Raw genomic sequence first — 71,191 nt, 5'->3', positions numbered from 1 at the left:
CATGCGACTCAGCTCTGGTCAATGAGATGTAAGAAGTCTGCCAAGATTTTCTGAGGTTGCTGACTAAAAAAAGAACACTGTGGAGAAATGCCCTCTTTGCCATCTTTCCTGCTCTGTGTGAAGACGTGAGACCTGGAGCATCAGCAGCCACCTTGTGACCTAGAAGACAACTTAAGGCCAACACGCCAACGCTAAAGATGGCAGAGTCGACCGAAAGAACACGTGTTGCTCTCACACAGCCATCATGAGATTGCTGAGCCAAAGCTGGAACTGCCCTCTCCAGATTCTTTATTGGTGAAATAATTAAACGTTTCTATGACTTAAGCCATTGTGAGTAAGGTTTCCTGCACTTGCAGCCGAAAGCAGCCTAGATGGTACAACAGTCAGCAAGTCCCTCTCCAGTCACCCTGGCCAGGCTTGAGGTGCCCTTACCCAGCAGCCAGACCTCACACACATACCTTTCTTGAGTATCCCAGGCACCTGCCCATCCCCACCTGGAAAAGAAACTCCAGCCTGCTTTGCCTGTAGAGGGTGGGATAACCACTAACCAACCTAGGGTCCATGAACTCCAACTCATTCTGTCCCCTCTGTTCATGTCAGCTGTCTCTTCGCAAGCCACAACCTCTCCGGGCCTCTGTTTCCTTGTCTGTAAAATAAGGGTGATTTTTTAAATTGCCTTATTTGCTCATAGCATATCAGAATGGAAACTAGATGAGAGAGGACAAGCAAAGACATTTTGTGTATTTTAAAGTGCTCATTATTACTAAAATCATCTCTGGATGGGGGGCACGTAGAAAAAATATATAAATTGTTGTGGGTCTGTATACTTCAACAGAATGAATTGTTTGATAGGTATGATTCAAAAAACGATATAAAAATCATTTAATACATATGTATGCAGTGTATATACATATATATGCGTCTATATATTCATTGTTATCAAAATCATTCTTGTGATGATAAAAGGTTTTGGAACAGGCAGGTCTAGATCAGACTTCTGCCTCTGCCACTTAGTAGCTGTGTGACTTTAGGTGAGTCACTTACCCTCTCTGAGCCCTGTTTCAGCTTGAAAATGGAGAGTTAGTTGCTCAGTCATGTCCAGCTCTTTGCAACCCCATGGACTGTCCTGCCTATGGGATTCTCCAGGCAAGAATACTGGAGTGGATTGCCATTTCCTTCTCCGGGGGATCTTCCCAACCCAGGGACTGAACCCAGGTCCATACCCAAGAGAATAATATCTAACTCACAGGGCTTGAAAAAGATTAAATAAGATAGTGTGTGTGTTCCTGGCCCCAAATGGGTGTGCAATAAATGTCAGTTCCCCTTCTCAGGGGACCCCTGCGGTTTGGCCATGGAGTGGCTTCCCTCCACCATTCACAGAGAGTCCAGGTTCTTGTTCCAAGTCTAGTCAGTGACCACTTCCGTCAGAAGCACTGCGGTCCTTCCAACAAGCCCCTGGACTGGCACCTACACAGCCAAGGTCTGGGGAGCCTTCTGCTAACAAGCGTAGCCCTGTCCCCGACTCAGCCCCGTCCCCAAGCTCTGCGGTTTAGACAAACTTAGTGCTCTGAGGGCCAGGTGCCCGGCCCAGGTTCCTGGATCCTCGCCACACACCCCGAGAGGAGGGAGACAGTCAAGATCTCTCTCGTTCCACGAGGCCATCTGATGGAGGAGTGGACAGAGTGTGTTGGCCTAGATCAGTCCCTCCAAACTGGTAAACTCCCCCTCCCCTCTCCTTGCAGATGAGACTTCAGCGAGCAGGGGGCCTTGAACCTCAAGAGTCCCTGAGCACCCAGCCCTCACTGCCCACGCTGGCATCCTTCGGACCTGGCAGAAGCCTGTACAGGGCACCGCTCCTCCAGGCCCCGAGCCTCCGCGGCTGGGCACAGCAGGAAGGGCTGCAACCTGGGCAGGCTTGCTTTCGTGGCTGCCCCAGGGATGGGCATCTTGGGCCTGCATGCCCAGTGGCCCCCACGAGTCCCAGTGCTTCAGCTGGGCCCCTGGGGCTTCCTGAGTGGCACCCCTCCCTCCTCACTCTCTAGCCTCCCCCTCCTCCCCACACCAGTCCTCTTTCCTGCCTCCTGGCCTTGCTCTTGCAATCCCTGAGCCCAGCTGACGGGGATTCCAATCTGCCTATCCAATCCCCAACTGTGTTCAAGGCCTGACTCATTCCTTCCCTGCTCCAAGGCGCATTCCTGGACACCCTATCTGATGGCCTGTAGTACCGACTATCCCTCCCACAAGCTGAAACCTGTGGCATGTTCTAGAGTGTACATTTGCTCAACTGGTTCAATATGTTGTGTGGGCTCAGTTGCGTCCAACTCTCTGCGACCTCATGAAGTGTAGCCCGCCGGGCTCCTCTGTTCATGGCATTCTCCAGGCAAGAAGACTGGAGTCGGATGCCATTTCATCCTCCAAGATATCTTCCTGAACCAGAGATCAAGCTTGAGTCTCCTGCACTGGAGGCAGATTCTTTACCACCACACCACCTAGGAAGCCTCTGATTCTATACGGCTTCCCTGGTAGCTCAGCTGGTAAAGAATCCCCTGCAGTGCAGGAGACCTGGGTTCGATCCCTGGGTTGGGATGATCCCCTGGAGAAGGGAAAGGCTACCCACTCCAGTATTCTGGCCTGGAGAATTCCATGCACTGTATAGTCCGTGGGGTCGCAAAGAGTCAGACACGACCGAGCGACTTCCCCTTTGCACTTTTTTGGGCTTCCCAGGTGGCTCAGATGGTAAAATGTCTGCAATTTGGGAGACCCAAGTTCGATCCCTAGGTTGGGGTGATCCCCTGGAGAAGGAAATGGCAACCCACTCCAGTACTCTTGCCTGGAAAATTCCATGGACAGAGGAGCCTGGTGGGCTACAGTCCATGAGGTCGCAAAGAGTCGGACATGACTGAGGGACTTCACTTTCTTTTCACTGGGCACTTTCTCTGTACAAAGCAGCAAGACAGATATAGTGAAAGATGACAGGCCCCTAACCCCCAGTGAGAGGATGGAACACTGCCTAGGACTTTGGCTCACGGCACCTCCCCAGCAGCTGTGAGAGCCATCCTCCTTTCCTCATCTACCCTGCAGCCTGGCCTTTTAGAGCCCTGGCAGCAGCCCAAGGACCACCCATTCTACAGATGGGGAAACTGAGGCTCAGAAACTAAGCAGCTAGCTATGAACACGCCACTAGTAAGTGCCCGACCCTGGATCTACAGCCAGTATGTGTGGCCCCAGAACCCACAGGAGTTCCCTCTACGTCAAGTAGCTCTTATATTAGGTGTCAACAACAACATGTTAATTGCCCCATTCATGCTGGGGTTTTTTTTTTGGGGGGGGGGGGTGGCGGGAAGGGCATGCATGGCAAGCTCCAATACTTTGGCCACCTGCTGTAAAGAGCTGACTCATTAGAAAAGACCCTGATGCTGGGAAAAATCGAGGGCAAAAGGAGAAGAGGGCAGCAGAGGATGAGATGGTTAGATAGAGTCACCAACTCAATGGACACGAACCTGAGCAAACTCCAGGAGATGGAGAGGGACAGGGAAGCCTGGTGTGCTGCAACATGGGGTCGCAAAGAGTCGGACACAACTTAGGGACTGAACTACAACATGGCAAGTGGGATCTTAACTTCCTGACCAGGGATGGAACCCACAACCCCCGCACTAGCAGCCTGGAGCCATCTTAACACCTGGACCCCCAGGGAAGTCTGGTGCTACATCTTTCTTCCCCAGTGTTTTTCTACTTTTTCCTGGGGTCTCCTCAGTCCTCGCCCTGCGTGCTGCACACACCTTTGGTAGCTGTACCTTTTCAGTTAGCTTCCTTCTCTCTAAAGATCGCCGTCTATGACGTCTTTCTTCTTCCATAAGCGGCGAGTTCGTTTCCGATTCCATAGCGCCACCTTGCGGTCATGGAGAAAACAGCGCGTTTTTTATCAAGTGGGCAAAGGGAGGACGCCTCGCCGCCCTTAGTTCAGTTCAGTTCAGTCGCTCAGGCTCAGCCATGTCCGACTCTTTGCGACCCCATGGACGGCAGCACGCTAGGCCTCCCTGCCCATCACCAACTCCCGGAGTTCACCCAAACCCATGTCCACTGAGTCGGTGATGCCATCCAACCATCTCATCCTCTGTCATCCCCTTCTCTTCCTGCCTTCAATCTTTCCCAGCATCAGGGTCTTTTCCAAGGAGCCAGTTCTTCGCATCAGGTGGCCAAAGTAATGGAGTTTCAGCTTCAGCATCAGTCCTTCCAATGAATATTCAGGACTGATTTCCTTCAGGATGGACTGGTTGGATCTCCTTGCAGTCCAAGGGACTCTCAAGAGTCTTCTCCAACACCACAGTTCAAAAGCATCTGTTCTTTGGCGCCCAGCTTCTCTTGGTCGGGAGATATTCTATCTGGCACACAGTGTTTCCAGCACAGCCTGATCCACCTCCCGAGGAGCTCACGCTTGCGCTGCCTCCATTACAGCCACCCTGCCCGCAGGAAACAGACCCGGCAGGCTTCCCCTCCTCACCAGGTGGTTTCCTGAGAGTTTGACGGCCGCTGAGCACACTTAAGTACGAACCAGAGGACTCCTGGCCCTTCGGTGGAGTCCAGTGCTCTGTCAGGGCCCAGGCGGGGAAAGGGCCACCCCAGCAGAGGCACCGGAGGCAGCTCTAAAGTGACCAGTGGAGAGCTTATGCCTAGGTCTGCCCCAGAGCCCCAGGGATGTCTTTCTGCTCACTCAGGAAGAAACGTGTGAAGAACAGTCCTCATTCTTATGACCTCATTTTCAGTGATAAATGCAAATATAACATTGACGGACTGGATGACCTTTCTTCTTTTTACCTAAACAGTCACATGTTACAAAATTGCACCAAAAATCTGGAAGTATGTGAAATGTTAATGGGGGTTATCTGTGAGTGGTGGGATTTTTAATATACTTTTCTATATATTCCAACATTTTCACAATTATCCTGAAGTACCTTTATCACGAATAGAAGGGGGAGAGGGCAACATGGAAGATGTTTATTTATGGAGTTGTGGTATAGGAATGTGCCTTGAACTGGAAGCCCAAAGCCCAGGTCCTCCACTCACAGGCTGGGTGTCCTTGGACAAGCCACCTCCTTAACCCCCATGTCTCCCCCATAAACTAGAAATAATTTATCTACCTACCTTACTGTGTTAGTCTGAGGGCTGAAGGAGATCATGCATGTGGAAATTCTGGCATGAAGTGAGCCTTAATGAGTGCTCTTTGAGTGAATAGTGTTATATATAGTTAGTATCGAGCAGTTCAGCGCAAGTGACAGAAACCCACCTCAATCCAGTTTAAGAAAAGCAAGAAGACAGAATCTGTTAAGTCACAAAATTGAGAAGAAGAGGGTTTCAGGCACAGCTGTATCTGGTTGCTGAACAAGTGTCTTTAGAGAGCTGCTTTCTCCCTCTCTCTCAATTCTTTCCCTTGTACTGGCTCAAATCTCAGACAGGCTCTCCCTGGAAGTGGCAAGACGCCCTCAGCTGGCTTCAGCCCACATCTCATCATCCCAGGCCTTGGGCCCTTAGCAGAGAGAGTGTTTCTATCCCCTGGGATTTCTGACCGAAGTTCCTCGGCCCCCATCCGAACACCAAGGCAAGAGTCTGACTGTCAGGCCTGGGAAGTCATAAGAACTCCTCCTGGAAAGGCAGTCAGCGGCGCCCCACCCAAACCATGTGCTCACCCAGGGAAACTTTGGGTACAGTTACTACAGAAAGAAATGGCAGACTTCCCCAGTACATGCCTGCATCAATAACACAGCACAAAGGCTGTCGCGAACATAGGGTCCCACCTCTCTTAAGAGAGAGATTCTGATAATTAGCTTCGACACTTACGCCAAGAGCTACCTTGGAGTGAAGGAGCCTGGGCTGGGGCCCAGAAGGCATGCTCTCTCCTTCCGGCCTGGCCCACGTGACCTGGAGTAACCTGGCTGGGCCTCAGGCTCTCCACCTGTCCGGGCGGGGTGCTGGGCTAGGACCCACACTCACATGCCTCCAGACTCAGGCGGGTAGCAAATGAGTGAAAGGCCGGCTCTGGGGCCACTTGCGAGCGCACATCCTTTAGAAGGCTAGGGTCCTTTAGAAGGCCAGGCCTCGTTGTGTTGTGAGGGGGGCCCCGTGGGCCCGGGTTGTCTGGCTTTTCAAGGTTTTCTGTGAAATCTCCTGACTTGGCAATGTTGGAAACTGACTTAATCGAGGTGATGGCCGCACACCTCTGGAACTATGCCCATGACTGAGAGAGCCACGAAGCTGTATGCTCCAGGGGGTGAATTGGATGGAATGTGGTTTCCATCTCAAGACAGCTGTTGTAAATGAATTTAAAAGCTTTCTAAAATTAGTGACAGAAGCCTTTAAAAGAATGAACCCCCATATCTACTGCAGCATGGAGGAACCTCAAAATCATTATGCAAAATGAGAGCAGCCAGTCACAAAAGGTCATCTATCATACGATTCCTTTTATATGAAATACCCAGAATAGGCAAAGAGCATTGATTGTTGCAAACTATTATATACAGACTAGATAAATAACAAGGTCCTACTTTGTAGCACAGGAAACTATATTCAATATCCTGTGATAAACCATGATGGAAAAAATATGAAAAAGAATATATCTAATATAAATGCATTTATATACATATATATCTGAATCTCTTTGCTGTGCAGCAGAAACTAACTTGACATTATGAATTAACTATACTTCAATTTTTAAAAAAGCCTGATGCTAGTAGTGGCCAGGAGGAGAGGGAAGTCGGGAGGGATGAGTTTCCTTCTGGAACAATCAGACTGTTTTGGAATCCGATTGTGGTAAGAATTGTACAATATGGTGACCACACTAATTGCCACTGAATTGTACACGTTAAAATGGTTAATTTTATGTAACAAGAATCTTACCTCAATTTTTGTGTAAGTTTTAAAACAAGTAAAGCACACCCATGGACTGGACTGCACCCAGTAGCTGCCAGCTTTTAGTCTCACTAAGGTCCCTTCTAACCCTCAGATCCCATATTTCCAGGGACAAAAAATGTCAACTCCTGTCAGAGGAGCAGCGGCAGGCTCACCGCAGTTTACGGCCAAGAGGAAAGAGGCATTCTGTCTCCTCGAAGCAGAACCTCCCCACGATAATTTGAGGCCAGAAAATAAAAGTCTGCTGGAACTGGAACCAGGCCAAGGTTTTCGGTTTTTTTCTAACTGCCCTTTGCCACAATGAAGGGCAACGAATTGCATCTGGGTGACAGCAAATGGACCCTGTTGACACGGCCCAACTTTAATTTTTGTGAAGTTAATAATTAGGCTGTCATCCCTCCGCTCCAGAGCAATTAGTGGCCTGCAGAGAGAATGAATGGGCCCTATTATCAAGGGGAATTATAAATAGAAGGAGGCGCGGGGCAGCTCTGCACAGCGTCACCCCTGCCCTCTCGCACGCACCAGAGTCCCCACCAGCCCGACTGCGATCACTTGCCTCCAGCTGACAGCTTGAATCCCAGCTGCCATCCGAAAGGGCTCTAAATTCTGCCTGTCATCCGGGCCTGACTTTTTATGCTGTCCAGAGCAGGGCCGGCAGCCCCGCTGAGCCGCACGAGAGCCTGCGTGAGATAAAGGCCTTTGTTTCGGTGGCCTCCTGACTCCGGGGTCTGGAGGTGTCTGGCGCTGAGCAGAAGGGGCCGGGCTCAGCCTGACAGGCCGCGGTGTTGGGGACACTGAGCGACAGCCTGCTTGGTGATCCCCCAGGTCAGCTCGGGTTCCCAGCAGGAGCGACGGCCCCCCAAGTCCCAGCCAGGGAGGGAGGCAGCTCGGGTTCACATTGGGACCCTTCCTCTGCTTGTCTTGCTTTGTCCAGCATCTCGGGGAAGTTCCGAACCCTCTTTGCAAACTCTTACATGAGATCAGATCGAGAAGGGGTTTGATAGTTCAAGAAGGTAAAGCATTTGCCCCTGTGAACTGCAGTTACCAAACGATGCAAATTACAATAATGATTAAATTACATGTTTCAATACACTACGTGCTTTTTGTTGTTGTTCATTTACTTGGCTGCACTGGGCCTTAGTTGTGGCGTGTGGGATCTAGTTCCCCGACCAGGGATTGAACGTGGGCCCCTGCATTAGGAGCAAGGAGTCTTAGCCACAAGGTCACCAGGGAAGTCCCCAGGACCTTTTTATATAAAGGTCCCCAGGCCCTTTCTCACTTAAGCTCCCCCAGACAGCCCTATGAGATAGGTGCTGTCATTATTCCCATTTCACAGGTTCAGAAATTTAGGCAGCAAACAGTTTTGATAACTTGTCCAAGTCTCATTGCCACTCTGGCTCAAGTCCATGCTCTTAACTATTATCTCCATGGCTTATGCTTGAGTCAAGGAGTGATGCAGACCGGGGTGGGAGACAGGCCAGGGCAGTGGGTCCTGAGCTGCCCTGGAAACACCACACCCAGACTAACGGAGGAAGCAGCCGCTGACGGGGTGCCTCAAGGGGACCAAGATGCTGATTTTTTTTTTTCCAAGAGAAGCTGGAAGTCTAAATTTAACATGCAATTTGATTTTCAAACATTGGCAACTAATTCAAAGCTTTTAAAAACATTGCAGAAACAAGGCAGCTCTTTGAGGCGCCACTTGGCAATTCTGATGCGAAGTGATGCTCCTGACTCTGGCCCCACCTCTGGCCTCACTGGGATTCAGTTTCAGTTAAGTGCAGCCTCTTGACTCTGCCAGGCATCTTTCCACCAAGAGAAAGTGAGAGATATATAGAGAGAGAGGTGACAATCCACCATCCAAGGCTGGGCTCTACCAATAGCTGTGTGACTTTGGACAAGTCACTTGCCCACTCTGGACCCTAATTTTCTCACTTGTTGACTCAGGTGATAGTTCCTGTCGCAGGGTTACTGGGGGGTCTGGATGAAAAGAACGCAAGGACCAAGCCTACAGATAGACTGTAAGTCACCTCCCGCGAAGCTCAGTTGGTAAAGAATCTGCCTGCAATGCAGAAGAGCCTGGTTCGATTCCTGAGTTGGGAAGATCCCCTGGAGAAGGAAATGGCAACCCACTCCAGTATTCTTGCCTGGAAAATCCCCAAAACTGTAGCCTGGAGTTGCAAGAGTTGGACGTGACTTAGCAACTAAACCAACACCACCAAGGCACCTCCCAGATGTGGGAGCTTCCTCACCCTGTGGTCCACCAGGATGGATCAAGGGGAAGGACCCCCCAATCCCACGCAGCCCCACGTCCTGCCCACCCACCCACACAGCCTGTGATGTTAGGAGCCCACACACCCCAGTCCTGCCTGACCTTGTCTCCACACCTTCTAGAATGGAGACTGCCTGCCTGCCTGGACCAAGAGAGATTGCAGGCCAGCCTCTCACATGACACAGAATTTCAAAATTAAAATGGTACAGATGAACATGTTTGAAAAGCAGAAATAGAGACATAGGCATAATGAACAAAGGTATGGAGACCAGGGGGGGAACGGGGGATAGGAGGAATTGGGAGGTTGGGACTAACACAGGTACACGATTGACGGTTCTTAGTCACTCAGTCTTGCCCGGCTCTTTGCAGCCCCATAGAATGTAGCCCACCAGGCTCCTCTGTGCATGGGATTTCCCAGGCAAGAATAATGCAGGGGATGGCCATTTCCTTCTTCAGAGGATCTTCCCATCCCAGAGATGGAACCTGCATCTCCTGCATTAGCAGGCAGGCTCCTCCCCACTGAGTCACCAGGGAAACTCATGCACGATTGATACTGTATATAAAACCGAAAACCGGTGAGAACCTGCTGTGCAGCCCAGGGGATTGCACTCAGTGATCTGCGGTGACCTAAACGGGGAGGAAATCCAAAACAGGCTTCCCTGGCGGCTCAGTTGGTAAGGAAGCTGCCTGCAATGCAGGAGACCCCGGTTTGATTCCTGAGTCAGGAAGATCCCCTGGAAAAGGGATCTTGCCTGGAAAATTCCATGAACAGAGGAGCCTGGTGGGCTACAGTCCATGGGGTCACCAAGAGTCAGACGCGACTGAGCATCTCCATGGGGTCACCAAGAGTCAGACGCGACTGAGCGTCTAACAGCTGATTTACTTTGCTGTACAGCAGAAAATAACACAGCACTGTAAAGCAATTACACTTTAATAAAAAAATTTTAATGTAGAAATCACACAACCATCTCTATCTCCATAAATAGTTTGGTGCGTATTTAACTAAGTATTTTTCTACATAAAAGCAGAAACCGTGCCCAGTATGCTTTCTATGAAATGGGAACCAGAGGCGCGTGGCAGCCAGCTTTTTTATTCACTGTCTTGGATATCTTTCTGTGCGTTAGCACATAGACCATATTCTTATGAGTGGTGCCACAGAGTTTCGTTATTTTTTAAAGTGGTCTCCTGTAGGTGGACATTGCTTCCGATTTATTTACGGACACAAGCAGAACCACCATGAGTGTCCCAGAACCTGTAACTTTAGTCACTAGGGGTGGGGGCGACGTTCATGTCTGGCTAATTCTCAGCTGTGGAAATGCTGAGTCGGAATGGCTGGTAGAATTCAAGTCTTTCCATTTTCTTTGACTTATGCAAGTTATCTTAATTTTTTCAATGTATTTGCTAAGGAAAGTGAATAAACCGAAAGTAGACACCAACCATTAAAATCACCCTTGTGACTCACTCAGATATCATTTATCACAGTAGTTTAGGTGTAGCTACTTTAAAGACTGGGACTAAAATTCAGAGCTTGCACTTAGGGTTTACTATTTAAACAGAGGGAAAACCCCTAGGGGTTTTCTTGAGACCCTTGCAATTACTCTGGATGGGGAGGGGTCACTGTGTCCTCCCTGATGGGGAACGAGACTCAGGCCAGCAACATGGGAGAGTGAATGATGGGAAAGAAATTGGTAACTGGAGCTGAACTCCAGGAGAGCGTACGGCCATGGACAGAGGAGACATAAGGGGAAACCAGTGAATCAGGAGGCCTCGCTGGGATCTTGACTCTTGACCTACTACCTGGGTGGTCTTGGGCAAGTCACTTATCCTCTCTGACCCACGGTCTCTTCCTCTGAAATAGGTGTAGTAGTCTGACTTCACAGGCGCATGAAGAATCCAGCTTGATGCGAGGCATGTAAGTGTCCAAACCTCACTGGTTAAATCGGAATCCAGGAAATTCCCTCTGCAATCAATCTAATAAATTCTGTGACTTCATGAGGGATTACTCAGATGGTAAAGAATCCACCTGCAATGCAGGAGACCAGGGTTCCATCCCTCGGTTGGGAAGATCCGCTGGAGAAGAGAATGGCAACCCACTCCAGTATTCTTGCCTGGAGAATTCCATGGACAGAGGAGCCTGGAGAGCTACAGTCCACGGAGTGGCAAAGAGTCGGACAGGACTGAGTGACTAACACGGGCCATTGAGTTAATTTCTTTATCAATTGACTGATGAGGGCAGTAAAAACGGCTGTGACTGATTTTGATCTCAGAATAGGCTGGCTGTTTCGCTGCCCTAGGCTATCTTAACAGATCATCTTAACAAGGCCCACTATTGGTTTTTTTTTTTTGGCAGGTGTACTGGCTAATAGGCTGGAGATGTAAGTAAAGCCATACCACGGCACTTTTGTGAGAGAAAAATATTTTTGCTTGTGAGGTCCCTTCATCCTGAGAAGGAAAGAGAAGTCGCTCAGTCGTGTCCGACTCTTTGCCACCCCATGGACTGTAGCCTACCAGGCTCCTCCTTCCATGGGATTTTCCTTTCCTTTCCTTCTCCAGGGGATCTTCCTGACCCAGAGACTGAACCCGGGTCTCCCATACTGCAGGCAGATGCTTTACCGTCCGAGCCACCAAGCCTGAAACACCCGCTCATCTTCTCTTAAGCAACATGCAGCTTGCAAAGCTGACTAAAGATTTGTCTCTGCAAGACGCCCACACCGCCCGACCCTCATGTTGCACTGCTTCAGCCCACAGGCCTGCAGTTTGGGCACAGCACAAACACGCACCTCACACACACATGTACGCACTGTGCTCTTACAACGTCTGTGCTTGCTAAAACTCTCTGCCCGCTTATGTTCCCACATCAGGTCTTCCCAACTGAAATGTAAGCTTCCAGATTCAGTTCAGTTCAGTTGCTCAGTTGTGTCCGACTCTTCGCGACCCCAGGAATCGCAGCACGCCAGGCCTCCCTGTCCATCACCAACTCCCAGAGTTCACTCAGACTCACGTCCATCAAGTCAGTGATGCCATCCAGCCATCTCATCCTCTGTCGTCCCCTTCTCCTCCTGCCCCAAATCCCTCCCAGCATCAGACTATTTTCCAGCGAGTCAACTCTTCACATCAGGTGGCCAAAATATTGGAGTTTCAGCTTCACATCAGTCATTCCAATGAATACCCAGGACTGATCTCCTTTAGGATGGACTGGTTGCATCTCCTTGCAGTCCAAGAGACTCTCAAGAGTCTTCTCCAACACCACAGTTCAAAAGCATCAATTCTTTGGCACTCAGCTTTCTTCACAGTCCAACTCTCACATCCATACATGACTACTGGAAAAACCAGAGCCTTGACTAGAGGGACCTTTGTTGGCAAAGTAATATTTCTGCTTTTCAATATACTGTCTAGGTTGGTCATAACTTTTCTTCCAAGGAGTAAGCATCTTTTAATTTCATGGCTGCAATCACCATCTGCAGTGATTTTGGAGCCCCCCAAAATAAAGTCTGACACTGTTTCCACTGTTTCCCCATCTATTTCCCATGAAGTGATGGAACCAGATGCCATGATCTTCATTTTCTGAATGTTGAGCTTTAAGCCAACTTTTTCACTCTCCTCTTCCACTTTCATCAAGAGGCTTTTTAGTTCCTCTTCACTTTCTGCCATAAGGGTGGCGTCATCTGCATATCTGAGGTTATTGATATCTCTCCCTTCAATCTTGATTCCCGCTTGTGCTTCTTCCAGCCCAGCGTTTCTCATGATGTACTCTACATAGAAGTTAAATAAGAAGGGTGACAATATACAGCCTTGACGTACTCCTTTTCCTATTTGGAACCAGTCTGTTGTTCTATGTCCAGTTCTGACTATTGCTTCCTGATCTGCATACAGGTTTCTCAAGAGGCAGGTCAGGTGGTCTGATATTCCCATCTCTCTCAGAATTTTCCACAGTTTATTGTGATCCACACAGTCAAAGGCTTTGGCATAGTCAATAAAGCAGAAGTAGATGTTTTTCTGGAACTCTCTTGCTTTTTCGATGATCCAGCGGATGTTGGCAATTTGATCTCTGGTTCCTCTGCCTTTTCTAAAACCAGCTTGCACATCTGGAAGTTCATGGTTCACGTATTGCTGAAGCCTGGCTTGGAGAATTTTGAGCATCACTTTACTACCACGTGAGATGAGTGCAATTGTGCGGTAGTTTGAGCACTCTAGATTAGGTACTTTCTAATTCTTGGATTCACTAAATGTCGTTCACTGAGTATACACCATGCACCAGCTCTCCCACCTACATTATTTCATCTATTCTTCTTCAAAACTCCACTTGATTCAAATGGCATTACGTTCAACTTACAGATGTGGAAACTAAAATTCAGAGAGGAGAAGTAACCCACTCAAGGTCACAAAACTTAGCACTTAAGGTGTACAAGGCGGCACTCAGCAAGTAATTCAGAACAACTGAAGGATGGATGGATGACTGAATGGGTGGTGGGTGCGTGGGTGAGCGGGTGGATGGGTGAACAGACAGGAGACCAGGGCAAGTCCAGGTTTACCTGACTGCAGGGAGCTCTTTCCATCTGAGCATATGGAGCTCCCACCTTTTTGTGCCCAAAGTAGGCATGGTGCAGGCACCTAAGTACTGCCAAACATCCCCCAAACACAGAATAGCAGCCCAGCATAATTTTTCCAACCAGTTTCCATAGCAACAAGGCTGGGTGTTGGATTCAGCCACAGGTCAGGGTGAGCCATTAGGGGAGGACCAAAGATGCTCCTCCCTCCCTCACAACGGGAATGGGCTGATAAGCTGAGGGTGGAGAATTTGGATGGGATTCTTGGGCTTCCCTGGTGGCTCAGATGGTAAAGAATCTGCCTGCAATGCAGGAGGCCCGGGGGTTCGATCCCTGCACCAGGAAGATCCCCTGGAGAAGGGAATGGCAACCCACTGCAGTATTCTTGTCTGGAGAATCCCAGGGACAGAGGAGCCTGGAGGGCTACAGTCCATGGGGTCATAGACTGAGCGACTCACTTTCACGCAGGCTGACACAGGAGGCGCCTCCTCACCAGACCACAAGGGGGCAGCATCTCCCTGCACCCGCCCACCCGGGGGGCGCAGGGCTGGGTGAGGAGGCTGCTGCTGGGTCAGCAAGCTCCACCCCAGTATCCTCACCCGGCCCCTCCCTGTCAGTTCACCCCTGCACAGGCTGTTGGGGCGCCGGGGCCATGGCTGGGAGTGCTGGAGGAAACACTGCAAGGACCAAAACCACCGCCCTTTAGAGGGCAGCTTAAAACAAACTTGGCACATACAGTTCAGCCCTGAGCAGCCCTTATGAAGCCTGTGGCGCCTGCCGGATGAGGGAGAGTCCCCAGTACCCCAGGTGAGAAAAAGCAACAGGCCGAACGTGCGTTCAGGGCAGCCTCGTCTGTGTGAATTGTAAACACGTGTACATCAGTGCGTGTGTTATTCGTGTGATGCGAATGTGTTGTGTGATCTGTGCAAAGGAAAATCTTGAAGAAATTCCACACAGCTGTGTGACTTTGGAAGTAGCTTGCACTTTTTCTTTTCAGCCTGTACATGTTGTTTGAATTACTTTTTTGCCATTGGAACATATTGATGATTTTTTTTTTTAATTAACAGGTTATCTGGAAATTGGGAATCTGTGGAGACTTTTGCTTGTTTGCTTTTTCTTTTTTTACACTTTTTGGTTCTTTAACCTAATCAGGAGGAGGAGAGAAGTTTAGGGCTTGCTGATGGCCCTGCCTTCGTAACCATCCCCCACTCCCCCAAACCACCCCAGCAGGAGGCCCAGTTGGCAGGGCCCAGCTGCAGGGTACCCTCTTTCCAGGGCAGGGCGCAGGTCCAGCCCTGGGGCACTGGGCCCCAGCACCCTGAACTACAGGGAGGCCGGCACCATCTAATTTGTCCGAGGCTGCCTTTGAGGAATCATGACAGTCCACTAGGTTGCTGAGGGCTGGATGCTCGAATCCCACAGGTAAGGCCCCTGGCCCCCTGATGCAGAAGATGAAGCTTTGCAGCAGGGCCTCTGAAGCAGAGCTGAAGGTGAAGAGCAGGGCCCATGGCGTCATGAAAGCAGCAGGCATGGCCTGGGTTGTGTCAATCTAACCTGGGCTCAGGTCAACACTGTTCTAACAGTTTCAACAGCAGATAGGCCAGGTGTAGTAAGATGGGTGGGGCTCCAGAACCCAGTAGACTTGACGTTGAATCTGGCTCCTGCATCTCAAGGCTGGGTGACTTTGGGCAACAGATTTGACCTCTCTGAGCCTCAATTTTCTCATTTGTCAAATAGCAGTTATAACTGCTAAGAGCATTGTTATAACTAAGAGCACTGTTATGAAAGTGAGCATTGATCAGACTCACAGACATAAAGAATAGATTTGTAGTTGCCAAGGAGGAGAGAGCGGGGAAGGGAAGGATTGGAAGCCTGGGCTTAGCAGATAGAAACTAGTATACATGGGATGGATAAACAACAAGGTCCTACTGTACAGCACGGAGAACTACATTCATTATCCTGTGATAAACCATAACGGGAAGGAATATGAGAGAGCATGTATGCGTGCAGGCTCAGTTGTTTCAGTTGCATCCAACGCTTTGTGACTCCATGGACTGTAGCCCGCCAGGCTCCTCTGTCCATCAGATTCTCCAGGCAAGAATACTGGAGTGGGTTACCATTTCCTCCTCCAGGGGATCTTCCTGACCCAGGGATCGAACCTGTCTCTTCTGCAGCGCCTGCACTGACAGATGGATTCTTTACCACTGAACCACCTGGAAAGCCCCAAGAGAATATATATACATGTATATATATATATATATCTGAATCTCTCTGCTGTATAGCAGAAATTATCACAGCATTTTAAATCAACTATACTTCAATAAAATTCAAAAGAAAGAAAAAAGAGGGGGGAGAACTGATATACACAAACCACCTAAGAAGAGACCAGCATATAGAGGGTATTTGATGAATGGTGACCACACTAATCACCATCACTATTACCTTCTTCTCCTTCTCCTTGAAGGAAAATCAACCATCAGGCTGAATGGAATGAAAACTGAATCCAGAGAGTCTCCAGCCTGGTGACTGTGAATCTGGTCCATCTCTGAATCAAACTGGCATCTTCTTATGACTGCTGAGGACGCTGCTCTTCCCTCAGCCCTACATCTGAAACCAAACCCCCAGCCCTGGCCTCTGCCCACCCTCATCCACCCCTATCCAAGGCATAGGCCGGGCTTCCAACCCTGCAGTTCCTGCAAGTTCTCGCTTGAAGGCAATATTGAGCTTCGAATTTCAACCTGTCCAGGCACACTCATCCCCCTCAATTCTCCAGCCTCCAGACCAGTAGAACTAGGCTGCTCATAACACAGAGCAAAAGACACACTGCTTCCTGTCACCTAAATGTAGCACTGGCTGAAAAATGTAAAAGGGTTTCAGCAGATAAGGAGCAAAAATGAGATGAACAGGGGGGACCTATGTATGCCTTTGCAGACTCATCTACATCCATGGATGGAGGAGCCTGAAGGGCTATGGTCCATGGGGTCACAAAGAGTCGGACACGACTGAGCGACTAACACGCTTTCACTTTCTATGAGTGATAAAAAATTGCAAGCAATGTAAATGACTGATAACTAAGCAAATTATAACATGTCCACTTGAATAAAATTCTGCTGATGAAGATAATGCAGCAACTTTGGACAATTCCCTAAGTGAAGAGAAGAATGCAAGTTTTTTGTATATTTTTACTGCAGCCATCTAAAAATTAGATTTGCTTGTAGAAAAAAAAAAACAAGAATAAATGAAAAATTAAACAGCAGAGGCGAGAGGACTGGGGGTTTCAGATCGTCTGCTGTGCAGCCGCGCTGTTTAGTCCTTTTTTTTTAATATTCAGGACTATTTCATGGGTGTTGGCGGAGCTTAATGTAATAGAAAACACACACTGCAATAACACAATCCACACACTTCTGCCCACTGAAGTCACAGATTATCCACAGCACAGACCCATCTGTGCGTTGATACAAATATTCTCTAGAGAGTTGCTGAGACACTGTTCCCCTGGAGACAGGAGACAAGCACCGTTCCAGGATTCATTAAAACACAGTGGAAAATAAGAAGATGTGCGTTTATTAGGTTATCTCTCTTTACTATAGAAAAGCAGGATGTCAAAGTGAGGGAAAGAGAATGGAAAGAGACACTATTCTATAATAATAATCCCGAATTGGGGCAGACCTGGTTTGTCTCAGTAATGACGTGCCATTTATTAAGCATCCCCTTGCATTAGGAGCCAAGCCACGGCACTTCATGTATATTACCCCATGTGATACATACACTCAACCATTTCATGAGATGGTAGAATTTAGTTTCCGCCTTTTATAGTTGAAAAAACGGAGGCTGCTAGAGGTCCTTTGCCCAAAGTTGCGTTGCTTGTTTGTGACTGGGCCAGAATTGAACCCAGGTTGGTCCCCCTTTCTGAAACTTGTGCTTCGCACACAAGGAGTTGGAGCTCCCCAGAGAGGCAGATAGAGGAACCCCAGGGGAGGGGGGCCCCAGCAGGCAGGCCCTGGGCGTGGCTTTGAGCACTAAGCAAGGAGCCGGAAGTATCACCAGACACTTGTCTTCATCCTAAGGCTGGCACGAATAGCATCTTCTGCTGCTGGGCGGGATTAAAGGAAAGCATTTGGGGGGCAGGAGGGCAGGGGCAGCGTCAGAAGACGTTGGCGGGGCCTGGTCTCCACCTTTGCTTGTCTCCTGTTCCAGACCTCTGGATTGCCCGCCTCTTAGCATCAACGGGTGAGAGTCCACAGCCTGCTGGCCCAAAAGCCTGGGCACCGCCCATGCGGGAAATCTCCAGGTTCAAAGAGCTCCATTCGGGGGACTTTCCTGGTTAAGACTTCACCTTCCAAGGCAGGGGGCGGGGGTTCAATCCCTGCTTGGGAAGCTGAGATCCCACACGCCTCACAGCCGAAAAGCCAAAACATAAAGCAGAAGCGATATTGTAACAGATTCAATAAAGACTTTAAAATAATCCACATTTTTTAAAAAAATGAAGTTCTATTCAAACCACATATTCCCAGGACTCAGGTGAGCAGAGCCCATGAAATCAATGTTGACCAACATGCAAATGGGCTAAAAGAGATGATTTTTCATGAGACAGTTTAGGTTGGGTTGGGTTGGGTTGGGTTTAACTAACATCTGTATGTCCAGGGACTCACAAAGGAGGCAGTGTTAGTGTGTCCATTTCACAGATGAGAAACCTGGGACTAGAAAGAACTTTCCAAGGCCCCTTAGCTGGGAAAGTGTGACAGCCTCCAGAGTCAAGCTCACTGTAGCCCCTGCTACAATGTAATGCCTTCTGCCTGCCAGACCGCTTAGGGAGGAAAGAGGACAAAAACTTCACAGCAACTTCCCTGCACCTCAGGCTCTTCATTTGTAAAATGGGCCAATGATACTAACAATACCTACCTCAGAGTGTTGTGAGAATAAGTTCGCAGGTGTAAATCTATACATGTCCTCACTCAGCAGATAGTAGTTGTTAACTAGTATTGAGATTATAGTCAAGACTTGGAAGGAGCAGAGTGGCCTGCTCTGACATCCTTGCAACTGCCAGTTGCTTAAACTGCAAAGACGCCATCCTTGCTCCGTGAGGGGCTTGTTCTTTCAGGAAGACATTCATGATTAGAAATGTCTTCCTAATGTGTTTGGCTAATTCTGGTTCTCATGACATACGTCCGCCCCCGGGTCTATTTCTGCCCTGGAAGAGAGAGAGAATAAAGCCAGTCCCTCCCTCGGCAGTGCTTCCGAGCTGAGGAGGAGCCCCCCGCCCCTGGGGCCCCCCTGGAGCCCTCCCCAGCGTGCCTGCTCCAGGGCCCCCTCCCCACTCAGCATCCTTGTCCCTGGAAGCCCAGAACAGGATATAGGCATCCAGCTGGACCCTGCCCCCTCCCTGACCCTGGGGACTATTCATGCAAAAGTGATCCCCTTCTGCCTTACACTGACAGAATGGAGAAAGAAAAGACACGGGCAGCATAATATGGAACGTGAACAGCACGGTTGTGTCTGGGGCACTTTACGACATGATGAATCTCAGTTCATGACACTTGCCAATTTCTCAGCTTCAGCCCCCAACCCATTCTCGCTGACTGCTACAGCTTCCTGGAGTGCAGCCTTTGTCCTGGTTTCTGTTCTAGGGGCTTTCTGGGCCGCAACCTTCCTTCTCTAGCACACCCGAGCACTGAGAATAAGCCAGGCAAACACATTTCTGTCTATAGGGCCACACGCCATGGGGGCCAGGCCTGCCTGGAGCCCCCTCCACCAGCGTTCATCGCTGGCACCATGTCCCCCCTGCACTCAGAGAAGAACCAGGCTCTGGGCCGACTGCTCACAGAAGCAGAGCTGGCCTTTTAAGTATCTTTATCTCCCAAAGGCTGCAGGGAGCTGGGACCACGCGGGGTGCCGTCTCCACCAGAGGAAGATGTTAATGGGCAGCGGGAAGAACACAACAACACAGGGTTGTTGTCTCATCAGGATTCTTCTGAATGTGTGGAAGTGTCCTGGAAAGTTAAATCCTCATTCCGAGTCTGGGCTAAGAGCTTCTCCCTTGGTGCACTCCTCCCCCGCCCTTCCATCTCAGACTTACCGCTGCACTACAATTGTCTGGTTACTGATCTAGGTCTCTCCTTATCGCATGAGTTCCTTGAGGGTAGGGATGCATGCCCCTTGGCATTTCAATTCCCCAGTGCCCAGAGATAGAAGATGATCCTGGTGTTGGTTGAATGAATTGATATAATGGATGACTAACACTTAACCACCTGATCCACATTCTGTACTTCCTCTTTTATAAATATTCTATTTGGGATTTAAAATTTTGTATCTTTTATTTCAACAGCGCTGGGTCTTCATCGTGGCTTGGAAGCTCTCTAGTTGCCCCGCAGCGTGTGGGATCTTAGTTCCGTGGGATTGAACCCGAATCCCCTACATTGAAAGGCAAATTCTTTACCACTGGGCCACTAGGAAAGTCTCAACATGTTCTGTACTTTTGACGAAGCTACACACCCATGGGCAGACTTCCAGTTTCAAGATGGAAGAAGTAAGATTTTCTTCTTAGAAATCAACCAAAAAAAAAAAAAAAAGAAATCAACCAAGGACCAAAAAAGAAACACATACAAACTCTACCTTCAGTAAACCAGGAAACATCCGTAAGCCTAACTCCTATATTGAGAAGCTCAAGTACATAGAGAAATGTAAATGACCCAGCAGAGAGGAAGCAAGGCAAACTCAGGGATCTAAAGGATGGGCTCGGGGGACCTATACTTTGCTCTACAGAACCCCAAAAGGCTCAGGAACAGGAAGCCTCAAGTTCTCACATCAGATACAGGTTGAACAGGGAATGAAAATAGAAAACTTTTGGAAAAAATTCTCTTTAAAGAGACACAAAGTCCATCAACTGATGACTAGACAAATAGGATGTCCCATATCCATACAATGGAACACTGTCCGGCTTATCAGAAAATGAAGCTCTGATGCACGCTGCAACAGAGAAGAAGCTTGGAAACATTCTGCTAACTGAAAGAAGCCAGACACAACAAGTTACATATTATGTGAGTCTATTTAGATAAAATGCCGAGAATAAGTGACTCCAGAGAAGGCAATGGCACCCTACTCCAGTGCCTGGAAAATCCCATGGACGGAGGAGCCTGGTAGGCTGCAGTCCATGGAGTCGCGAAGAGTCGGACACGACTGAGCGACTTCCCTTTCACTTTTCACTTTCATGCATTGGAGAAGGAAATGGCAACCCACTCCAGTGTTCTTGCCTGGAGAATCCCAGGGACGGGGGAGCCTGGTGGGCTGCCATCTATGGGGTTGCACAGAGTCGGACACGACTGAAGCAACTTAGCAGCAGCAGCAGAGAGACAGAGGGTATATTGTGGTTGCCAGAGGCCGAGGAGGGTGGAGTGGAAAGCGACTCTAATGGGTACAGGGCTTCTCTTCAGGATAATGAAAATACCCTGGAATCAGAGAGTGGTGATGGCTGCACAACCTTGTAAATATACAAGCAACCGAACTGAACACTTTAAAGGGATAAATTTTGTAGCATGTGGATTATATCTCAATTTTGTTAAAAGACACAAAACCTATGATCAGCTTTTTCTGGTTTAAATATGAACTAGGAGACAAGAGTCACCAGAATCTTGAAGAACATCTTGACCATAAAAGACAAAGACAGGAATATATAAAAACACAAAAGAAACTCAGAGCAGAGAGAATGCAGGGCTCCGAAGAAAACTTCAAATACTTGCTCCCACAGTAAAAGAGTTTTAGCCAGAGGGTTTGGATAAAATAAAAGATGGCAAAATAATCCTGTATAGTCAGTCATTTCTAGCCATCCTTTTTTAATAAAAGCCCTTGTGGCCAGAGCCACAAATTATCCACCAGTCTCTTCCCCCTTCTTTCTTTCAGTCACAGAACCCCCACCCGAGTCTGGCTGCCCAGGTAAAGACCGCGTCTCCCGGCCTCTTTTGCAGCCGGGGTGACCGCTGACCCATTGCTTGCAATGACTTGGGAAGATGCGATGTGTGTGACTTTCACATCACTTCCTCAAAAGAAAACTGCCTACACTCCACTCCCTCTCTTCCCGCATCACACAAGCTGATTCATGGTCATGATGACCAACAAGACAGAAGGAATCTGAGTCCCCAGATAATGTAGGTGAGCAGAGCTGTCTCCTTGCCCCACGGTCCTGGGAGGGGGGTCCTACCCGAGCTCCTGGTCTGTCCTATCCAAGTGTTTACTAAACTCCTGGCGCTGGATGTGACGGGGAAACACAGGAGCCAGTTACAGAGGGACTCCCTGCTTCACTGAGTTCTACAGTCAAGCAGCAGTGAAAGTGTGTCCTTAATTAATGTGTGTAATACATACATATTTCAAAACCCAACATATGTAAAAATGTATATTACAAAGGACTTCCTTGATGGTGCAGAGGATAAGAAGCCACCTGCCAAAGCAGGGGACATGGATTCAATCCCCGGCCCAGGAAAATTCCACACGCTATGGAGCGACACAGCCCATGCGCTGCAGCTATGGGGCCCACCCTCCAGAGCCCGCGAGCCGCTGTTTCTGAAGCCAGTGCGCCCAGAGCCCATGCCTGCAACAAGAGAAGCCGCCACAGTGAGAAGCGCATGCGCCCCAGCCAGAGCGGAGCCCCGCTCGCCACAGCTGGAGGAAGCCCGCGCGCAGCAACGGCCAAAAAATCAAAGGTAAGTTTCAAAATCCGGATCATGAGAATTCTCCTTTAAGTTTACCTGGCCAGATACCACCCTACCTGCTCCCGTTACTGGTTTCTTGTGGATTTTTCAATAATTTCTTTGTTGCTGTTCAGTCACTCAGTCAAGTCCGACTCTTTGCGACCACAGGGACTGCAGCTTGCCGGGCTTCCCTGTCCTTCACCAACTCCTGGAGCCTACTCCAACTCCTGTTCATCGCGTCAGTGATGCCATCCAGCCATCTCATCCTCTGTCGTCCTCTTCTCCTCCCGCCTCCCATCTTTCCCAGCATCAGGGGCTTTTCCAATGAGTCTGCACTTCACAACAGGTGGCCAAAGTATTGGAAGTTCGGCTTCAGCATCAGTCCTTCCAATGAAAAGGTTGATTTCCTTTAGGATTAACTGATTGATTTCCTTTAGGTTTGATCTCCTTGCAGTCCAAGAGACTCTCAAGAGTCTTCTCCTACACCACAGTTTAAAAGCATCAAGTTTTTGGCACTCAGCCTGCTTTATGGTCCAATTTTCACATCCATACATGACTACTGGAAAAACCATAGCTTTGACTATACAGACCTTTGCAGGCAAAGTAATGTCTCTGCTTTTTAATTTAATAATTTCTTTATGCAAATATAAATATAGGTCCTTATATTTGCTTCTTATTTACACAAAATAGTTTTCTACATTCTACACCCAACATTTTACCGTGGTACCACTTTTAAGAATCTATTCTTAGAAGATAACTAGAAATGTTGTTGTATGACCGGAGATATTAACTGCAGCATTATTTATAGTTTTTTTTTTAAAGAAAGGAACCCTTAATGCACAAAAAAAAGCAGCTTAGCTACAAAGATTAAATTTACAGAAAGTATTCCATGACATGAGAAAATGCTTATGATTTTATGTCAAGTGGAAGGATAAGATCAGAAATACAATGTGTCTTCAGCTATGTAAAAAACATGTATAGAAAATGAAACAAGGGACTTCCCTGGTGTGGTCCAGTGCTTAAGAATCCACTTTGCAATGCAGAGGACACAAGTTTGAGCCCTGATCAGGGAACTAAGATCCCGCATGCTGCAGCAACTGGGCCCACACGCCACGACTCCTGAGCCCGTGAGCCAAACGAGAGTCCACTTACCACAGCGCGACCGGCAGGCGCGCCACAGCTAAGACCTGGCACAGCAAAGAAATAAATCAATATTTTTTTTAAAAATAAAGAAAATGAAAGGAAAGTGCCACACCTAAATGTCAGCAGTGCTGTTTGTCAGTAGGTGAAATTATTTTTTCTTCTGCTTCTCTGGTTCCCAAAATGATGACAATGAGTTTGTAATTCTTCTATATAATAGGGGAGGGGATGGGACGGGGAGGGGCAGACATAGCCCCTCACCTCCTTCCAGAGGTACCTGCAAGGTGGTTCATGTCAGAGTGACTCTGAGCAGGGAGGGTAGAGTAGGGCTGAATTGCACTTTCCTTTCCTCCGCTTGGAATCCCTTGGCCCCGATGCTGCCTTCTTGTTCACCTTTCTTCCGCTTGCTCCCTGATGATTTCCAGGCCCGTGTAGCTGAGGGGGGAACCCACTGCTGTTCCAGGTTAAGGCAGTGGCATCAGAGGTTGAACCTCCGTAGGAGAGGGTTGGAGCTTTAAGTGTGTCTCTCCTTTCACCCCGAGGACTGAATGTTGCCCAAATAAAATGCTGCCTTGTCTTCTCCTTTGCCACCACCCGCTCAGCACTCTGGCCGGTTCACACCCACCACTAAGCCCCATCCAGACACGTCCCACCCCGTGCCAGCCCAACAGTGGCTCCATAAATCTTCCATATTTTCCCACCTTTCTTTCAGTTAGGCCAGCATGCATAGTATTTCCAACGCATAGCATTACTTGGATTTTTAAAAATTAATAAGCATTGACTTTGGATAAACAACAAAGTCCTATTGTATAGCACAGGGAACTATATTCAATATTCTGTGATAAACCGTAATGGAAAAGAATGTGAAAAAGAATAGATATGTATCTATATTTATGTATAACTGGGTCACTTTGCTATACAGTGGTAATACAACATTTTAATTCACCTATACACCCATACATCAGTAAAAAATAAGTACTGACTTTAGAGTATATTAAGACAAAATACAACAAGGGTCTCAAATCCATGATTTCTTGAACATTATTACTTGGGGTAAGGCTAAATTAAGTTTTAAGGTTAAAAAATGTAGGTCATGTCAATAAAAATATTATTTTAATGAATATATTATTTTACTTAATATGTTTGTTCATCTTTATTTACATATGATTTATCTTACCTGGCTACAAAAAATAGCAAGGTCTAGGAAACTACATTAAGGTGTTAATTTCTTTCAGAGTTTTTATGCACACCTGGGAGGCGTAATTCGTTGTCATCCTTGAAATTCCCACCTTGAAAGGCGGGCCTGGGCAGAGACGCGCAAACGGAGGGGGAACCCCACTGGGGGCGTATGGGAGACCACACTAAACGTACTGTTTCTCAGCGTCTATCCGAGCATCTTCCTGACGGGGGTCTGCAAGCACCCAAGGTGAGAGGCCAAGGCGTGGTGTTGTCCCTTTTCAGCCAGGAGAGGGCGTAAGTCTGCGAGCAACCTGCGGGGGCAGTGGGAGAAGCCCCCTCCTCACGCACCAGGGCGAGGAGCAGATCCCACCTGCTAAATGACAGACTGTGTTTTCAAGTCACTTGCTGAGGTCATCCAGTCCAATCCTAGGGAGACAGAACATACTTTAGAAAAAGCTCTCCATTTCCGAAAAGAAGAGGATTTCCCCCACCTTCTCCAAGGCAGAGGATACCGAGAGAGGGGCGGAAACAAAGATGGACCAAGTTAAATAGAGCAAGGCCTTTTAATTCGCCTGCACTTCAGTTTGGGACTCTCCGGCACTTGGCACTTTTCCGGGCTGCCTGCAATGGGGCCCTTCAGCACTCCTCCCATGCAAGTGTGGGAGGACACATGGGTGGGAGTGGAACGGGGGTGGGGGACAGGCGAGCGGCCTCCTAGACTCGAAGACTTCGGAGGATTAGGACAGTGATGGGTGTCTTCTGCAGGGAACGCGGCCAGCCCCCACCCCCACCTCCCCCAAGCCCGGGGTCCAGCCTTCACCAGCTACCCCAGAGCCCAGCTTCTCGGTGGGTGCGTCTCAGTTCACGACTCTGGACATTTAGGGGGGCTGGCGAGGGCTTGGCAGGGCTGGTCCCCACCAACTGCCACCTTGCTGGGGGAGGGCAGAACAGCAGGTGGGTCCCGCAGGAAGGCACAGTTTGCCTATGTTGGCATCTGGCAGCATCACGCTGCAGCTTCCACGATATAAATACAGGCAGCGAAAATAGCTAATCCCAGATAACAGCAGTGTAATCACCCAGCGCCCGGCCTGGAATCCCAGAGAATTTGGAGGGAGCAGCTGCAGGGGCTGCCCCCTTCACAGCCCACTGCCCCTGGGTGGCCCGGGCTGAGAGTGTAGGCCAGCAGAAGCTGGGGGGCGGGGAGCAACTGGAGGACAGAGGCCTGATGAAAAACACCTCTAATCGCCGCTCTGCCTGGGGAGAGATGGTTTTTCTAGAAGGACCATGAGAATTCTGAGCTTGCAGCAGTGTGAACCTGGTCTCCCAGCATTAGCTGAGACATGTGATGATATACATGGAATCATCTAGGTTTGCTTTTTTTTTAAAATTCTGGGTATTATTATCAGCACTGGTGTCACTATGATCCTCCAATCTGGAAGGTCAGGGCCTCTCCCGTGTCCCTCCCACAGTCCTGAGAGCCAGGGTGGTCGGTCTGTGGCTGGCAACCCCAGGCTCTTGAACTCGGTTCTGACACCCTGGCTGCCTGAGGGTTTACCACTGAGGTTCCGAACCGTGCGGCCACTGCTCCTATGGAGACCACCAACCAACCACCTGGGAGAAGTAGCTGGGCTTGTCCTCAGCCGTTCTGCTCAAACAGCACACTGAATTAGGGCAGGCTGGGATGACGCCAGCGGCTCAGGCCTCCCCTGTCCTGTTTACTGCGCTCCTTGACTCTCTGGTTGGTGGACAAGCCATCCTCAGCCACCAGTCCCGTCTGTCCGCACACTTCTCTGTGCTTCGTTCTGGCTTCCCAGGTTGCTTCTGAAGGGCGCTGGATACCTGTCCCTTCTGAGCGTCGTGAGGTGCTTTCTTGCCCGATGCAGCTGCAGACAGAGCCCGAGACCCTGGAGTCGGCTCGGCCTGGGCCGTTGTGGATGGACAGTGATGGGCGAGGCCACAGAGAGGCTCAAAAGTAGGGTGAGGGCTGGGCCTCAAAGGTACATGTTGGTGAGCACCCAAGCCATTTGATTCCTTATGAAAGTGTCATGGGGCTTCCCTGCTGGGTCAGTCAGTAAGGAGCCTCAGGAGAATGCAGGAGACTGCCTGCAATGCAGGAAATCCAGGTTCGATACCTGGGTCAGGAAGATCCGCTGGAGAAGGAAATGGCAAGCCAGCCCAGTATTCCTGCCTGGGGAATCCCATGGACAGAGGAGCCTGGCAGACTACAGTAAGCATCATTACTACCCTCTGTCTATCCAAAAAGAGGAGAGAGGAACAGTCCAGAGCAAACCAGAAAGAACGGGAAATAGAATCATTTGTCATCTCTGTACAATCCAGGGCTGACAGAGAACCAGACTCCTCCGTCTGACGGGGTTGTGAGAGGCTGTTCTCTGATGCTCTTGATTGGAGAACTCAACTTATTACAAACAATGCTATGTTCATTTGGAGTTTCGTGACCCTTTATCACACAGGCTTTCTTATAGTCACTGCAGAAGGAAGTCACTGTGTTCTTTCCCTGGAATACTATCATAAAGACCAGCCGCAAGTGTCTCGGTGAAGAGCAGACCCCGAGCTGTGCAAGTGTGTGATCCTCCGGCTCAAGATAGCAAGTAGAGTAGACGGAAGGTTTGCCTGCCTCAGAGGCCCCAGGCCCATGTGAGGTGGAGACCTTTGAAAGAAGGGCCTGTGAGGCTGAAAGGCCACCACAGCAAGCTCAGCCACCAAGATCAAATTTGAAGAGTAGTTAATGACATGGGGAAATGTTTACAATTTTATACTAAGTGGGAAAAGTGCATATTATATGATCTCAACTATGTAAAAATACACATGTAAAAAGGTAAAAGAGCCACTCAGCTAAATATGTTCTGTGCTTTTTGTTGGCTTAATCAAATTATAATTTTTTTCTTCTATCACACGAACCCATCATGCTGTGGGTTTCTCCCAGTTTCTTTCCTTTCTAAAGAAAAAGCACTGGGCCTGTCATCTGTGCATTAAAGAAACCCATGATTTCCTGGCTATGATTGCTTTGGTTAAGGCTGAAAAAAAGTTTTTAAGTTAAAAAATAGAGTCAAATTAAAATATTAAACAAAATTAAATTAAAATATTAAAAATAATATTTTGCCTAGTTGTGGCAAACAACTGATGTTTAGGAAACTCTACATAAGGTATTAATTTTTAAAAAGAAAAAAAATTTTAAATATGTACCAATGTCTGACTTGGTGAGAGATAATCCATTTCCACTCCTGAGATTCCTGCTCTCAAAGAGGGACAGACAGAAAAAATGAGAGAGATGGACAGAGCTCCACAATAAGCGTAGAAGGTCAGAGGCCCCTAAACAGGGGGTAACACTCAATTCCCTCTTCAACCGTGGATAAATCCATGAGGCTCCAGCTAGAGTCCCTGCCTGGTCCAGTCAGCCTCAACCTCGGTCCCACATTGCACATCCACTACAGCCCTTGGGAACAGCCCCCGGAAGACTGACATCAAAGATGACCCTTGAGGGACTTCCCTGGTGGCCTAGGGGTTGGGATTCTGGGCTTTCACTGTGGTGGTCCAGGTTTATTCTCTGGTCAAGGAAGATCCCACAAGCTGCGTCATACAGCCAAAACAAGTCGACACTTGAGATCATAACTATAGTGCATCCTAACTATATCTAAATCTCTTGCTCCTCATCAAAAAGGTTTTTCTTTACATACTGAGCAGAAAACAAACCTCCAAATAACAATAGGATAAAGGGAAATGCCATTTGTTGAACACATATGATGCACCAAAAAGCATACTAGAGACAGGTTGCACTTTACTTAATGTCGCCCTCACAACTAAGAGATGGATTTTAGACCGTCTATTTCACAGGAGAAAACTGAGCCTCACAGAGGTTAGAAGACTTGTCCAAGGTCATCCAGATAACAGTGGTCAAGCAAAGACTCAGATCTGTTGAATCTGACACCCAAGCCCAAGGTCTTCGCGACAAACTATACTGCTCCTTGCCTCTGGAAAGACTTACCTATATACAAAAGGCAATGAGGGGGTAAGAGGAGGAAGGGAACATGAGCTGAGGTTGACAAGATTCCAGGTGACTGATAACCTTTCTCCCCAGATATTTCAGCACTGGGAAGACACATGAACTCCGAAAAAGAAAGAGGAGGGAAAGAAGCAAAGGCTCAAAAGGAAAGGCATGGGGCAGCACAGTGCAGTCAGCTTCCCGGCTGCTTTTGCTGGGTGACTGCCTGCTGGCCAGGATGTAAATGTGGGTTTCACTGCACAAGACACCAACAGGCCCAGGTCTTCCGTCTCTGCCAGACGGCAACTCCAGCTGTAATCTAATCACACCCCTCAGAGCCCCAGCCAGCAATCTCTTTCCCTCACCCTGTCACAAATGCCATCACAGTGCATCACAGACTCCCCTCACACGCGCAGCCCGGCGGAACACTGGGACCCATCTAGGCCACACATCCACAGTTGGGCAGGGCCAGCCCTGCTTCTGCACGGCGCACCAAGGCCAAAATAAGAGTGAGACCCAGAGAGGCCCCTGCAGCTGGCAGACCTGGCTGGCTGAGTGAGGTCACGACACAGAGGCTTGCTCTCAGCTGAGGTTCCTTGCTGTTGCACGCTGTGGATCTCCTCATGAAAAGTTACTAGGGATAAAAATGAAAGAAAAAAAAAAATCCACGCATGCTTCCAGAAATACAATTATTTTTTCAAAGGTGTGAAGAAACATTTAGTAAAACGCATCTGATGATCCAGATTTAAGATTTGACTGCTGTAATGAACTGCATATCCCTAACTGATCTGATGCTTGGGAAGTCACAGAAGGGCCTGCCTGCGCAAACTGCGTGGGCACCACCACCCCTGGCTTGGGATCAGCGTGGGCCCATCTTCCAGAAGAGTTCAGAGACCACTGAAAATCTCAGGGTGAAGATCAAGGCAAACTGGACTTCAGCACTTTTCATTTGTATTGGATCCCATGTTTCCATGTAGCTTATCTCATTTGTTCCCTCAGTAATCTGTGAGCCTGCTATTATTATCTTTTTTTTTTTTTTTTTGGCTGCAGCATGCAGCTTTCAGGATCTTAGCTCCTGGACCAGGGACAGAACCTGGGCCCTCAGCAGTAAGGGCACCGAGTCCTAACCACTGGGCTGCCAGGGAATCCCCTTATTGTCTTCTTGTAACTGAAGAGGAAAGGAAAGCCCAGGGCCCCATGGTCCCACAGCTACTCTGTAGCAGAGCTCAGACTGCAGCTAAAATCTGGAGGCGTGAACGCTCATTCCCGGTTATAGCGAACTAGGTTATAGCGAACTGGGTTGTTCAGACCACCTGCCATTCTGCTAAGGACAAATGGCAAAGCTGCGGAACAAGCACATTCTTAATTGAGCAAATGGGAGGAATTCATGAGTTTTTGGAAATATATAAAGAAGAAGAATATGGCAAAGCTCTGCTGTTATGTTCCCTGGCACATTTAAAATTAGAAGATTATTAATAGACTCAAAGGCAGTAACAAAATTACCCTGCCCTTCTTCTTGGTAAATGTCAAGCCATAACTATTATTTTTATTATGACTATTAGTCCTAAATAGCGATGGCTTTGCCTCAGGAGTAAGGCTTTATCACTAAAGCATGCAAAGGTAGAATAAACAGAAAGAAAAATCGATATGTACTTGTTTTAGAAGTGGTTTCATTGTAAGAATTTTGTCTGCCAGGATATCTTTTGAGAAAGGAAAGGGGTAAATCCAGTGAAATATATTGTCACCTTACACTGTTATTATTTGTAAATATTTGTTTGTGTGTGTGTTCAGTCATGTCTGACTCTTTGCGACTCCATGAACTGGGTCTCACCAGGCCCTTCTGTCTCTGGAATTTTCCAGGCAAGAATACTGGGTTACCAATTCCTATTCCAGGGGATCTTCCTAACTCAGGGATTGAACCTGTGTCTCTTCCATCTCCTGCATTGGCAGGCAGATTCTTTATCATGGCGGCACCTGGAAAGTCCATAAACATCTGTTTATGCTTTTAATAAAGCTGGTAATTATTCAAAGTGAAAAAATAAAAAACCCACACACAAAAAAAACCTGCTTAAAGACATCAGACAGCTAACAAAATAATGAAGAATTACCAGCCAGGACACCAAGGAGGAAGGCAGCAGTGAGTCCATTCTTTGAGTTGCTTTAAGGCCTGGGGGCATTTGCTAATTCTGCAAGTAGTGGCTGAGTGGCACTTCTGACATCCTCAACGGGAAAGGAGGGCAGAAATGGAATCTGAGACCTGCCAAGAGTAGGACTGGGGCTAGCTTTGGACTGGAACTACAAAGGGATGCTCTCTCCAAGTAAGTGTGAATCAGAAGTAGACAGGCAATTGCAGAGAAGACAACTTGGCATTAAGTATTCCAAAGCTCTGAAATTAGATTTAAGTAATCCTGGATTGTTGGTGCCCCAGGAGCCCGGGAGAAGTGGACAGAAACCTTCTTAGAAGGAAAATAACTTCATTGGCGGTCTCAAGTTGATTATGCAAGCAATTTTGCAAAAACAATGCCCCAAAGCACAATAAAAAATACTAAGGCAAAAGGGATATAAAGCAGTATTGAAAAAAACAAAAACACAGAAAAATCAACACTCAACAGAGACAGACCCACAGAAATTCTAGATATCGTCATTGCCAGAGACTTTAACATAATTGTGCTACCACATTCTAGGAAATAAAAGAGGTAAAAGATAAGACAGAATTTTGACAGAGAACTGGACACTATAAAAAAAAAAAAACAGATGCATCAGAATTGGAAAATATAATAACTAAAGGTAACAACTCAAAGGATAGTTTTAGTCTAACAAAACGGTGAACTACGTTAGGTCAGAAGAAACTATCAGAAAAGAGTAAGAAAGACAGATGGACGGCAATACAGAAGACAGGGCGAGAGATGTAAACGACAGTGAGATCCAACATGTGTGTTATTAAGGGCCCGGGGAGGAGAGAGAGGGAAATGTCAGGAGCAATGTTTGAAGAGATAACAGCTGAGAATTTTCCAAAAGTGATGAAAGACATCATCATACCACAAATTCAAGAAGGCCTTGCAAATCCCAAGCATGATAAATAAAAAGAGACCCACACTTTGGACACTGTTTTAAAAGACTGCTGAAAACCAAGGATGAAGAGAAAATCTTAAAAGAAGCTAGAGGGAGGGAAAAGATGGATTACCTAAAAAAGGAGCAGGAATCATGCAGTCAGCTGACAGCAACAGTGGAAACAAGAGGGTGATGAGACCGCATCTTCAGCCGGCCAAAAGAACTTATGCCCCCTGACTGCAAGTCCGGTTCTTATTCTATGCTGCCAGCCAACTTTCATTCCTTACTGGCTTCTAGGGCTCAACAAACCTGAGTCCAGACGCTAGCCATTAGATGTCAAGTCTTTGCTAGTTTTCTGTACAATGCAGAAGAGAAAGATTTAATAGAAAATGTATACCAAGCACCTGGTATTTAGTAGCTCAACAAAAGTGAATTCTTGCTCCCTCATTTTATTTCTTCCTCCCTGAGACTCTGATATCCCCTCAAATAAACATCATTGACAAATACTTTTCCCCCTTCTCGGGTTTATTCTTGTGCAGTTCAAGTCCTAGTGATTTGCTGAACCATGGTTCTATTACACAGATTTAAGTTTTCTGGGGAAATTGTGGGCTTTATCCCGTCTCACCATCCTGACTGGTTCCTTCTTCTTGAGCTCTCCTTCTCGGTCCTGTATTTGGATCATTCGATTATAGCCCCTCTAAGGCAGAACTCGCCAGCCTGGCCACCCTACCTCCTGCCTGCCACGCCTATGAGGTGACTCTTCTTTTCTGCAGTGATGCATCAGATACTTGACTGCATTAAGGTTGGAGTGCAGCTATATGTTAGAAGACCAGAAGTTCGAACTTGACCACAGCAAAGCTAGAGCTCCAGGGAGACAGTAGCTCCTCGCTCGATCATTTGATCGTAGGTCACCAGCTAACACTTGGTGAGAACCTGTCTCGGATCAGGCAGCGTATAGAGCGTGGCCAACACAGAAGCAGGACATGGCACCCACCCCTAAGACACTCCTGGTCTGTGGAGGAACAAACTGTTTCAACAAGTACCAAAATAAGGTGTGATGGAGTTACAAGGAGGAGGAAACTAACTTGAACAAAGAAAAGACTAGTCCCGAGCCCTCTTCTCTCTCTACACTCTCCCTGCTTAATCTCCTCGATTGCCACGGCTTTAAATACCATAGGTACATTGAAGTGAAGTAAAGTGAAGTCGCTCAGTCGTGTCCGACTCTTTGCGACCCCGTGGACTGTAGCCCACCAGACTCCTCCGTCCATGGGATTCTCCAGGCAAGAATCCTGGAGTGGGTTGCCATTTCCTCCTCCAGGGGACCTTCCCGACCCAGGGATCCAACCCAGGTCTCCCGCATTGCAGGCAGACGCTTTAACCTCTGCACCGCCAGGGAAGCATTGATGGGCTCCAAATCACACCCAGCCCAGATCAATCCACTGCCTTCTAGAGGCCTGGATGTCTACAAAAATCTAAAAAGTAACAGATCTAAAGAGAACTATTGAATATCTGCCTCGTATCCCATACCTCACTCTCAAACACATACACTCACAAACCTGATTTTCCTCAAGTCTTCCCCACCCCAGGAGATGTTGCTAGTTACCTAAGCCAGGCACCGAGGTACTGAGGTGTTATCCTCAGCTCTCTCTCCTTTATTGCCCACAGACCCTATCGGCACCACACTGGGCTCTACTTCCAAAACGATCTTGTTGATGAGTTTGAGTCTGTGAGTTCATTTTCTTCCATCAGTAACCTTTCTTCCTAAATGCAGGAACTTTGTTTTTCTTTTCCTTTCTATGTGATTTATTTTTACTACTGTATCTCAGCTCGTGGAGCAGTGACTGTCACTGAACAGGTTTTTGATACATCTATGTTACCAGCTAAGAATGTCAGGGAAGGTGTCGGTGGGGAGAGGCTGGATAATATTTCAGCTGCGTATTAAGTGTTTACCTACTGGAGAAGGAGGAAGGGAACACCCAAAAGAGGGACTAGTTCAAACAAAGAGAGAGAAGCAATAAAAAGGGCGGAGTCCCTGATGGCTCAAGTGGTAAAGAATCCACGTGCAGCGCAGAGACACGAGAGACCCAGGTTTGATCCCTGGGTCGGGAAGATCCCCTGGAGGAGGAAATGGCAACCCACTCCAGTGTCATTGCCTGGAAAATCCCATGGCCAGAGGAGCCTGGTGGGCTACAGTCCGTGGGGTCGCAAGATCGGACACAGCTGTGCACACGCATCGTCAACAGCCAAGACTCAGAGGTCCAGAGCGCTGTGTTCAAATCGCAGCTCAGCCCCTAGCTCTGTAATCTTTTGAAAAGTAGCTTCTTGATCTGAGAAAAATGGAACTACTGCTACTACATTCTTAGGGCTGTGTAAAGAATTACATGAGAATGGGCAAAGCAACAGAATGGGCAATTACATAGAATTACTATGTGTATGAAATAAATGGTAGTTTTATTAATATGAATTCATTAGAACTACACGTGTATAATGAGTAACCATTTTTTAATCACTTGATGTGGCTAGAATATGGGATGCACGAGAAATTTCTGGAAAATGTGACTAGATAGGTTGGAGTCAGAACACCTGAGGTCAGGGGACCCTCAAAATCATGTAGCATCAGCGGCCAAGTGACCACAGCTCTGCAGATTGTTCTGTCACTCAAAGGGGATCGGCATACTGTAGTCTGAATGCCTTGGTGCAGGCTGTATAGCAGTCAGCTAATGCAGGTAATTCTCAGCTCTGACACAGGTATATTATCCATCTATGGCTGCATAACAAATTATCCCAAATCCTGGCAACTTAGAAAATAATGAACATTTATTCCTTCATACAATTTTGGTGAGTTAGAAATACAGGAACAACTTAGCTGGGTGTTCTGGCTTGGGAGTCTTTCAGGAAGCTATATCAGCTGCAGCCGTCTGAAGGCTTGACTGGGGCTGAAACACTCACTTTCAGCACTGTTCAGCTGGCTGGCAAGTTCAAGCTGGCTGTTGGTAGAAGGCCTTAATCACTTGCTGCAGAGACCACAGGGCTGCTTGAGCACCCTCGAAATGTGGCAGCTAGCTTCCCCCAGAGCAAGTGATCCAACAGAGAGACAGGATAAAGTCACAATGTCTTTCACGACCTAGCATAGCAGATCATACACAGCCATTTCTAATTCCTTACTGGTCACCAGGTCAGCCTTACTCATTGTGGAGAGGGCTGGGGGCCTTAGTTCTTCCCCACTTGGCCTCTTATCTTTCCAGAATGCCAGGAAGTGAGGATCACTGAGGGCCACCTGGGGAACCAGCTACCACAGTTGGCCAGAGCAGAGATGAATTTTTCCTCCCTTCCTAATGGATGGAACCAAATAACTAGGCTGAAAGAGAAAGTACAAAAATATAAAGCAGAACAGGAATGCTAAATGGATAAAGTAATAATAATAGGATAATAATAATAATACGTATCATTTACTGTTTCCCTCATACTAGGCAAAGGCCAAGATCCTTCCATGCTGTTACCAGGGTTGACGAACTATGGCCTGTGGGTCAAATCTGGCCCACAGCTGGACATGTGAATAGTATCTTAATGGAACTCAGCCACACCCACTCAAATATGCACTGGTTATGGCTGCCTTCACCTACAACAGCAGCTGAGCAATTGTAACAGAACATTACGGTCTGCAGAGCCAAGAATATTTACCACCTGGCTCTGTCAACCTGTGCTCTCTTTTATTAAAAATCCTTAAAAACCCCTAGTTCCCTGGTGGCTCAGATGGTAAAGCGTCTGCCTACAATGCAGGAGACCTGGGTTCGATCCCTGGGTTGGGAAGATCCCCTAGAGAAGGTAATGGCAACCCACTCCAGTACTCTTGCCTGGAAAATCCCACGGACGGAGGAGCCTGGTAGGCTATAGTCCATGGGGTTCCAAAAGAGTCAGACACGACTGAGCAACTTCACTTTCAAAAACCCCTAAGGTTAAAAAAATTATTTAGAAATTAAAAATCCCATGAGGTAAGTGATATTACTTTCCTCATTTTATAAATGAAGAAACTAATAAGATCAGATAAATTAAGTGGCTTGCTCAAGATGTTATTTACTGTAAAGTTCCTATAAGGGAGCCCAACCTCAGGGTCTAGATTATGCTGGGCTAGGAATCAGAAATGCTGGCTATTCTGAAGAGCTACGTGACTGAGCAGTTACTTAATGTCTTGCTCCTCATTTTTCTCTGCTAATGATTGGTTTTTAAATGTCTGTTCAACCACTTTAGGGAAAGTCAAAGGATAAATATAAAAGGCGAATGAAAAAATGGCAAACACTTCAACAAAAGTAATTAGTAGTCTTAGCATGTGATGCTAAGGCTTACAAAGAGAAAGAGCTCTGGGAGGAACTCCTAGAGAAAGAGCTCAGTTACCCCTGAAAAACAGACCACCTAAATCGTAATGACTGAAGGCAATGATTTATTACTGTTCCTGACTCTGTAGGCTGGCTAAGTGGTTCCTCTGCTGGTTCCCCCTGAATTCATTTATGTATCTGCTTTCAACCAGAGCAGCAGTTCTCAACCAGGAGTGATCTTTCCACCCACCCAAGAGACACCTGGATATGTCTCGAGACATTGTTGGTAGGTATTAGTTTCATTTAGTGGGTAGAGGCTGGGGAGGCTGAAAAACATCCTATAGTACCCAGGAACCACATATCCATAGTCCTGAGGTTGAGAAACCCAAGCTAGAGAGTCACCTGAGCCAGGTAATTCAAGATGCCCTCACTCACGTGCCTGGCATTGGTGCTGGCAGTCAGCTAGGGGCCTCAGCTCTCTCTTCTCGTCCCCCAGGAGGCTAGCCCAACCTCCTACCATCATAGGCTCAGGGCAGAGTCCCAAAAGGGCAAGGGTGGAAACTGCAAGGCCTCTTGAGATCTGAACTCTGGAAATCATCCAAGGTTGCCTCCATCACACTCAACTGGCCAAAACAAGTCACAAGGTCAGCCCAAATTCTAGGCAGCAGGAGAAAAGATTCTACCTCTGCTGGGGAGAAGCAGCAGGGTCACAGTCAAAGGGATGTGTATACCAGGCTGGGAAGAATCTATGACTATTACCTAATCTACTACAAGAAATAAGATTCAAGATCTTTCACCTTGAGCCCCACAGCTCAGGGGGCAGCTCTAAGCCAGAGGTTCTCAAAGTGTGGTCTCCGGACCTGCAGCATGAACGTCACTTGAGAACTTGTTGGAAACACAAACTCTCAGGTCCTGTCCAATCCAAGTGAACCAGAAACACAGGAATAGTGACCAGCAATCTGGTGTTAACAAGCCCTCCAGGTGATACTTCTGCTCATTCAAGTTTAAGAATTCCCAGCCCAAAAGGAGCGAACAGTTCAGATGTCCGTACCAAGCCCAAGAAACTGGCTTGAAGGAGGCCAAAGTACCCCTCCCTGCTCCATCGCACCGCTCCCTCATCTCCGGTCATTCACCCGAACACAAAACTCTCTTCTTCATAAAGGAATTTGGTAGAAATAGTCTTGACACTCCTGACAAAATCATGTCAGCCGTCAAGGGGACAGGAATGTGAGCAGCTAGGACTGCTTGACAGAGTCTGCAGGCCAGGCATGAAGTAAGCCAGGAAGGCAGCAAGCCCTTTTTGGGAGCAGGAGCAGAAGAACCAGAGGACTCTTTTATTTATTTCTTTATTTTGTTACTCAAAATAATAGTGAAAGGGAAAGTTTGCATTGAATAAAATATTTTTAAGGCTTAAAAAAAAATTCTAGCAGAGCCCATTTAGAGGTGTTTTTGTTTGTTTGTTTTTTTATCCTCAGCGTAGAACTTAACTTTGCATCACTGATAAAGAAACAAAACAACAGGGAATTTCCTGGTGGTCCAGTGGTTAGGAGTTCAAACCTCCACTGCAGGGAGCACTAGTTTGATCCCTGGTTAGGAAACTAGATCCCGCATGCCACATGGCTCTGACCAAAAGAAAAAGAAACAGAATGGTAAATATCATGATATTGTTTATATGTGGAAAAAGAAGTGAGTTTATTCACAAAACAGAAATAGATCCACGGACATAGAAATAAACTTATGGTTACCAAAGGTTACCCTGCTATATATAAAACAGATCACCTACAAGAATCTACTGTACAGCCAGGGAATGCTACTCAATATTTTGTAATAACCCATAAGGGAAAAGAATTTTTAAAAGAATATATATATGTATATATACATATATATATATAACTGAGTCACACTGCTGTACACCAGAAACAACATCTCAAATCAATTATACTTCAATTAAAAATAAAACAATGTATAATTTTTTTAAAAAGCCGAATGAGACAATACTGCTAGCTGAAAATCACGCAGAGGGCAGTAAGAACACCTGCCTTTCAACCCCACTATGTTCTGCAACGCTTAGGCAAAACCAGATAAAGTTAAGTTCCCAAGCTCCCCTTGAGTCCCATCTGATGACTACCCCCTGGTTATTTGCTTTTGTTTATTCTAGAAATTAGTGGAATAATTTGTGACCTGCCTGAATACTGCCAGCCAAGTGCTAGGCAGGGGAACACGAGATTCTGCACTGTCCCCATGCACCAGGGAGCCTCAGGCTGGAGGGGTCACTGCGAGAAGAGGGCCTAGGACTCAGAGCCTTTCCCACCTCCCTCCCACCACACACAGGGGCCAGCTCCTGATGGAGGAGCAAGATGTGAGACCCCTGACAGTGTCCATTCAATCCCAGTCAAGGTGAACTCTCCCAGATTCTAGATAAACCCCATGAGCCAACAAAAGGACCCATCTTTGCTTAGCACAAAAAATGGCTCAGCAGCCTAGGATATTCACCATCTCCAAGTCAGGGACTAAATGCAGGACTCCAGAGTCTCCTGAAGGGCACACATTAGGGAGAGGAGAAGGTCAGAGGACTTTACTGGCATTAATATAGGTCTTTCTGAAAATTGACTGGATCTTAGCATTGTAGAGGCAGCTTCCCACAGTGGTGAAGCCCTCTCACTGGAGTTATGCCTGCAAGAGCTCAGTCACTAACAGCCAATCGCTAGGGGATTTAGGAACTAGACAGAGAATTTAAACACAGCAGTTTCCAAACAGGAACCACCATGAAGACAGGAAGACTCTCCTACATTCAGCCTTTCTATTTTAGGAACTGGGATTCTGCATAAAAAGATCATTTGCAATAAAGGTTCCACTGTTTTAAAGCAAAACTTTGAGAACAACTGAACTGGAAGACGGGCAAGGTTCCTTCCAACTTTCAGACACCTGAATTTGGGTATTAAGTATCTAGGTGCCCAGAATATAGTCAATAATACCTAAACTATAATCACTCTCCCTATAATAATCTCTAACATATGGATATAAATTACCATTATAGCATAAACAACCCAGCACAACACTGACTTCCCCTTCCACTGAAAACATTAAGTTCATCCTGCTTGGCTTGAACAGGGGTGGCAGGGTGTTTCATTATTTACCTTTTCCTCTTCTTCGCTATGAGAAAATGGTGATGACATCTTTTTGGCCAGATGGAACTGATGCGAGATTTATGGAGCAGCTGAGAACTGTCAGAGCCAGGCCAGGCCAATCCCGCAAGACAATGACTGTGGCCTTTTCATCAAGGAGCATGTTACTTTCTGGAATCTACTAACACAAGAGGTTCGTATCTACCCAGTCATCAGCAAGATTATCCCAACACCCCACCAGCTGCTGCCACCCAATCCGGAGGCCTCCGCTTCTGCTCTTGAGGGACAGCATGTGAGCACGCAGGGGTATCACCCCTCACCCACCATCACACCACCCCACCCCCGCCCCGTCCGGCACCCACCACCCTCCCAGAGTGGGAAACCTCATCCAATGCCTTCTCGGTTACAGAGATTTTAAAAATTAGTCACACAGAGGAGGGCGGGAAGAGAGTGGAGGTTTCCTGAAGGAATCAGTAACAAGATCTGGGCTGTTTCACCTCGAGGTCACGACAGCTCAGACTGTCCCTGAGTTAGCACTGAGTGGTCAAGAATAAAATCACCCTCTGCAAACCCTCTGCGGACTCGTCCACCATCTACTAATACTTTGTACAAAGAGCTTCCTTGAGGAGAGGCCTCCAGCAGAGGGGCCTCCCCATTCATGGAGCATTTCGTTTTGGAGATTTTGATCCTTCTCTCACCACCAGCCTCAGAAGATGGCCCCAGTGCCTGCCCACCCATTATCAGAAAGGAGGAAAGGGTAGAATTGGAGGCTAAAGTCCAGCATTGGTATGAAAGAGGGGTTCAGATGAGCTTCCCATCCTTGTCTTGTACAGACACACACCGGGACCCCTACGGCCTTGGTGACTGCACGTCCTACTCTGCACTGGACAGTCCCAGTTTGTCTCTCCTACTGTCCCAGGATTGCTACTGATATTACTGCCTTTCTCTCTCAAAAGCCCCTGTTTGGACAATAACCTAGATAGTCTCTCTATCCCTGGCCTGGTCACCCTTATGCTTTTCAGTAAGATTTTTTAAAAATGGAGGGCTATCTGGAAAGCCCTAGATACCCCTGCAAGTCAAGAGATGTGGGGATTAAAAAAAGAGAAAGAAACAAAGAGATAAAATAAATTAAAAAAAAAACAACACAAAAAACAGCAATGTTCATTGTAACAGGCAAACATGGAAACAACCCAACTGTCCATCAGTAGAAAATGGTCTAATCAATCCAGGCTGGTAATATGGAATCAATTTAAAAGAAAAAGGTGGATCTGTATATACTAACAAGGGATGCTCTCCAGGCAGTTTGATAAGAGAAAAATAGCAAACGGTTGATCATTGCAACATGAATGATCCAGTTTTCTTTTCTTTGTAACTATGAGTGTAGATGTACAAAAGACCTAGAACACTGTCTAACAGGAATATAATGTGAGCCAGTATGTAATTTTAAATTTTCTAGACCCATATTTTTACAAAGTGAAATTTATTTTATAGAACCCAGTGTATCCAAAGTACGATGTAAATCAACGTAAAATATACTTAACTTTATTTATTTCGTACTAAATTCTCAAACTTGTGCTTACAGCAGTCTCAATTCTTACAAGCCACATTTCAAGGGCTCAGAAGTCACATGTGGCTTATGGCTATGGTAATAAGATAGCTCAAGGCTAGAAGGATGCACACCAGGTAACAAGTTATCTCCGGAGAGGAAAGCGGAATTAGAAAAATGGAGTGATTTGTAGAGGATTTTGAAACTTTCTACAACATATTCAATACCTCAGTTCAGTTCAGTCACTCAGTCATGTCCAACTCTTCGCTACCCCATGGACTGCAGCATGCCAGGCTTCCCGGTCCATCACTGACTCCTGGAACGTGCTCAAACTCATGTCCATTGAGTCTGTGATGCCATCCAAGCATCTCATCCTCTGTTGTCCCCTTCTCCTCCTGCCTTCAATCTTTCCCAGAATCAGGGTCTTTTCTGATGAGTCAGGTGGCCAAAGTATTGGAGCTTCAGCTTCAGTATCAGTCCTTCCAATGAATATTCAGGACTGATTTCCTTTAGGATGGACTGGTTTGATCTCCTTTCAGTCTAAGGGACTCTCAAGAGTCTTCTCCAACACCACAGTTCAAAAGCATCAACTCTTCGGCGCCCAGCTTTCTTTATAGTCCAACTCCCACATGACAACTGGAAAAAACCATAGCTTTGACTAGACAGACAGACCTTTGTTGGCAAAGTAATGTCTCTGCTTTTCAATATGCTATCTAGGATGGTCATAGCTTTTTTTCCAAGGAGCAAGCGTCTTTTAATTTCAAGGCTGCAGTCATCATCTGCAGTGATTTTGGAGCTTACATAAGTTTACAAAACAAGAACTGGAAAAAATTTTAAAGCAGCCAGAACATGAGATGTGAAACTAATAAAATCTATTAATGAGGTATGAAGAAACAGTATTAAAATCAATCCATCAGTCAAAGACTGTTTCCATTTTTAAAAAAGTTTGACCCCCAGCAGCCTCAGGGACCATGGGGCTGCACTAGCCTGCCCAGTAAGTCAGCTTCCTCAGTGCCCACTTGGCTGCTCCTCCATCTAGAAATGGGGAGCCACGGTGCCTCCCTGAGGAGTCTGTCACATTGGAGGAACAGCACGGTGCTCTCAAATACTCAGGCTGAAGCTCTGTCAAAGAGCCAACAGGCAAACCAGTGCCACCAAAATAGCCTAGAGTGTTTGTTTTAAAATGTAGAGTCTTGAGCCCCACAAAACAGGAGTTTCTGAGGCAGAGCCCAAGAACTCCAGGGGATTCCTAAGCCCAAGTAGGACACAAAAGGATAAATTTTTCTTCGAGCCGGATTTCCACGGCCAGGTTCCTAGCTAAAATCTGATTCCACCTAGACTATACTGCCAAGACCTAGTGGAAGACAGGAAACCCACTCAAATTTACCCTGCCCCACCCTGGAGGAAGACGATCTTCCACTGTATGTCCTGAAAGATGCTTAAAGGCCTCACAACTTAAACACAGGCCACCTCTTGGTATAGACTACCTTGTCCAGAATTAGCCCTGCTTCTAAGTCTCCAAATCAGAGCAAGCTGAGGCTGAGGGGTGTGTGCCTGCCCTCGGCCCCTGGGCCTGCCGTGGGAATGCAAAAGGTGTTTCTTTCCACTTCCGCCACCCAAGTGATGACACTGGGACATCTGGGTGAAAGGTTCTCCCTTAAGGTGAGATCTATCTACGTGGTTTTTGTTGCTATTGTTGTTGTAATTGATTTACTTAATTGGAGGCTCATTACAATATTGTGGTGGTTTTTGCCACCCATCGACATGAATCAGCTATGGGTGTACGTGCGTCCCACCGTCCTGAACCCCTCTCCTACCTTCCTGCCCATCCCATCCCTCAGGCTTGTCCCAGAGCACCAGCTTTGGGTGCCCTGCTTCACGCATGGAACTTGCACTGGTCATCTATTTTACATATAGTAACATACATGTTTCAATGTTTTTCTCTCATACTGTCCCAACCTCCTCTTCTCCCACATAGTCCAAAAGTCGTTTCTTTACATCTGTCTCTTTTGCTGTCTTGCATAGGGTCCTCATTACCGTCTTCTTTTTAAACATACCAAAGGTGCAATTCACTATTAAAAGGGGTGGCGGGGGCCCCGAGGCAATTTCTTCAAAGGTATATTCTTAACAGTGAAAAATTATTGCTTCCATGTGTATAACATCTTTCTCCTAAAACTCAATAACTAGAAATTGACGGGAGGTGTCAATTGAGGTGTGATCATCCTCACTGTACAGAAAAAAAAAAAAAAAAGACAGGAGGCTGAGCGGGTTTAGGGCGGTAGGTGTGGAGGGAGAAAGTAACCTTTCCACTCTCTGTTTAGTCTTGGAATGGCGACCTCGAGAAGCCAGTGAGGGCCAGATTATGTGCTGGGCTCCCCTACCCCGCCCCCTTCACACAGAATAGCTCCCTCGGACATAAAACGATTCACTGCCTACTTCACCCCCACTCAGCCACATTTAACTGATTAAAAGGCCCTCTCACCATCGTTAAACAAGCAGATGAACGTTTTCATCAAAGCTAAATGCCCTTTAATAATCTGATGCCCACTCTCCTTCCGTGACACCTGGCCCCTGTCCGTCTCCGCGTAGATGACAGGGAGAGAGTCTTCCTTCTCCCCTCGCCCACAACAGATCTCTTCACACTTGCAAACTCCTTTCCCTGGAAGTTTCTCCCCGCCCCGGCCCACCCCACCGCCATCTCCACCTCCATCGTCACCCTCTCTCTTCTCTCTTGATCCCTCTTTTCTCGTTCAATCTCCCTCCCTCTCTCTTCCGCTTCTACAGGAAAAGCAACCAGCAGCGCGGGCAGCCGGCAGAAGGAAGAGCCGCAGGCGAGCCCTTGTCGGGGCGGCCTCCGAAAGCCAGGGCCAGGTGAGACGCAGGAGACCCCGGAGCGCCGAGGACGCCGAGAGCGGGGCGCGGGCGGCGCCGCGGGGGCCGTCTGCCCACAGGGTCTCGCGGTTTCGGGAAAACCTCTCTGTGCTGCTCTGCCTACTGCTCTTCAGAGGGAGAAGAGCCTCTTTGACCTGTGGAGCGCTGAACCGCGGAAACCGAGAAGATCCGGCACTCCAGGCCCAGGCCCCGTTCTCCTGGAAACCCCCTGCCCGCCACGATGCTGCTGGGGCCTGGACACCTCCAACCGTTCCGCCGCTGCTCAAACTCTGGCCACGTTAATTTCACCCAAGCCTTTCCCTTCTGCTGATCCGACCCCCCCATATGGAACAACAACAGCAACCCCTGAGTTGCCTCCCCTGAATCCTCCCTGGAGGGAGACGTAAATAAGCAGGTAAACCCGACCAGGGCGCGCTGAAATTCTGAATCCCAACCGCAAACAGATCCCCTTCCTAGGCAGGAGGGGCTGCGCACGCGCGTGGAGTTGCGCTCAAGTCACTGCGCATTGGATTTCCAATGCTCAATCTGAAAGTATTTGTTGTACACCCACAACCTGCTTGGAAGTGTGTTAAAACGTATTCTCTGCCTTCAAATACCTGAAGACAAGGTCATGCAGAGACTTAATAAAATGACAAGGAGTGCCCAGAGGCAAAAGGTTACTCTTACTCTGCACAATTATTTTACCGTGGTACTATGGTTTTATAGTTCAAGCAACAAAATGATTTCTCACACCTCCTCTGCTCCTCACCCCTATATTCCCCAAGCTCCACTCTAACCTACAACCCCTACGAACACTCCTCTAAAAAAACACCTTTTTTTTAAGAGGAGGGTGCGGTGGTGCTAAAAGAGAAAATATTAAGGCCCTCCAGCCACTTTATTTTGGAACTCTGGAGGGAGGGGGCGATGATCTAACATTGGAGCCAAAATGACCAGTCCAGGAGGAAGGCCTGAAATCATCTTGGGTAACTTTCCCATAGTAGGCCTTTCAGCTCTTTCTCCCTTAACACCTTGTATTCTTCACTCTGGGATAACCCTGTCACCAATACTACTACTAAGAATCACTGTTTATTGTTTTTTTGTTCAGTCACTCAGTTGTGTCTGACTCTTTGCGACCCACGGACTGCAGGATACCAGGCCTCCCTGTCCCTCACTGTCTCCTGGAGTTTGCTCAAGTTCATGCATTGAATCAGCAATGCTGCTTATTAAGTACCTACTACCAAGCAAACAGTAGGCTAAATCATTTTGCTTGAATAAAGTTCTGGTTATCTATAACTGCCTAACAACAACAAAAAAAATCCCCAAACTTAGTGGTATGAAAACAACCATTTTATTATAGTCACTGCTTCTTTGAGTTAGGAGTTTGGACAGGACATAGCAGGGAGGGCCTGCCTCTGCTCTGTGAGGTCTGGGACCTTAGTTATGAAAACTGGAGCAGCTAGGTGCTGGAGTCATGCGGCAAGATCATCATTCACAGGTCTGGCTCCTGGAGTCACTGTGAAGTGGGTTCATGCAGCACTGCCAATCAGCAGCTTTCACATGGTCTCCTCCCAAGGCTGCAGCTTCCTCACAGTGTGGTGGCCTCAGAGGAGTCAGACTTCTTACCTGGCTCCAAAAGCAGATGCTCCAGCAAACAGCAAAACAAAAGCTACGTGGCTTTTTCTGATCTTACCACAGAAGTCATGTGGCGCCACTTTTAGAGTATTTTACTGGTTACATTGATTGAAGCAGTGACAAACCTGCCCACATTCAAAGGGAAATAACCACCCTCCCAGCCAACCCCATGGGAGAAATGTCAGAGAATCTTTGTTTTATGACACTATCCTCTTTAATTCCCAAACAATAATCTTTTGAGGAAGCATGAGTATTATTCCCATTTTACAGATGGGAACATTGAGGTTCAGGGAAGCTAAAGAATCCAAACACCTGTACTCCGAAGCCTGAGCTCCAAATCATACCCCAAAGACTCACTGCCTGGCATTTATGATGCCTTCCCTTGCTCTGGATGCTCCCCAAAACCATCCCCAGCCCAAATTCCAGGACCCTCCTTTCCTCGCCTCTTTCTGTTGGTTTACTTGCTCTGAATTTCCATCTGTCCTGGAAGTAGCCAATGATACTTCCACTTCCATCCCATCTTCACCAGCTCTAGGACCCAAGATAGAAATTTCAAGGAAGGCAGCCCCCCAGATTTGACCAGTCTGTGATATCAGCTACTTATGGCTCCTCGTGGTCTGCTAGGCCAGAAGAGGGATGGCCTTTGTCCTGTGGAATCCCCACTGCCTCAGGGCAGCTGCTGTGGTGGGCTAAAGCCCCATCATTCACTCAGCCATTGGCCCATGGCCAGCCCTAACTGGGAAACAAAACCCCACCAGTATTAGAGTATCCCCTTTATATATTATTCTATCATGTGCCTTAAAATTAAAAAAATGAAGGCTTTAGGAAGACAAAAGGGAAAATGGTAAAAATATTTGTAGCATAGGATAAAATTACAAAGGGATACTAGCTAATATAAAGAGCTCATAAAAATCAATAAGTAAAAACTAAGATCTCAATAGATAAATAGAAGATGTAAATAGGTGGTACATTTTTAAATGAAAAATACAAATGGATTACAAACATTTGAAAATAATTTAAAAGAATTATAGTCTGCTGTTTTCACCTCATATATTTACAAAGATTCATAAAATGAAAATTCACAAGTTGCTTTCCAGAAGGCTTATACACAATTATATTCATGTGTAACCCAGGTTCCAAGGGGAGAGCAGCTGTTCCTGAGTTCCTCTTGAGGAGAGCTGTTCCTCTCCTGAGGAGAGGCGAGGCAAGGATTGGGACCTTAAAGAGGGACAGGATGTCTCATCTAATCTCTACATTTACATGGTCTGTGTTTTAGAAACTCACGCAACTTAAATTATTCCACTTAAACTGCTATATAAAGATTTGATCCACCACTATTTATTTTAAAAAAAAGATACATAATAGTGAATTCAGCCCTCTCCTTCAAATCCAATGAGTTTTATTGGAGTCTCCCCTATCTAATGAATGACTAAATATTCTTAGAAAAAGCAATGCTCTAGCAACCATAAGGAAAATAAGCAGAATCAAGCATATGTTATGTATCCAAGGAGTTTACCATGGATGGCAGAGCTGGTTGCTCAGAACCCAAAAAGATACTAAGCCACAGATACTGCACACATATAAATCAGCAGTGCTACTACTTCAAGGTCAGAAGCATGTCACTAGGCCAGAGCCAAAAATAGATGTTGTGGCATTAAGAGAGTAAAAATGCAAATCACAAACTGGGAGATGATATTCGCAATAAGTAAATATCCACCAAGAGGTTTTTATCCACATATGTAAAGAACGCCCACAAATCAAGAAAAAGACAAAGGATTTAAACAATCACTTCACGAAAGAAGATGTTAGAAAATCCAATGAACATCTGAAAAGTTGCTCAGTTTCATTAGTCAGTAGGAAAAGCAAATAAAACCACACTGAGACACTCCTACACTGCAAACAGAATGGCTTAAATTTAAAACAGATAATACCAAGTGTTGACAAAAATGTGGCGCAACTGTAATTCTCAAACACTGCCAGCATGAGTGTAAGCTGGTACAATTGTAAATCAGCAAACTGTTGAGTAGAATCTACTAAAACTGAATTTATGAGTATCCTATGGGCCAGCAATTGCACTCAGAAATACGCCCAACAGAAATGTATATGTGTTCAACAAAAGACATGTATGAGGGTGTCCATGGTAGCACTCACTAGTCATAACAGTCAAAAACTGTAAGCAAGAGAGAAAAGGTCTAAAAAAGAATGAAATATTTCCATTTCCAACAACATGGAGGGACCTAGGGATTACTATACTAAACGAAGTAAGTCAGAGAGGCAAATATATGATACCACTTATACGTGGGGTCTAAAACATAATACAAGTGAGCTTATTTATGAAACAGAAGCCAATTCACAGACATGGAAAACAGGCTATGGTTACCAATGGGAAAAGAGTGGGCGGGATAAATTAGGGGTATGGGATTAACAGATATAGTACCATATATAAAGCAGATAAACAAGGATTTACTGTAGAGCACAAGGACCTACGTTTGGTATCTTGTAATGATCTATAATGGAGAACCATTTTTTAAAAAAGAACATATACATATATATCCAAATCACTTTGCTATACAACTGAAACTGACACCATACTATACATCAACTATATTTCAATTAAAAGAGAGGGGGGCGCGAAATGGGGGGGGCACTTCCCCGGTAGTCCAGTGGTAAAGAATCCACCATGCAATGCAGAGGATATGGGTTCAATCCCCGGTCAGGAAACTAAGGTCCCATATGCCTCTGAGCACCTAAGCCCACCTGTTGCAACTACTGAAGCCGGAGTGCTCCAGAGCCCATGCGCTACACCTGCCGAGCCCACACGCCACAACCTGAGAGTCTGTGCGCTGGCAACAACAGATTCCGCATGACGCAAGAAAGATCCTGCAAGCTGCAATTAAGATCTGACACAGCCAAATAAATAAAACTTTTTTAAAGAGAGAGAGAGGGAGAATGGGTCAATAGTAGTAGATTCATACAACAAAGTGTTAAACAGACATTCAATGAGCTAACTACAACTACAAACAGTGTAGACGCATCCCCCAAACATACATTGAGTAAAAACTGGCCAGACACAAAGAGTATATGTACTACATAGTTAGCTATATGTGACATTCAAAAACAGGCAAAACTAACCTATGTTGCTAGAAGTCAGAACAGTAATTATCATGTGGGAAAATGGAAGGGGCTTACTGGTCATGTCCCATTTCTTGAATTGGGTTCTAGTTACACAGCTACGTTCAGTTTGTGAAAATTCACAGGGCAGTTTACTTTTGTGCGCTCCTGTGTGATGCTGGAATAAAAAGTTTCCAAAAACTGGGACACCTGCAAAGCCACACACATGCTCAGTGAGGGGTAGCATGCATATTGCTGGACTGGATTAGGGCTTAGGACACCCCAGGGTTTGTCATAGGAAGAAAGCTCACTTTCTTACCCCAAAGAGTGTCTTCCAAAGTCACTGCTCACTAAGTCACTGCTCAGGACCCAGGAACCGGCTGAGGCCTGTCCCCAGCGCTGCCCAGTCCCACAGCCCCTCTCGCCACTTCTTATGGATGAGAAATACAGCTTCCCCTTAAGAAAACTGCCTAAAGTTTCTGGAAGAAGATGGCCACATCCAGGAAGAGAGCAGTGTACTGAGGATCCCCACCTGATCGACTTGGCAGGTCTCACCACTCTCAATTCTAAATGTCCCAACTTTCCCACCTCTCATCCCACACATACCTGTTAGAAGAAAAGAAACAAAGCACCCCCGATTCCCTCTGCAGAAAGTTCATTCAGAACAGCTTTTGGTGAAGGCCCCTGCCTGGGGGCATGGGGGAAGCAGCCCTCTCCCCGCCCCACCCCCCATCCAGGAGGACCAGCTCCAGGTCAACCCCATGAATAACTAGGTCACCGTGTAACTCAAATGACCAAGAGATGGGGGCACTGGGCCACGGGTTCAGGGTGCAGTTCACATTCTGCTGGTTTCAACACAGCCAGCGACCCACCCTGCAAGAATGTACAGCTAGTCTCCCCTCCACTGCCACCAACAAAATGTGTAATAATCAATTTGGTATTTTTTAATTACACATAAAATAAAATGGAAAGGCCCACCAGGAACAGGAAAACCCAGACAAGGCCTTAAAGAACGGGAAGATTCAGAAATGCCTGCTCCTCTCCGTGAGAGAGAAAGGCGATGTTTCCCCTACACAAGTTCCCCCACAATAATTTTTATTTGGATAAATAAATCCTGGTAAGTGAGAACCCAAATTTCCCCAAGGCCTGTATTTCTCCCCTGGATGTGTTTGGTAGGTGGTCCTTCCTCAGCAGTTGGGATAATCCTGACGATCCTGGGCAAGCTGGAAGGCAGCAAGTCTGTAAGGAAGCCAAGAAGTAATCCCCGCGCCCCCCCCCCCACTTCCCCGCTCCCCACTCGCCGCTCCCCCGCCAGACTCCCAGGGTAAGAAAGAAACCTTGTAAGGAATCATGAGACTGGAAATTAAGGGAGGCTGGATTTCACATTATCTAGATGGTTGGTGAGTGTGCGCATCCTTAAGGGGACGAAAGGTATTTGTTATTTTTATTGGATTATTTTTCTTAAAAAAAAAACACGCCAGAAACAACCGCCTTTGATACAGAAAGAGAAAAATGAGGAGATTCGGGTAAACGGGCTTAGAGGGTCAGGGCCCACCGGCAGGTCATCACACCTAAAAACACTTCTCCGACAAGCCTCGCCTGCACATCTCCGCGCAGGGTTCACCGCCGGAGGGGAAAAGCCGAGAGCGGTCCCAGGGCCTTTGCGAAGGCTAGAAGACCAGCCAACCTGGGTGGCCTCTTTCTTCTGCGCCCTGTCCTCAGACCCGGCTGCAGGCTGGGGAGGCGCCGCCGCCAGAGGCTAGAACCGCGGCCGGATTGGAGGTCCCACCCACGCTCGGGGGCTTGAGGGGCTCGCGCCTGTCCCCTCGCGAGCCGCCCGGAGGCCGCAGGCTGCGGGGCGAAAGGCAGCCTGGCGCGCGGCAGGACCGTCCTGAAGCCCCGGCGGCCTCCTCCAAGTGACAAAGCCGATTTTCCTCCGGACGCGGGCAAGCAGGGTTGCCCACGAGCCGCCAAAGCGCTGCTCTCAACAACTGTTTTCGTGGTTAGAAAAGGAAAAAGAAATCACCCCCACCCTCGCGAGTAATAGGCACCCCAAGGCGTCCCCCAGACGGGTCGGTTTCAGCCTGTCCGTTTCGTCCTGGGCCCGAGTTCTAGCCCCCGCTTTCCCGGCACCTTCACCCCGGCCCCCGCCTCTTCTCCCCACCCTCCCAGACCCCGAAGGGGCGGCGGGGCCTGGCCGAGGGCGCTGCGCGTGACCCCGAGCGGAAGGGCCCCAGTCTGGGTCCTAATGCGGGTGGCGTCTCCCTTGACAGGCGGCGTTTGGGGACAACAGCGGGGACGGGAGATAAGGTGACATACCAGAGCAGATTTGGTGCGCGCGCTGATACTCCTCTCCCGACAGGAAACGCGGAGCTATTTAAAAGACCCTATCGATTACTTTATCTTTCCCGGAGGAAAGCTTCTTGCCGAGAGACAAAAGATGTTCCCTACCTAGAGATACAAGGCCACAGCCCTCCACACACACGGGGACGGTCTGCACACGCAACGCCCAATGAGGGCGCAGGGACAGACGTGCCCCGGCGTGTGTGCCAAGCACGGCTCTGGAGGGCCGGAGCGGACAGGGGAGCAAGGGGAGTTTCACAGGATTGTCCGCTGTACCCTTTGAAATATTTTTGACCGTATGCACTTGGAACACACACAAAGAAAGTACCTATGTACTTAAAATACGTGTCTGGGTACCCGTGTCGTTTCAACAAATTTAAGGCGCGCCAGTAAGCACATTCAAAGGGGGTTTGCTGGTGTCTGGGAACGTATTCCGTAGATACACGTCTCAAAAGTAACCGCTCCACTGTGCTCTAAGTGCTTGAATGTCTACAACAGTCGTGTGTACACTTAAAGACTGGGGACGCGTCAACACGGCCCCTTAGACTCTAAAGTTCAGCGTGTGCTCTTCTCGTGTCTGAATTCCCGCATTTCGCCGATCTGTTGCGAGCGCAAAATGCCATCAGCCATATCCCCTCTGCTGACGCTGAATCTGCTCTGGAATCCCGAAGTTTGTTGTCCTCCGGGTCCCCTGCGCCATGCCCCAGGGAAGCTTTTAAGAAATGCCTACTGAGCCGAATTTCACGGAATCAAATTTTTGGTTTTTTTCTATGCAGCGATTTGCAATCTAGGCTTTCGCAATGTGCTCCACTCGGCTGTGAAAACTTCACCGCATTTCGCAGAGCGGGCTAAAGGCGGGACAAGGAAGGAAGGAAAAAGGAAAGGTGGCGATCGCCCATTTCCAGCTTCAGTTCGACACTGACCAGGCCGCAGCAATCCAGGGTGGAAGATCTGGGGGCCGCGGTGTCAGCCCGAGCCAGGAAGGCCTCACAGATTCTCGAAGACCTCTCTGGAAAGCCGCGGCTGACGACCCCAGCCGGAGCCCCAGCACTGCTGACCCCGCGACGCTCCCCCACCCCCGAGCTTTGGGGAAAAACAGGTACCGGTTCTCCCAGGGCGCTTCCTCCCAAAGCTTCGCGTTCTTGCCAAAGGCTCTTCCAAAGCCGCGACTCGCAAGCTGTCCACCCACCGACCGCGCAGGTGTGCCCCGGCCCTAGAAAATCCATTTTCCTTCTTCAGGGTTTTCCGAATCGTTGTCTACCCAGTTCGAATGTCACCTGACTTTTCCAGCTGTGCCCTTCAGCGGTGGGATCCTGAGTGACTAGTTGCAGCGGCGGCGTCTCGGTTCTCTCCGCCGCTCCGTGCTGTGTTCACTGGAGAAATTTGCAGCAGGAAGGTGAGGCGGGGGACCGCGGGACAGAGGAGAAAGCACGAAATTAACACGAAACGACAACGGAAGTTTGAAAGCGATCTGGGAAACCTTAACACGAGTTTTAAAGCGGGTCACACCTACGGACGCAGGATAAATCGGTTATAGAAATAGACTCCCCAAAGCAGAAGAAAGTGGCTTAGCCAAAAGATGCTAACAAAAACTGTCAAGTCAGAAATGCAAAGGCGTCGGCAAAAGGTAGTTCCTCTTTGAAAAAAAGAAAACAAAACAAATTTTTTAATGTATAATAATCCTTAAATTTGCAATAAATGTCTCTAGAAGGATGTATATCTGTTTTCAGCCAGTAACCACTTGTGTGGGGGTGGGAATTAACTGCGAAGGGGCAAAAGGAAACCTTGTAAAGTTATGCAAATATTTTTGTATTAAAAATTTTTTTTTGTAATTTCTGGTGCTCCTTATACGGGTTTATTCGTATGTCGAGACTCATCAAACAGTACAGTTAAACTGAGTTCGTTTTGTTCTAGGTTAATTATGCCTCAATAGAGTTGATTTTTTAAAAAATAAATAAATAAACCCAGAAACAACTTTGTCTTTAGGGATGGGAACTGGGTGGCTGGGGGAGAGGCCTGGGATACTTTGCATTGTATTACCCTTTTTATGTGTTTATTTTGGGTTTTCGTCATTGTTTTGTTTTTACGGTGTATTACTTATTCAAGATATATAATGAGGATATTCCCTGATGTGAATATAAAGCTATTGTTAAGGAAACCAACAAATGGAAGAAGATGCTAGTACATCTCCTTGTAGGAATAAGAAGAAGTGCGCCTTGCCCAAGTCCAAAACATATTTGGGAAAGTGAAACATCTTTAAGGTATGTTCAGATTTGTTTCACTTGCTTGTTTGCTCCTATGTGCCAGATACCAACGGAAAATGAGGACCCGAAACTCTTCTGGTGCTTGCATATGGTGGGGGTGGTTGTCATCTTCTTGAGGACTGGAGGACTTAAAGGGCAGGCCAGCCACGGGAGCGCTCCACGCAAGGCCACGCGAGGCTTTCGTGGCCACTGTGCCCGGCATCCCACGAGTAGAGAGCACTATCCCGCTTGGAGCAAAAATGCGGTGGCCCCTTGCGCCGCCGGGAGAAGGCCAGATCCCGAACACCGTAAGAGTCCTCCGGAAGGCGGAAGCAAGGTCTCACTGAGGCTAAGCAGGCCGGCGGGATCTACGGAGCCCAGAGCGGCCGGCGGGCGCAGCCTCTGTGGACCCAGGGCCTGGCCCACCTCCTTATGGAGAGCAGGGACTGCAAGGGTCCCACCTCTGAGTGGGGAACCAGATATAATATGCCTCCATTTATCGCCTGCAAGATAGGGAAGAGTCATTTTGGCCTTGTTAGGACAGATTCCAGATCTGGTTCCGACTCAGAGCTATTTCAGATAGAGTTTTGGAGGCTGGCCCTCAAGAAACAGATGGACAGTGGGTCCAAGGCCAGGAGCCAGAAAATCCGGGACCTGTCAGAATGGCTAGCCTGTGGGCAGGGCCTGCGTGGGGTTAGCAAGCCTTCCTGCCAGCCTCATTGACTGCCACACTCACAGACACCAGACCAACATCACCGTCAAGCAACAAGCCAGGGCACTGACTAGTGTGGGGGAGCTGCATTCCCAGTGACCCCCTCAAAACTGGGGTCTAGCCCTGGACCAAAGAGAAGGTCAGGGAGAAATCAGGAGGGCCAATTTGCTGAGTGGTATTTGGGACCACTGAGGTCCTGTTCCTCCACGCACGTGTGTTAAGTCCTTTCAGTCATGTTTGACTGTTTATATCCCTGACTGTAGCCTGCCAGGCTCCTCTGTCCATGGGATTTTCCAAGCAAGAATACTGGAGTGGGTTGCCATGCCCTCCTCCAGGGATCTTCCCCACCCAGGGATCGAACCCACCCAGGTCTCTTAGCTTTCTGCATTGGCAGGTGGATTCTTAACCACTACCACCACCTGGGAAGCCTGTCCCTTGATAGTGCTTCGCAAAGCTCACCCCACTCCATCTGAGGCCCCACTGACCACTCTCCTCACTCTTCCTACCACTAATGCCTTAGCTCCAGTTCTCTCTCAGACCAGAGACTTCACTGGATGGCTGCATGGGCAGAAGTTTCAAACTAGACACACCTTTGATTTGTAAACTCCCAAAATGAGGGGTGGGGCCCATGTAAATGTGCATTTTTGAAATGTATCCCCAGGGGATCCTGGCCTAGCTATTTCCACAGCCCAGGAATCTCTTCCCCTTTTGTAAAGGTATAACTTGATTCATTATATTTGGGGTTTATCTTGTTTTTAAGTCTCTTTAAAGGTAATAGATGCATGTGGTAGGCAACAAAAACAAAACAAAAAATGAAAGGAGGAAGTTGTCCTTAAAAATGTACTAAAAGTCATATTTTATTCCTGACCTCCCCTCCCCTATTACTCTTCCCCAAAAGTTTCCATTATATTTTGCTTATCCTTCAAAAAAAAGAAATTCATAAACACATATGTATATATACATATGCCCATATTTAAAATAGAAATTCTACATCTTGATTTGATATTTAATGTCTCAAAATGTATCTCTAAGAATACATATAAATGAAGTAATTTTTTCTCATGGCTGCTAGTTTTCTGTTCTATTGGTGAACATAAATTTTTGCAATCAATCTTCCAAGATAGATATATTGGTTTTTAAAAAATGTTTTGATTCTTTAAAAAAAAATTAGAACTGCAATGAAAATATTTTTCTATACATACATGTGTATGTATAGAATACCCCTAGAAGTGGAAGTATTTGTTCAAAGGGCTTATATATTTTTTATTTTGATAGTACTAAATTGCTCTGAAGAAGTTTACCAATTCACTTTCAATCAACAATGTAAAAGAGTCACTAGGCAGAGTAATTATCAGACTTTGTGATCTTTATCAAGCTGACGAGTGAAAACATTTGCCTCATGGTTTGTGGTTTTTTAATTTCTTCCTTCTTTCATTCCTTTGTACTAGCAAAGTTCTGCTACTCCTGGCCAATTTTTCGATTGTTTTGCTGCATCATTTTCTTGTTGATTTACAGAAACTCTTTTCATATTGTGGAAATCAGAGGGGTTTTGGTCATTATTGCTAGCACTTAAACTGTGTGTCATTTTGTCTTTGATTCTATTCTGTTTTGTTTATTAAAAAAATATTTATGTATTTATTTGGCCTCCTTGGATCTCCCTGTTGCAGCATGTGGGAGCTTTAGCTGTGGCACAAGAGCCCTTCATAGTGGCACCGTGGGATCTAGTTCGCTGACCAGGGATCAAACTGGGCCCCTGCATCGGGATCAGGGAAGTCCCTCCACTCTGATCTTGTTTTGTTTTTGTTTACTGTACACAAGTTATTTTTATGCCATTAGGTGATACAATTCAGTTCCTAGGTATTTAGTTCTGCTTATCCGCTCTTCCAAATATATAAACACTACAAACTTATTATCTTAGTCATCTATAGCACTGCTATGTTTCATTTCTTAAGTTTAAATTTTTAATCTCTCTGGAATTAAATATATGTACTATGAGATTCAGAGAAGGCAATGGCAACCCACTCCAGTACTCTTGCCTAGAAAATCCCATGGGCAGAGGAGCCTGATAGGCTGCTGTCTATGGGGTCTCTAAGAGTCGGAAACTTTCACTTTTCACTTTCATGCATTGGAGAAGGAAATGGCAATCCACTCCAGTGTTCTTGCCTGGAGAATCCCAGGGACGGGGGAGCCCAGTAGGCTGCCATCTATGGCTTCGGACAGAGTCAGACACGACTGAAGCAACTTAGCAGCAGCAGCAGCAGTATGAGATTGGGGCTATCCAGATATCTTAGCTGGTGAAGAATCTGCTTGCAATACAGGAGACCCCGGCTCGATTCCTGGGTCGGGAATTTCCCATGGAGAAGGGATAGGCTACCCACTCCAGTATTCTTGGGCTTCCCTGGTGGCTCAGACAGTAAAGAATCTGCCTGTAATTCGAGAGACCAGAGTTGGGAAGATCCCCTGGAGGAGGGCATAGCAACTCACTCCAGCATTCTTGCCTGGAGAATCCCCATGGACAGAGGAGCCTGGTGTGCTACACAGAGTCTATGGGACTGTGAAGAGTCCGGCGTGAATGAACGATTAAGCACAGCACCGTGTGAGAGTAATCCATTTACCTTTCCCTAACATCACTTTCAATTTATGCGGAATGTGTGCTGTATGGACCACACTCCCCCAAATAGCAGAATGTCACAATTAACAGGTACCTTATTTCCTATGTTAGCCAGTTTCATTTTGTAAGTTAGACAACCACCAATACGCCTCTGCACCCTTCCCAGCTGCCCAGGTGAGTCCAAGTAGCAACACGGGATGTTTCTCAGCACAGCTGGGAAGGGACCCTAAGTACACCTAAAACCACCAAGGAGGGGCTCCCCTGGTGGTCCAGGGGTTACGGCTTTACACTTCAATGCAGGGGCACAGGTTCGATCTCTGGCTGAGGAAGTAAGATCCTCAGTGCTCTCAGGAAGGGAGGGAGGGGAGCCAGGGGGAAAAAACACCAAGGATACAAAGATGAAACCAGTAGCCAGAGAAGAAAAAGAACGTGCTCAAGATGAGCCAGTCAAAGGAGCAGGGCTAGAACCCAAAACTGGCTCACTGTCTAGTACTCATTTGGTACAATTCTGCCTCCTTCAGGGTCCGTGTGTCTGGGGCTGTGAAACCCCCGTCCGTCAGTGTGACTCAAGGATGCATGGACTCTGGTGGTCCAGGGGTTAAGAGTCCCCGTTCCAGTGCAGGGGACGTGAGTTCGATCCCTGATGGGGGAACTGGGATCCCACGTGCCAGGGGGCAATCAAGTCCTATGTACATGGCTACAACCGAACCTGCACTCTGGAACCCACACCTCACAGCCAGAGAGAGGCCTGCGTGCCGGGGTGAAAGATCCCACACGCGGCAATGAAGATCCAAAAAGCCAAAACCAAATAAATAAACAACTTTTTTAAGAGAAAGAGATGCAGAAATCAGGCCAAGTATCCATTAGTGACTAATGAGTCACCTGGAGGCTGGGTGGAAGTTCTGGCCCACTCTTCTGGGCCCTTCTCCTGGCTTCCCCCACCTGACCGCACACTTTCATACATACACACACACAACACCTAGCAGTCAGGCGGATCTGCCTGCTCTTTCCACTTCTGTGTGCTCCAGGCCCTTCTATGGCTGAACAACTTTGGACAGACAGTCTTTAAAGCAGCCCAGAGGACTTCCTGCCTGTCCCAGCTGGCTAGAGAAGGCTAGACCCTGGGGCAAAGGAAGCCACAAGGCTGACAGATTACAGGGGCCTGGGGGACGTGGAGATAGTATTTCCAAGACTCGACTCAGACTGACCAGAAATCAAGACCAGTGCACAACAAACGAAATGTGGAGCCTCTTGTTCAAAACTTACCAAGAATTTCCAGACAGCAACAACAGAACACAGGGCCCTTCTAAGTCCAGGCCCTGTGTGGGTACACAGTTGGCACACCCATGAAGCCAGCTTTCAGGGAAGGAGAGGGTTAGTTAAAGGGGCAGGCAGAAGGGTCCCCCCCAGATTTCTACAGCTCAGATTTTAGGGTAGAAGTGAACTGGGGGATTAGTCGTAATAGTCAAAAAGCCAAATGTCCATCAACTGATGAATATAGAAACAAAATACGGTATACCCATACAATAGGATATCATTCTGTCATGAAAAGGAGCAAAGTACTGATACGTGCTATAACGTGGATGAACCTTCAAGAAAATATTATGCTAAGTGAAAGAAGCCACATGTTATGTGATTCCATCTGTCTGAAATGTCTAAAATGGGTCAATGTATAGAGATTAAGTAGTAGTGATCTCCAGCTGGGGAGGTGGGAGATAGGGGAGGGTGTTGGGATTGGTGGCTAAAGCCTACAGGTTTCCTTTGGAGATGATAAAAAAATGTCCTAGAATTAGTTGTCATGATTGCAACTCTGTGAAAATACTGCAAGTCCTTGAATTGTATCCCTTAAATGGATGAATTAAATGGTATGTGAATTATATCTATTATCTCCCAATAAGTTGTTACCTAAGAAGAAGAGGAGAAGATGAAGGAGGTGGAGAAGGAGGTGGAGGAGGTGGAGGGAGTAAGAAATGGAGGAGATTGTGGAGGAAATGGAAGAAGAGGGGGAGGAGGAATTTTAAATGTTTCCCTCCCCTCTCTCCCTCACTCAGGTGAACTATATGTCAGAAGTCCCCTTGGCTTTGGTGAAGCCCGCATCTCCAGTCCAGCAGCCTGGCCCTCCTCTCTAGCTATGTGGGGTGTGTACTGGGGGAGGGGGTAGTGTTCTGCTTCCTCTCCAGAGGATACGGTTCTAGGAGGCAGCGACGTGTACTTTAAAAAACAACAATAATTCACAGTTCAGTTCAGCCACTCAGTCGTGTCCGACTCTTTGCGACCCCACGGACTGAAGCACGCCAGGCCTCCCTGTCCGTCTCCAACTCCCTGAGTTTACTCAAACCCATGTCCATTGAGTGGGTGATGCCATCCAACCACCTCATCCTCTGCCGTCCCTTCTCCTCCTGCCCTCAATCTTTCCCAGCATCAGGGTCTTTTCAAATGAGTCAGCTCTTCACATCAGGTGGCCAAAGTATTGCAGTTTTAGCTTCAGCATCATTCCTTCCAATGAATATTCAAGACTGACTTCCTTTAGGATGGACTGGTTGGATCTGCTTGCAGTCCAAGGGACTCTCAAGGGTCTTCTCCAACACCACAGTTCAAAAGCATCAATTCTTCAGAGCTCAGCCTTCTTTATAGTCCAACTCTCACATCCATACATGACCACTGGAAAAACCATAGCCTTGACTAGATGGACCTTTGTTGGCAAAGTAATATCTCTGCTTTTTAATATGCGGTCTAGGTTGGTCATAACTTTCCTTCCAAGGAGTAAGCGTCTTTTAATTTCATGGCTGTAGTCACCATCTGCAGTGACTTTGGAGCCCCCCAAATAAAGTCTGACACTGTTTCCACTGTTTCCCCATCTATTCTCCATGAAATGATGGGACCGGATGCCATGATCTTAGTTTTCTGAATGTTGAGCTTTAACCCAAACTTTTCACTCTCTTCTTTCACTTTCATCAAGAAGCTCTATAGTTCTTCGCTTTCTGCCATAAGGATTCACAGGTCTGTAGTTAATCCTGTGTTCGAATCCTGAAATTGTCCCTTTCCGTCTGTGTGACCCTGAACAAGTCACTTCACCTCTCTGAGCGTCTTTCTCCTCTCGGGAGAGATCAAAATAAGCTAATCCGGGATGACGTTCGAGGGCAAATGGCTCCTCCAGCGGGAGCGCAAGACACTGGAACCAGCTGAGCCCCTGCAATAAGGCAAGTCCGGGGCAGGCAAAAGCCAGTGCCGCGGAGCCCGCCCGGACTCTTTCGGAGCCCACGGCAGCCCCCAGAGATGCCCCCAAGTCTCAAGCCCCGGCCCGGAAGGAAGCCAGGACGGCTGAGGGGCCCCGCGGCCGGGGAGCCAGGGAGCCGGGGCCAGGGCCGGGAACCGGCCGCAGCGCCGCTGCTCATCCATCAGCTGGACGAAGAGCAGAGGCGCGCTCTCGGTCCTCTGTTTGCTTTCTCGCCAATTATTGCCGCGCCGTAGCCCCTTTGTTGATACAGTAGTCCGAAAAAGTGCTAATGTTCATTTATCAGGGGGCCTGCCGGGGACTCCCACGAGTTGCGATTCTTTCCAAAATATAAACACGGGGCGAGCGTCCCAGACAGAAATCCCCATCTGTTTCCCCGGCGCGGGCCGAGAGCGAGGCGTTGTTGAAGATAAAGCCGAGGATAACGCCGCCTGTCTCCAATGGACGTCTCCCCGGCGCATTAATGACATTCCCGGTGATAGTTCCAGCTTATCTTTCAATTAATCATATATACCTTTTGCGGCCGGCCGTGCTGATTGCAGGAAAGCGGGGGCCGGCTCGGGCCGCTCCGATCGCTTTTCAATTAATAATATTTTATGTGCGCAGAACGCGCTCCAGTCACCCTGGAATTTGGCTCATCTCAAAGCACCGACTCTTTAAAAGGCAAGGAAATGGATAGTTTTTCGATCTCTCCTCTCTGCCCTCTTTTGTCTTTCTCTCTGTCTCTGCCTTTCTCTGGACTGAAGGCTGTTTGTTTGTCCTACTAGTTTGGCCAAAGTGCGGCTTAGAGAGGCGGCCAGGTTGGATCAGTCGCCCTTGGGAAGGAAGATGCATCCCTGGTGGGGAGAATCAAGTTTCCTCCCTCCCCACCTCCCCACTCTTCCCCCGCTCCTCCCCCCTCTCCCCCAACCACTGCAGCTTCACTGAAAGAAAACAAAAATGTTTTTACTCAGAAACTGTGAGGACTGCAAAGAAAAGTTAGGAATTACTCTTCAGTTACTCTTAGGAATTATTCTTTGTCTGCGGAGACCAACATGGGTCACTTCAATTTGGATTTTGCATGTATTTACCCAGTTTTTCCCTGTCTTCCTCTCTTTGGCAGCGCTAAGGCCTATTTTAGACCCAAGAGAAATTACCAGATTCACAGAGGGTGTAAGGGGTTGAAAGTTATCGATTTTATTCAAATATGGAAGGTTTTCTTTCCTCTCCTTTTCATGACACCTGACCCACAAAACTATTTGTCAGCCTTAGGGACCTCCCCCATGCCCCAAAATAGGTGATAAATCTTCACCGCCTTGATTTGTAGAGGACATGCTGAATTTTTCTCTTCCTTCAGAACTCTCTCTTAAAACACACACACATACACACACACACACAAACTAAAAACAGAGATCCCGGATGCAGCCTCAATGTCCCCCATTAAACGGTAATATTTCAGGCGTCGGCTCACACTAATCTTTCAAACTGTCATCGCCAGCCGCCCGGCCAGCCCATTCACTTAACAGAGCTCCCAGGACCCTCGCTCCCATTCAGCGAGACATTTAATTGAATCGGATGTGCCTCGTTTGCCAGACGTCACCGCCTCGGCGATAGGCGTCCTCTCCCACTCCCCAAAAACATTCTTGAAAGGAGAGGTGGGCCCCCAAGCTGGGTTAGTTGAGGGCAATTACTGTACTATTGGCGGAAAGCCCGATTCGAGGTAGGGCCGAAGACAGGCCACTGATCTGGAGATCCGTCGAGGGAGAACACGGGTTGGGAGGTGGGCGGATGAGGAGGGTTCCTGGGGCTTGAGAATTCTCCACATTTGAAAAAGAGTCATCTCTACGAAAGACCAAGCTAACAGTCTCAGAACTGACCGTGGTCCCCGGCTGGAAGACTTGAAGCGGGACTCCCCCGCCGGCCCTGGGCGGCTGGCGCCTGCAAGGCGAGTCGGAGGGCTCTGAGACTCCGCGGTGGCTGTGCGAGGCTCCGCTCCCCTTTGCCCTAGCCCGGGGGCCACAGGTCCTGGGAGTGCGGATCTGACGAGGGGCTGGCAGAGTCCCAGCGTTGGGCCTACGCTTGACTCCTCGCGCGCCCTTCCCAGTGGCGCTGTGCAATGGTTCACTGTCAGGCTTGAGGGGCGCCTTGAGCGCGCAATGCGGAGCCTAAGGCCCTGAGCCCTGTCCCTAGGTTGCCTTTCGCCCCGTGCGCCTTTCTTCTGGTCCAAACGCTTCTTCCCCAGTTCCCAACTAGTCCTGCGCCAGGAGTCGAGCCCTACAAGGCTCGGTTCTGAGAGTCTGCGCGCTCCCCCGGACTTCCCACGGAAGCCTGAGTCGTGGGAAATCGGCGCTTTCCCCCCACGACAAGCCTCGCCATCGCTAGAGATAGGATAAGATGGAGACCTTAACCTGGGGCCATTCTGTCTGCCCAGACCCTTCCTGAAATTGTACACAAAATAGAATGCCTTGCTACAGTTTTCGGCGGGGGGGGGGGGGGGGGGGGTGAGCGAAAGGCCCTACAAGTTTTAATCAGGTCTTCCAAGGGACCCAGAGGGATGAGGCGGACTAGCACAGAGCTAGCCCAAGATCTGAAACACTCAAAGACTGGTCTGACAGAAGATCCCTACTTTACTGATCCTGGGCTAAAAATTAACACCCCCCGAAGACCCTCCCGGCATTTGCCTGGCCCCCTGCCGCCTCCGCCGCTGCCACAGGGGCACCCCACTCTCAGCCAGCCCAGAGAAATCTTGGGCGGCTGGGTTCAGAGGAGCCCGCCTGCCTGAGACCTAAACCTGAGCTGGGGACAGAGGCCATACAGACAAAGGCCTAGGCAGGGAGGGCAGGTGGGGAGAGGGAGGCCACAATGACTGACGGGCCCTGAGCTAAGCCTCCCTAGAAGACAGCTCTACCCCGAGTCGCTGCGCTGGCCTGCTGGGATTCTGGACTTGCTTCATTATTAAGAGGAGGGCTGTCTCTCTTGGGGGGCGGGGGGGGGGGGGACTGGCAGTGACTGGTGCCCCCTGGAGTTGTGTTTGTGTCACTTGCCCTGTCAGCGGTGCTCCCCCATCCCACAACCACCCACCTCGCTTTTCAGCTTGACTCACTCCAGGAGTTCCCAGGGCCTGGCCTCTTGGAGAAAGGCCACCACTAGGCCTGTGAGCCAGCTACACAGAATCCCAAATTCTCCAGAACGCCTCCCTCCGGCCATCACCCCAGAGCAAACTCTTTCCCCAATGCGTCTCTTCCTATTCAGACTCTTCTACCATACCATCAGTAGTAAATAAACTCCTGGAAATAACTCCATCCCTGAAGCCGCACCCACCCACCTACCCACCTACCCACCTACCCACCTACCCACCTACCCACCTACCCACCTACCCACCCAATCCTTCACTTTCCTATTGTTTCAGGTGCTGAGGAACATTTCCTCAAATCCCAGATCTACCCAACCCGGCCTAAACGTCGGGTTCGGAGAACAATCACGTTCTTTCTTATGCTTGCATCCTAGTAGGATTTTCAGGCTAACGCTAAGGACGAATCTTAGGCTGCAGGAGCGAAAGGAGTCTTCCAAATGCGTCGCGGCCCCTTTAAAAAGCTCAGCGGGATTTTTTTTTTTTTTTTTTTTGAGCCGTATGACTATATTAGGTGACACGAAAGTGCTCATCGCTCCTGTCAACGAGGCCCCCGGCCCAATGGCAGGCTGAGTCCCCCTCCTCCGGCCTGGTCCCGCCTCTCCTGCCCCTTGCGCCCCGCACTACCTGCCGCCTGGCCACATCCCGAGCTGGAAGGCGGGTGCGCGGGCGCGCGGCGGGCACCATGCAGGGAGGCTGCCAGGGGCCGTGGGCAGCGCCGCTCGCTGCCGCCCACCTGGCTCTGTGATTCGCGCGCCGCCACCATGTTCCCCAGCCCCGCGCTCACGCCCACGCCGTTCTCGGTCAAAGACATCTTGAACCTGGAGCAGCAGCAGCGCAGCCTGGCTGCCGGGGAGCTCTCGGCGCGCCTGGAGGCCACTCTGGCGCCCGCCTCCTGCATGCTGGCCGCCTTCAAGCCCGAGGCCTACGCGGGGCCAGAGGCCGCGGCGCCCAGCTTCCCCGAGCTGCGCGCAGAGCTGGGCCCCGCGCCCTCGCCCGCCAAGTGCGCGCCCGCCTTCTCAGCCGCCCCCGCTTTCTATCCGCGTGCCTATGGCGACCCCGACCCTGCCAAGGACCATCGAGCCGATAAGAAAGGTGAGGAGAAAACCCAAGCTCCTTCACTTCCCTGGGATAGCTTTCGTCCCCAAACCTCGCGGCCCAGAAACTCTGTCGTGAGTATAGAAGAGGCGAGTGCCTGGGCGGATGGTGGAGCAAAGGGGGCTCCGAATGTGAGAAGTGAGGTTGTTGCCAGGCCCCCTGGGCGTCCAGTCGGGGGTTTAGAGGAAATGCTGGATCGTGGTTATCAGAAACAGGAGAGGAAAGAAAGGGAAAATATTTATATATTTTTTCCGGCCTAACAAAGCCCCAGGCGCAGCAGCCCTGCTCCTGGATCTGTTATGAAGTTCAAGTTGAGCGATCTGTTTGTGGTGGACACAGCGAGAAAGATTCTCTCTCTCTATTTTTTTAAAGGTCTTCTTGAGGATCTGACCAAAACCGCTGCAATTAAATTGCTGCACACCAGAAGTACTTTTACGCGCAATTGGAGGAGGTCCAAGACCTTCTCTAGCCTACTCGTTTACCCGGGGTTTCTGGGGTCTTTCCTCCTTTGTGCAAGGAGAGTGGCGTCATTGAAAACAAGGATCTTGAATTTTAAAAAATGGGATACCTCGGACTCAAGAATGATTTTAGCAGCTTTCTTTTTCCATAACAATTTCCTCACGCGGCCAGAGCCTAGAGTGTCTTTCCTGGAAATAGAAAGTGTCTCGCGAAGAAAGGCGTGTAGCAATGGAAGAGATGACTGGGGGAGGTGGTTGTATCCCCGCGCACATCCCGAGGTCGGGGGGAGGCTGGCCGGGCAGTAGAGAATGCGCGGCGGGAAGACGGTAGCCCAACGCCGGGTTGGCAAGAACCCGGGGGCTGAGGGCGCGGGTGTAGGGCCGCTGTGAGCCCAGAAAGGGTCTTGTGAGCCTAGAAAGATTTGTCTAGTAGCAGAGGGAAAGTCCCGGAACAGCTGCCGGCAGGCACTGCGGCTTGAATTGGTCCATACGGATTCGAATCCAATTCGATTTCGAGGCAGGTTCCAAGGCCACCTGCCCACCCACTGCTTTTTGGGGGCTGCACAATTCTCACAGCATTTGAACGGGAGCCTTCGATCACCGAAGCAACAGCCTATTGACGTTCTGTTTTTTCGGTTGCCCTAATTTTGAGACAGTGTGACCAGTTCTAGGGGGAGGCCTAGATATCCTTCCTTTAACTTCGCAAACCAAAGTCTTCCTAATCTCATTCACTCCAGCGCACCACTGAGCTGTATTTTCTTTGCCTCCTGTCTTAAGTCACTGTCCATCTGTCTCACCAGAATGTGACCTACCCGAGAACAGAGACCTCTCTTGTTCTCCAGTGCCCACAGCCGTGCTCGGCACATAGTAGGCAATCAACAGAAGCTGGCTGTCGAGCGGAAGCCCAGTGTACCGTACAGTCTGCCGCAGCCAAGCTACAGGCTCCAGGCGGGACAGGGGTGGCGCCCACTGGGGCTCATCGCCCGGCGAGAGCTCCGGGGGGTTGGGTGGCCGTGACACAGCGTCTCTCCGCTTTTCTGTTCCCCGCTCAGAGCTGTGCGCACTGCAGAAGGCGGTGGAACTGGAGAAGCCAGAGCCGGACAGCGCCGAGCGACCGCGCGCGCGACGGCGGAGGAAGCCGCGCGTGCTTTTCTCGCAGGCGCAGGTCTACGAGCTGGAGCGGCGCTTCAAGCAGCAGCGGTACCTGTCGGCTCCCGAGCGCGACCAGCTGGCCAGCGTGCTGAAGCTCACGTCCACGCAGGTCAAGATCTGGTTCCAGAACCGGCGCTACAAGTGCAAGCGGCAACGGCAAGACCAGACTCTGGAGCTGGTGGGGCTGCCGCCGCCGCCGCCGCCGCCGGCCCGCAGGATCGCGGTCCCAGTGCTGGTGCGCGATGGCAAGCCTTGCCTAGGGGACGCGGCGCCCTACGCGCCAGCCTACGGCGTGGGCCTCAACGCCTACGGCTACAACGCCTACCCTGCCTACCCCGGGTACGGGGGCGCGGCTTGCAGCCCCGGCTACAGCTGCACCGCTGCTTACCCGGCCGGGCCGCCTCCGACGCAGACGGCCACGGCCGCTGCCAACAACAACTTCGTGAACTTCGGCGTCGGGGACTTGAACACGGTGCAGAGCTCTGGGATTCCGCAGGGCAACTCGGGAGTGTCCACGCTGCACGGCATCCGAGCCTGGTAGAGAAGGGACCGGTCTGGGAGGCCTCCGACCGATCCCACCTCTCAAGAGGGACACTGACTAAAGAGGGGAGAGGGAGGGCTCCCGGCACGATCCTGCGATCCCTCGGATGGATGTCACATGCTCTCCCACGGAGGCTTCGGAGATTTCCCGCCCCGTGCGCCTTTGTCCCCCGAGAGGGAGAGTCTGTGGCCAGGTTTACGCAGCTTGTGGTGAGTGAAACGGCAGCCTGGTGCCTAGCTGTGGCCCCAGGAGTGCCCTCCGAGCGCCCAGGAGCATCCCTAACCGGAGGAACACCAGCCCATTGGGACTGGGAGCCCGGGAGCAGCAGGCTCCTAACGGCCGTCTTTCCCCAAGCCTGGGCCGGGCGCCCGGGCCCTTGCTGCCTTGCGGCTGCCCCCCTACCCCACCCCCACCCGTATTTATGTTTTTACCTGTTTCTGTAAGAAATGAGAATCTCCTTTCCATTAAAGAGAGTGCGCTGATCCGGCCGTGTGCTTCTTTCAGCTTGCCATTTTTCAGAAACTGAATTTTGGAGGGCAGAGGCAGCCGACCTTGAGTTGTAGGGATAGGTATTCACTGAGCACATTGATGTTGATATAAATAAAGGCTCTCCTGTGCTGGGTCCTGTGTTAGGTACTTTCTGGGGTTGCTCACGTCATCCTCAGTAACTCTGGAAAGGGAAGTTCTGTTTTAAAGGTTAGCAGACTGAGGCCTGGAGAGGTCTAGTGACTTGTCTAGGAACAAATAGCCAGTGCTGGGAGAACTGAGGTTCCATTCTGGGTCTCATTACAGAGACTGAGGACACCTCCTTAAACTCTACTGCTCCTGGCGCTGTTTAAAGTAGGGGGCATTAAATGGAAAGTAAAAGCGCCTGAGTCCTGTGAGATTGCAGGGCACCCGAACTCATCCTTCTTAGAATAACACTGCCTGCAGTCCATTTCATAGATGGAAAAACCCAGAACCAAAGCCCTTGTCAGGGTTCTCAGAATGCCCCAGACCAGTGATACTCAGATACGCCAAATGGAAGTGCCGCATGGGTCCTGTGGTCTGGCCTCACCGCTGCTCTGCTGGGTGGAGAGCAGAGCCTGGACCACAGAGGTGACTAAAGGACCTCGACCGCCTCCTTCTGCGGCCAGGCCCCATAAATTCTCCCCATTTGACAGTTTTTTCAGCATTTAACGAATTTTGTCCTAGCCCTGACCAACGAATGCTACTGTGCAGATTTTACAGATGAGAAAATTGAGGCTCAGTGAAATCAAGCTAAAAACCTGCTCACTGTGGGAGTTTCTGGCTGTGTGCCCATTTTTTCCCCCATCAGTAAAATAAGAAGAACAAAAATACTTGCCCGGAGGCCTGGACCACCAGTTCGCAGGGGCTGACTGCAGCTCCCTTACCTCCAGCTCCGCTCAGCTCTCTAAAAGGGAGGAAGATGGGAGGGCGTCAGAGGTTTTACGTTCCTATGGAATATGGGTTTTTTTCTGGATTTTGCCTGGAAAGTACCGGCCTGGTTGCCTGGCCCCAGGGCTCTCGGTGGAAGACAAAACATTGCTCCTGGCACATCCTAACCTCTGGGAAGAGCCCCTAAGCCAGGCCCGGGGCCATTCTGCTGTCAAGCCAAGGACCCATCAGCTCTGCCAGTGCCCGTCTGTCCCTCAGGGCTCACCCCACCACCCTTGGGGAGAGGGGAAGATGCCAGGAGACTCTAAGTGCTAAGAGCCGAGCGGGATGCCGCTTGTGATACAGGGATGCAGGGTGTATGGGCTGAGCTCTGTAAGGAAGGGGGGAAATGCTGCCTCAGAGTTGGGCTCTGGGCCCTCAGACTTTAATCTCTCTGAGGGCTGCGGGAGGGGGATGTGTTCAGCCCAGGCTTGCGCTCTGCCTCCTGTGCCTACAACCCTACCTCATGCCTTCAGCACTCTGAGATGTACGCGGCAGTCCCATCCCCTGGAAGGGCACCAGACCAGTTCTTGATTCAGATAACCCTTTCCTGCCAGGCTAGCCACAGCAGGTGGCCTAACTCACACAACCAGGGAGATCCTTCTACCTGGAGCTCACCCACATTCTTGTCCTTCGTCAGTGTCCACTACCTCCTGGGGGTCCTGCACACATCTGGGCCTTTTTCGCCTTGCACTCATCGAAGTAACACCGTGTGTGTGCGCTCAGTCGCTCAGTTGTTTCCGACTTTTTGTGACCCCATGGACTGGGGCTTGCCAGGCTCCTCTGTCCCTGGAATTCTCCAAGCAAGAATACTGGCGCGGGTTGCCATTCCCTTCTCCAGGGGACACCACCCAGGGATCAAACCCGTGTCTCCTGCATCTCCTGTATAGGCAGGTGAGTTCTTTTTGGCTGCACCACCTGGGAAACCAGCCTTTTTTTCTATGACATTATGCTAACAGTAACAGCAGAGAGAAGAAAATCTCATATTATCCCGCGAGGTTTTCCTATGATGCCTCCCTCTCCTTCTTTGTCATCCTTCAGGGACCAGCAGAGTGACTCCAAGGTCTCTCACAAAGGGATAAGGAGGGCTGGCTGGCTCTGGCTTCACGGAAAGCCAGGCCTACAGGCTAAATGCTTAGGGGAGTTTGCTGATCTAATCCATCTTAATTTGCAAACCGGGAAGCTGAGGACCAGAGGTTAAGGCAGTGGTCAAGGTCATACATTCCCTAAGCACAGAGCTGGGAAACCCACCAGGCAGATACCAAAAGGCAGGGTGGGGACAGCATCTAAGAACGGAGAGCCAGTCTCCTGAAGATGCAGGGGACCCTGCTCTCTGCCCTGGGGCAGCCCACGCTCTCACCAGTGGGTGGGGATCTCAGGCTTGGTATCCAGGCTCATTATGGAACAAACTGTAGTTTCCAGAGCCCTGGGAAGCAGCACACAGCTCTTGCCGGCTGAGGGTGTGGGGTCCAGGAGCCAGAGGGCTGAGGGTCAAGGGGTCGTTACTATCTTAAACTAATGACGCCTGCCTTCCCGTAGCGATCCCTTCCCAAGGCAAATCGGCAGATTTGTTTTCCAAGTATATCCTATAAACGACGCATGCTGAGTGAGAAATTTCAACCAGGACAGAAAAGTGAGAAAGCCCGGGCGCCTCCGAGGTGGCAAAGCTCGCGGAGATAAGGATGGTGCGGGCGGGCTCCCTCTATCCGGGGCTCTGAGTGTGCACGTAGAGAAGTAGTTATATCTAATAGTTTAAAAAAGAAATTAGACAACTGCCGGCCTCACCGACCCAATGGCCATGAGTTTGAGCAAGCTCAGGGAGATGGTAAAGGACACGGAAGCCTGGCGTGCTGCAGTCCACAGGGTCGCAAAGAGCTGGACAGGACTGAGCGACTGAACAACAGCAAGCCCCTGTGGTTAAAAATTGAGAGATAAGCGGTGACATTTAAAAGAAAAAAGCTGGCTCCGCAGGCTAGGATGTAGTTCCCTCAGCCCAGCGCCGCCCTGCACAAGCTGGCAGAGGAGAGCCCCGACTGGGGATCCCCAGAATGAGAGACTGGAGACCTCCTCTTGCTTCCTCACGATACTTCCAGCCAGTAGACACAGGTTTTGCCTAATCAGAACAGCTCCCATCTTATTTTGTAGGGCTTTCTGCTTAAATCGATGCCATGCAGCTCATTTCAGTACTTGCATTTAAACAAATTTGCGGCAGACCCACGAACTTGACGCCTTGACATCAGCCGGAAAACCTGCGCAGCTACTGGGCAGGCTCGCCCGTCCTGGCTGGGCCCTTGCCTTCTCTGGGAGGTGTTCCCAGCTTAGGCCGCTGGCCCCTGGGGAGCCAACAGATCCACCTAGCCCCGGGTCTTGCTGACCTCGCTGCTAGACGGAGTTCCTGGAAAAAGGGACCCGCAGCTTAGATTTCACTTGTTTATCATTTGTAGAGCTTACTGTGGTACAAGCGCTGTCCTTACTCTAAAATAAACCCATCTAACCGTCTTTTACATTTCTGAGTTCTGCTGAGGAATCCATCTTAGGCCCAGAGAGGGGGAATAACTTGCTCAAGGTCACACAGCCAGAGCTTGGTTTCAAACTGAGGCAGTCTGACTCCAGAGCCCAAGAGCAAACAAACGTTTCATCCTCAGTTCAAAGAGTAGGCACAAAAATGTCTGTTGATTGATTGAAGGTAGGTATGGTAGTAAAATTAGCTAACAACTCTGCAAACATTTCTTTGTGCCAGACTTATCAAGCATACAAGGTAAGCATTATTCCTCACTTGGGGCAGGAGAGGAGACTGAGGCATGTAGAAGTGGCCCACCCAAGCTCTCACAGTAGGGGAGGCAGGGCAGCTGGGATGCGGGGAGGGGGGTGGCTGTCCTGCACCACTCTGATGCTTCTCAGGAGAGCTTACTGCAGAAGGGCGTAGGCAGTGAGCAGGCTGGTTCCCTGGGGCCACGACGCGCTCCCCACCCCGCTCCCACCCACAGCTGCCGAGGATAACAGCGGGGATTAGTGCCTAACATCTGTTCTTGCTTCCTTTGTGCCAGGCCCAAGGCTAAGTGCTGAACCTGCGAATCTCATTCCGTCATTTCCCAAGGAGGAAACTGAAACTCAGAGAAGTTAAGGACGTTCGTTGACTACCTAACGCCACTCTGGCAGTGTGGCCTGGGGAATCCTAGGCGGGAATCCAGATGGTTCCAATAGAGGCCTGGCTCTTTGAACCGCTCTCAGGGGTTCCCAAACTTGCCTGAAGACACAAACTGCTGGAGTCTGGGATAACCTCAACTCCCTCCCTGCCCCAGCTCCCTTGAATTGGACTCCTTGGGGAAGGCGCCTGCAAAACCACATTTATAACCAGGTGATTCTCATCATCTGGCAAGTTGGAGAACTGCATCTTTTCCCAGAGGCCTCTGATTCTGCAGGCTCTTCTCCTGATGGCCTGGGAGAAGCTGGAGTCAGATTTCCCCTCTCCAGGGCCTGCTTTTCCATCTTGGGATCCAGTGGCTGAGCACAAGCCTGGTAGCCTAGTGACCCTGGGAGCAGGGAGGAGGGCAAAGGGAGGGAAAGAGGAGAAGTCGGAAGAGGTACTGGGGACACAACTGACATAGCTCAGACCAAGAGCCACCCTGCGGCTTACAGAGCCAGTGCCTGCCAGTGCTGCCTGCACGGACGGCAAGGGGAATCGCGGGAGTGGCGGGGGCGGGGGGGACTCTTCAGGGACAGTCCACCTGTGCTGGCCAAATCCTAAGCTCCAGCTGGAGCCCCAGAGGGGAGTAGGGTTGAACCAGACTCCATAGGCGTTTCCATTCAGTTCAGTTCAGTGGCTTTGCGACCCCATGAACCGCAGCACGCCAGGCCTCCCTGTCCATCACCAACTCCTGGAG

At 48.8% G+C, this 71,191-nt stretch overlaps 1 protein-coding gene, 2 long non-coding RNA genes and 1 other non-coding gene across 4 annotated transcripts; 3 read left to right on the top strand and 1 right to left on the bottom strand.

Annotated features, from left to right (window-relative positions):
* Nucleotides 1–24,668: 24,668 nt before the first annotated feature.
* LOC138421812 (uncharacterized) lies at nt 24,669–50,845 on the bottom strand. The gene is made up of 2 exons (XR_011249643.1): nt 50,688–50,845; nt 24,669–25,145 (listed from the first exon to the last, which is right to left on the bottom strand). It is a non-coding gene; the product is annotated as an uncharacterized lncRNA (long non-coding RNA).
* On the top strand, nt 35,509–35,580 carry TRNAC-ACA (transfer RNA cysteine (anticodon ACA)). The gene has a single exon. It is a non-coding gene; the product is annotated as a tRNA-Cys (tRNA).
* Nucleotides 50,846–51,215: 370 nt separating the features above from the next.
* LOC138421813 (uncharacterized) lies at nt 51,216–52,543 on the top strand. The gene is made up of 2 exons (XR_011249644.1): nt 51,216–51,810; nt 51,951–52,543. It is a non-coding gene; the product is annotated as an uncharacterized lncRNA (long non-coding RNA).
* Nucleotides 52,544–63,128: 10,585 nt separating this feature from the next.
* On the top strand, nt 63,129–66,352 carry NKX2-5 (NK2 homeobox 5). Its single transcript, XM_069556462.1, has 2 exons — nt 63,129–63,716; nt 65,230–66,352. Exons 1-2 carry the CDS (start codon nt 63,386–63,388, stop codon nt 65,868–65,870), a joined length of 972 nt encoding a protein of 323 aa, XP_069412563.1. The 5' UTR covers nt 63,129–63,385; the 3' UTR covers nt 65,871–66,352.
* The last annotated feature ends 4,839 nt before the right edge of the window (nt 66,353–71,191 follow it).

The sequence above is a fragment of the Ovis canadensis genome, chromosome 16, assembly GCF_042477335.2.
Source record: "Ovis canadensis isolate MfBH-ARS-UI-01 breed Bighorn chromosome 16, ARS-UI_OviCan_v2, whole genome shotgun sequence".
In the NCBI taxonomy this organism is placed as follows: Eukaryota; Metazoa; Chordata; class Mammalia; order Artiodactyla; family Bovidae; genus Ovis; species Ovis canadensis.
Note: the sequence above shows the minus strand (reverse complement) of the source record. Positions and strands in the feature narration are given on the sequence as shown.

What these genes read in the sequence shown, in the direction of transcription:
- NKX2-5 (XM_069556462.1), top strand. Translation starts at nt 63,386, where the DNA reads ATGTTCCCCAGCCCCGCGCTCACGCCCACGCCGTTCTCGGTCAAAGAC. An exon ending in CCATCGAGCCGATAAGAAAG is followed by an intron (nt 63,717 to 65,229) that starts GTGAGGAGAAAA and finishes TTCCCCGCTCAG; the next exon opens with AGCTGTGCGCACTGCAGAAG.